General features: G+C 39.2%; 2 protein-coding genes across 3 annotated transcripts; one reads left to right on the top strand and one right to left on the bottom strand.

Annotated features, from left to right (window-relative positions):
* Positions 1-21474: 21474 nt before the first annotated feature.
* Positions 21475-32593, top strand: AGR2 (anterior gradient 2, protein disulphide isomerase family member). Of its 2 annotated transcripts, none has more exons than XM_027573563.1 (8): positions 21475-21537; positions 24050-24195; positions 24444-24507; positions 24624-24676; positions 26410-26483; positions 28620-28683; positions 31006-31089; positions 32328-32593. In XM_027573563.1, the coding sequence occupies exons 2-8, from the start codon at positions 24057-24059 to the stop codon at positions 32375-32377; spliced, it is 528 nt and encodes a 175-aa protein (XP_027429364.1). In that variant the 5' UTR covers positions 21475-21537; positions 24050-24056; the 3' UTR covers positions 32378-32593. The 2 variants fall into 2 exon arrangements, with proteins under 2 accessions (XP_027429364.1, XP_027429365.1); XM_027573564.1 differs by having other exon boundaries at positions 21483-21520.
* A 6254-nt stretch (positions 32594-38847) lies between these two features.
* Positions 38848-71657, bottom strand: TSPAN13 (tetraspanin 13). The gene is made up of 6 exons (XM_027573565.2): positions 71408-71657; positions 49018-49185; positions 48264-48344; positions 47491-47604; positions 45015-45128; positions 38848-39976 (listed from the first exon to the last, which is right to left on the bottom strand). Exons 1-6 carry the CDS (start codon positions 71468-71470, stop codon positions 39902-39904), a joined length of 615 nt encoding a protein of 204 aa, XP_027429366.1. The 5' UTR covers positions 71471-71657; the 3' UTR covers positions 38848-39901.
* Positions 71658-72089: the final 432 nt, after the last annotated feature.

Here is a 72089-nt window from a genome sequence, read left to right as displayed (position 1 = left end):
ACAGGCAATACAATGTCACTAAATTCATACCTTTCAATAGTTACCCTGAATGTAAATGGGCTAAATGCCCCAATCAAAAGACACAGGCTATCAGATTGGATTAAAAAACAAGACCCATCAATATGCTGCCTGCAAGAGACTCATTTTAGACCCAAAACACCCCCAGATTGAAAGTGAGGGGGTGGAAAACCATTTACCATGCTAATGGACACCAAAAGAAAGCTAGGGTGGCAATCCTTATATCAGACAAATTAGATTTTAAAACATAGACTGTAATAAGAGATGAAGGACACTATATCCTACTTAAAGGGTCTATCCAACAAGAAGATCTAACAATTGTAAATATCTATGCCCCTAACATAGGAGCAGCCAATTATATAAACCAATTAATAACAAAAGTGAAGAAACACATCGACAACAATACAATAATAGTGGGGGACTTTAACAACCCCCTGACTGAAATGGACAGATCATCTAAGCAAAAGATCAACAAGGAAATAAAGACTTTAAATGACACACTGGACCAAATGGACTTCACAGACATATTCAGAACATTCCATCCCAAAGCAACGGAATACACATTCTTCTCTAGTGCCCATGGAACATTCTCCAGAATAGATCACATCCTAGGTAACAAATCAGGTCTCAACTGGTACTAAAAGATTGGGATCATTCCCTGCATATTTTCAGACCACAGTGCTTTGAAACTAGAACTCAATCACAAGAGGAAAGTCAGAAAGAACTCAAATACATGGAGGCTAAAGAGCACCCTATGAAAGAATGAATGGGTCAACCAGGAAATTAAAGAAGCATTAAAAAAATTCATGGAAACTAATGAAAATGAAAACACAACTGTTCAAAATCTTTGGGATACAGCAAAGGCAGTCCTGAGAGGAAAGTATATAGCAATACAAGCCTTTCTCAAGAAACAAGAAAAGTCTCAAATACACAACCTAACCCTACACCTAAAGGAGCTAGAGAAAAAACAGCAAATAAAGCCTAAACCCAGCAGGAGAAGAGAAATAATAAAGATCAGAGCAGAAATCAATGAACTAGAAACCAAAAGAACAGTAGAACAGATCAATGAAACTAGGAGCTGGTTCTTTGAAAGAATTAACAAAATTGATAAACCCCTGGCCAGACTGATCAAAAAGAAAAGAGAAATGACCCAAATCAACAAAATCATGAATGAAAGAGGAGAGATCACAACCAACACCAAAGAAATACAAACAATTATAAGAACCTATTATGAGCAACTCTCTGCCAGCAAATTAGATAACCTGGAAGAAATGGATACATTCCTAGAGATATATCAACTACCATAATTGAACCAGGAAGAAATAGAAAACCTGAACAGACCTATAACCACTAAGGAAATTGAAGCACTCATCAAAAATCTCCCAACAAACAAAAGCCCAGGGCCAGATGGCTTCCCAGGGGAATTCAATCAGATATTTAAAGAAGAATTAATACCTATTCTCCTGAAACTGTTCCAAAAAATAGAAATGGAAGGAAACTTCCAAACTCATTTTATGAGGCCACCATTACCTTGCTCCCAAAACCAGACAAAGACCCCATCAAAAAGAATTACAGACCAATATCCTTGATGAACATGGATGCAAAATTCTCACCAAAATACTAGCCAATAGGATCCAACAGTACATTAAAAGGATTATTCACCATGACCAAGTGGGATTTATCCCTGGGCTGCAAGGCTGGTTCAACATCTGCAAATCAGTCAACGTGATACAATACATTAACAAAGAAAGAACAAGACTCACATGATCCTCTCAATAGATGCAGAAAAAGCATTTGACAAAGTACAGCAACTTTCTTGATAAATTCTTCAGAGTATAGGGATAGAGGGCACATACCTCAATATCATAAAAGCCATCTATGAAAAACCTACAGCGAATATCATTCTCAATGGGGAAAAGCTGAGAGCTTTTCCCCTAAGGTCAGGAACACGGCAGGGATGTCCACTCTCACCACTGCTATTCAACATAGTACTAGAAGTCCTAGCCATAGCAATCAGACAACAAAAAGAAATCAAAGGCATCCAAATCGGCAAAGAGGAAGTCAAACTCTCACTCTTTGCAGATGATATGATACTTTAAGTGGAAAACCCAAAAGACTCCACCCCAAAACTGCTAGAACTCATACAGGCGTTCAGTAAAGTAGCAGGATATAAAATCAATGCACAGAAATCAGTGGCATTCCTATACACCAACAACAAGACAGAAGAGAGACAATCAAGGAGTCGATCCCATTTACAACTGCACCCAAAACCATAAGATACCTAGGAATAAATTTAACCAAAGAGGCAAAGGATTTGTACTCAGAAATCTATAAAATACTCATGAAAGAAATTGAAGAAAACACAAAGAAATGGAAAAACATTCCATGCTCATGGATTGGAAGAACAAACATTGTGAAGATGTCAATGCTACCTAGAGCAATCTACACATTCAATGCAATCCCCATCAAAATACCATCCACTTTTTTCAAAGAAATGGAACAAATAATCCTAAAATTTGTATGGAACCAGAAAAGACCCCGAATAGCCAGAGGAATATTGAAAAAGAAAAGCAAAGCAGGCGGCATCACAATTCCGGACTTCCAGCTCTATTACAAAGCTGTCATCATCAAGACAGTATGGTACTGGCACAAAAACAGACACATAGATCAATGGAACAGAATCGAGAGCCCAAATATGGTCAACTAATCTTTGACAAAGCAGGAAAAAATGTCCAATGGCAAAAAGATGGTCTCTTCAACAAATGGTGTTGGGAAAATTGGACAGCCACATACAGAAGAATGAAACTGGACCATTTCCTTACACCACACACAAAAATAGACTCCAAATGGTTGAAAGACCTAAATGTGAGACAGGAGTCCATCAAAATCCTAAAGGAGAACACAGGCAGCAACCTCTTTGACCTCAGCCGCAGCAACTTCTTCCTAGAAACATCGCCAAAGTCAAGGGAAGCAAGGGCAAAAATGAACTATTGGGATTTCATCAAGATTAAAAGCTTTTGCACAGCAAAAGAAACAGTCCACAAAACCAAAAGAGAACTGACAGAATGGGAGAAGATATTTGCAAATGACATATCAGATAAAGGGATAGTATCCAAAATCTATAAAGAACTTATCAAACGCAACACCCAAAGAACAAATAATCCAATCAAGAAATGGGCAGAAGACTGAACAGACATTTTTCCAAAGAAGACATCCAAATGGCCAACAGACACATGAAAAAGTGCTCCACATCGCTCGGCATCAGGGAAATCCAAATCAAAACCTCAATGAGGTACCACCTCACACCAGTCAGAATGGCTAAAATTAACAGGTCAGGAAACGACAGATATTGGCGGGGATGTGGAGAAAGGGGAACCCTCCTACACTGTTGGTGGGAATGCAAGCTGGTGCAACCCCTCTGGAACACAGTATGGAGGTTCCTCAAACAGTTGAAAATAGAGCTTCCATACGATCCAGCAATTGCAATACTGGGTATTTAACACAAAGATACAAATGAAGGGGTACGTGCACCCCAATGTTTATAGCAGCAATGTCCACAATAGCCAAACTGTGGAAAGAGCCAAGATGTCTATCGACAGATGAATGGATAAAGAAGCAGTGGTATATATACACAATGGAATATTATGTAGCCATAAAAAGGAATGAGATCTTGCCATTTTCAACGACCTGGATGGAACTGGAGGGTGTTATGCTGAGTGAAATAAGTCAATCAGAGAAAGACATGTATCACATGACCTCACTGATATGAGGAATTCTTAATCTCAGGAAACAAACTGAGGGTTGCTGGAGTGGTGGGGGGTGGGAGGGATGGGGTGGCTGGGCAATAGACATTGGGGAGGGTATGTGCTATGGTGAGTGCTGTGAATTGTGCAAGACTGTTGAATCACAGATCTGTATTTCTGAAACAAATAATGCAACATATGTTAAGAAAAAAGAAAAAGAAGTAGATAGCAAGAGGGGAAGAATGAAGGGGAGTAAGTCGGAGGGGAAGACGAATCATGAGAGACGATGGACTCTGAAAAACAAACTGAGGGTTCTAGAGGGGAGGAGGGTGGGGGATGGATTAGCCTGGTGATGGGTATTAAAGAGGGCACATTCTCCGTGGAGCACTGGGTGTTATGCACAAACAATGAATCATGGAACACTACATCAAAAACTAATGATGTAATGTATGGTGATTAAGATAATAATAAAAATATTTAAAAAAAAAAGAGTCAAATGATAGGATGTCCCTAACAGAACTTCGTGTGCACACAGAAGCATATTGACATGGAAATGTATAAGGAGCTCTATCTTTCTAGGAATAGGTTGTGCATTATCCTATTAACTAAGCGGGAGTCTGATTCTATAAAATATCTATTTTGATAAAACATGTTTTTAGACTAGTACAAGATTTCCTAAAATTTGTTCCATGGAATGTTAATAGTTGTTATGCAAATAACAGCAACAATAAAACCCCTTACAAATTTCATTTGATCAGAGAGTTTGGAAAAATGCTTGCTTAAAAGTTCAGCAGACCTCTCTCCAGTGGAACTTCCCAATGCCTTTAATATGCTAATGTGCAACATGCCAAGGGCACCGTATAATGCAGTCATTTCTAAGTTTATTTGACTATAAAACCATTTTCCTAGGGAACATCTCTTGGCAGTAATGTCCACTGAGTATCATTAGGAAACAGAGCACTAATAAAAATGTGGGGGTTTGGTGCAACTTGCTGAACGAAGCAGAACCTATTCAGCATGTGGCTCAGAGCTGGAATTCCAGACAGACACAGAGGAAGAAGCCACAGGAGCTGATGCTGAGTCCAGCTGGGCTAATCACTTTTCTAATAACATTAAGTTAAATACGGCTTCTGGGCAGGAGCTATTTTAGAGACTAGGCTTTTTTTGTTTTGTTTTTGTTTTTGTTTTGTTTTTTGGTGTTTTTGTTTTTGCTTTTGTTTTTGTTTTTTTTTTTGCTTCCCAGATTTTAAAGTAAAAGCATAGGTAAGCTGATGTCATTTGGCCAAAATTTACCCACCCACATCACAGAGCTGCTCTCCCTTCTCACCACACCCCCACACCCTGATCCCATATTCTATTATCTCATGTTCTGCTTTTTTTGCTTTTCTATTCAACACTTAAGATCCTAAACTTTCTGGGACCTAACTGGGCATCCTAGTGAAAGAGAGCAGAGCATAGTAAATAAGAACTCATGTGACTCTGGATTCGAGTCCTAAGTTCAGCACCCACAATTTACTAGCTGGGTGGCCTTAGGCTAGTTATTTCACTTTCCCTGGCCTCAATTTCCCCCAGAGTAAAGAGAATAAGAGAGGCATCCTTACTATTTAAATTTAGGAACTGAATAAATTTGAATAAATCTCTTTCTATCCAAACTCCCACTACTTGCTGTCTGAAAATCAGGAACCAAATTGATTTTGATTGTATGATATCCACTGTTATCCAACTTTGCTACCCAAACACGAAATAAATTTGATAGCAAGGAATATTTGTGGTACCTACATCATAGAGTCATTGTGATGATTAAATTAGTGAATATTTGTAAAGCACTTTGAGACTGGTACATAATATTTCCTATTTCTATTGTTCTAACCAATATGACAGAAAAATTCCATGAGTATTAATGATAGACCTCTTCTAGGCAATTTATTTTGACTTAACAGAGGCTCTTGGTACTGTAATCCTTTTATTAAAGGACCGACTCTCAAATTTTACTTATGTGTTCATTTGTTTGTTTTTACCTGAGGATCTTTTTTAAGGAAGGGAAAAGAACATGAGGGTATGAATCAGGAAACTTCCTTTCTAGTCAAACTAATTTCTCACAAAGTACTAGTCCTAACCCATTAGGCAGGGATGTATCCTGTTTCAGTTTCCTCTTCAGAAAAATGGAACAAATACCTACCCTTCTTACCTCATGGGGTCAACAGAGAAAATGAATGTGAACGTGTTCTGCACATGGTAAGATGTAACACTTAGGAAAGAGACTGCTTTCCACACCACTTGCTTCACTCCACTCCGACCACTGCTCATTCTATCTGTGGACTATGACCTCAGGATTAAGGTGCTAAAACAGATATGAAACCCACAGTCAGGAACCAATCCGTTCATGAGTGTATTTCACACTGTTTAACACACTGCTGGTCGTACCATAGGATGTGTTGGAAACAATATCCACTCAAGCCATGAACACTTTATTGAACACCAACTCGGTACCAGGAGCTGTTCTTGGTGCAACCATGGTTGAATCATGGAGTAAGCAACTCATTACCTACAGAAACAAATGTTCATGTGAATTTTCCCTCTCGCCTACCATATTGCTGATCCTTATCAAGTCACTTATATTCTTTGTTCTAGTCTCCTTCTCTGTGAAAATGGCCTCCTATTTCATGAGACTAGGACGATTCATAAGATCATGTTACTAAAATGTGTGCATTTCCTCAAAAGGAGAAGTATAACTGAAAACCAGTTTACTTATCAACAAAGTACCAGGGGACTGATTTCCAACTGCTAATGCCTGCTTTATTGTTCATTCATTTTTTTCCCTCAGAAATTTAATAAACTTTATCTAAAGGTCATGAGTTCTTCCTGAATAGCAGCACCAAAGGTATTTGTATAGTATTTAATATTTAGCCAACCCTTTACAGTCTTACTGTTTGTCTTCCTCCTAGCAACCCAAATTAGTTCATTACTACCATATTCTTCTTAGAAATGAAGAAGCTGAGGCCCCAAGCCATACATGACTGATCAAGCATAACCATCAACATTTTCCTTACTCTATCAGTCAAGTGAGAAGTAAATCAAGTTGGACATTTTTAGCTTTTTAAAAATTTTATCCCCAAAGTATAATTGACTGCGCAAAGAAGATCTAATCCTAGCAGGGAAAAAAAAAAGGTTCAGATAGAATATTAATCTAGTGCATATAATAAAAAATATTATTGTGTTATTTAATATATAAGAAATTCTTTCCCTCTCTATTTTCAATATCTTTTCCCCCTTACCCCAATTATCTGCTAAATTATCCGTGAAATATGCTCTCAGCTTATTTCATACTCATGTGAAATTGTGAAAAAAAAAAAGAGAAAAATAAAGTCCCAGGAAACTGAAAACCTTAGGTTAAAAACACACAGGCGAAGTCACTAAGAGTGAATTACAACAGCACAGTCTCTGTGGCATGATTTGTCTAACTCAAAAGCAATTTGTTCTTCTGAAGAAAGATTATAAATGGCAGCTTTCTGAGAACACTTCTAAGTCATGCTCTGCCCTCAGCTGGGCCCTTACTGACCCTTGTTTTCTACACTCTTATTTGTGTCTCCTCCCATTGACATCTTGTGCTTCACCCCCAACCCATGATTGTGCAAGTTACCTCGATTCTGGTAAGTGGATTTTGACCATTTAGGATGAATGAAAGAATCTTTTCCTTCTCCAATTCCCAACTTCACTTAAGCAGACAAAACCATCTCTCATTGGCAAAGGAGACGAAAACAAATCACATCGAGTTTCATCGGCTACCCTCTCCTTCCCCACATTTCTTCCTGCTGCTGAAGAAAAGATACTCCACCTCCCTGTCAAGGAAAACCCTTTCACCAAAGTCCCTCCACTGCTTCCTTATGGCTGTTTTCAATCTTTATTTTCCATCACCCCTCAGACACACTATGTGTAACATCCATCAAATTTACATTCTAGGGGCACCTGGGTGGCTCAGTCAGTTAAGTGTCTGACTCTTGACCTCAGCTCAAGCCCATGTTGGGCTCCACACTGGGCATAGAACCTACTTAAAAAAAAAAAAGTTAAATTCTAGAAGCTAAGTTTTCCCGATATTTCTGTCATGCTTAACAATTGGGGGCATTAAGAACTTTTTTTCCAAGGCTTATAGGATCTCTCCATATATTTATCTCTTGAAAGCCTCCAGATTGTTTTTAATAGAGCAAGACTTGTGTTATTTGTTTAGGCAACAAACGTTGTCAATGAAGATAGTGTAACTAGAGAAAAGTAATGGTTAGAAAAGGGAAGGAGGAGGGAAACTGTTGCTTGGGATAATATGAAACATTGGCAAAGGTCTTGCTATGTTCCAGCAGCTGTTCTTAGTACCTTAGAGATGTGATCTCATTTTTTTCTTCTAAAACACGCTGTACAGTAGCTATTATTTTATCCCTAGTTTGCCATGAGGAAACCGAACTACAGAAAGATTAGTAAGTTACCTCCGGCCCCTCACTTCGTAACAAGGATTCAAACCCAAGAGCTGTCTTCATGTCCCATGCTGGGAACAGGGCATCCCGCTGTCCTGCGGGACCACACACCACCCAGGCTGATGCAGGGCACGGATGACCACAGCGCACATAGACCAAGTGTTACAGTTGCTTATGTTTTTATGTTTTAAAAATTACCAGTACGTTTTCCCTCCCAAAATAGAGCCCGCATACTGTGGGTAACCGCCCCTGAAATTCTGTCATTAGAATCTGTGGCTGTTTGTGCAAGTCTCTCTCCTCCCCCATCCCTGTCTTACACAGTAAACTCCCTGCGAGCAGGTTTCATGTCTCTTTCCTCTCCGTACCTCCCTGAGGCACCTAGCATGATGCCATACAGGCAACGAAATGCAAAAGTAAATTTCTAAGTGCAAGGACTCAAATTAAATTCTCTTTGAGTCTGAAAGGAAGTTTATCCTCAAGCATCCTAAAGAGGCGAAGTGGGTGACAATCTGAGACTAATATCAGCCAGGACTGAGGCAGGGACAGGCTTATCAAATGACTCTGGTCCCTGCAGAGAGATGATCCCGAGACAGCGCCGCAGGGATACCAGATAGGTCCAGCCCTGCTGAAACAGGAAGTGACGCAGCTTCCAGAGAGAAGCTTCCCGGGCTCTGCCATTCCTAGGGCTAACCCTGGGGACAAAGTGTGCCCTCTCCAACACCCACCCAGAACCTGCTCCTTTCTTTAATCTGAAGAATTCGTTCACACAAACATTACAGGTGTTCTTGGTTCCATGGTGCTTTCTGCTGCATCAGGGAATTTCCACAGCCCCTCGGGGTCTCTCTGGCTCTGTCGCCTACTCTCCCCTCCTAGCGCACTCAGCTCCAGCCAGCTGGCCTCCTCCACTCCAGGACACTCTTTCCTCAGTGCTTGTGCCCTTGCTCTTGCCTCTGCCTGGCTGGCACTCCTACCTTTTACTCTGTGAGGGCTTCCCTAAACAGCTGATTGAGAATTACAGATGCCCACTGCCACGCTCCATGTCCCCTCACTTGCTCTACTTTCCTCCATCCTACTTACCTCCATCCAACACACTATATGGCTAACTTATTTTATTTATTGTCTGCCTTTCTGCACTAGAATGTAAATTTCATGAGGCCAAGAATGTTGCTGCTTTAATCACTACAGAATCCCAATGCTTTTTATAAAAGTACCTGGAAATGGTAGCACACCACAATTACCTTTTGATTGAATGAAGTTTCCTTCACTTTTATTAATGATTCATTACCACCAAAAATACTTATGCACTTGATATGTACATAGATATAGAAATAAAGCCATATACACACATATAAATATGCATATATATGTACACACACACACACACACACACACACACAGACACGTATACTCCTGGATAGTATATTAGATATATTTAAGAACATGATTAATATTAAACATTGAGTGTTCTTGGAATAAAGACATACATCTTAGGAAATATTCTAACTCACCCTTTATCCCATTAGCTTACTTTCTTAGATGTTTACACTGGGGCACCACATATCCTGAACGTTATCACTTCTCATTCTGAGACTAATATATAAAAGCAGGCAAGAATTAGATAGTATCATCATTCTACCCATCCCAAATCAGGCCTCTATCTGGGTACCCATCTGCTACGCGGTACATTTGTAATTACCACCTGGCTCATCCCAGGCTTGCTCCCAGCTCCCCTCCTCACCTACTTCCCTTCCTTAGCCCCCCTCTCATCAATCAATGAGTAAAGCCTAGGGCTGGCTCCACCAAGACCCTAAATAAAGACACTCCCTCATCACCCCGGCAACAATCACGCCTTAGACAACACTCTCTACACTGTCCCACTGGATCCTCTATTACTTCAAGCAAATGCTGAGTAAAAAGTAATCACAAGAGCGTCCATAAAAACAAATCAGTTCAGACCTGGATATAGCAGGCTGCTTTTATACCCTACTCATCTCCAACTGACAGGTCCAGATAGTGCCAAATTGTTCAGGAAAAGTGATTTTGGTTCAAGTTAGAGATCTAAAACTGAGAGCTCTGCTGAAACTAGGGCCCTAGGGAAAAGGGGCTAGAAAATTCCACCCTGTGGCCAAGAAACACAGGAAAACAACTTGTCTTTGCAGAAACCTGGTAAAGGAAGTCAAAACAAACATGGTCTTGTGAGAAAGCAAAGCTCTTTGCTTATCCTATGTGTGGGTATGGAAATGAAGTTTACACTATCCCCATTGTGCTGGAATCTTCTAGGGGAGAATAACTAACATAAAAATTGCCCTCACCCAAAGATACTACTCAGGCACCTGCCACACACAAACTCAAAACTCCTCTATAGAAACTTATCTACAACCCAGCAATTGGAATCCCACAAAAAAATCATCCCAATGGACGATGAGTTCCCAAGAGTATAGACTTCTGCAAAAAAAAAGGCTCCCCAAGGGAGAGTCAACAAGGAAAACAAATAAAAGTTTTGTTTAGCACTGCCAATTCAAATAAGTAGGTTTAAAATTGTTAAAGAAATATTTAAGAGGAAAGAAACAATAATGGTATAATGCTATAAATAGGTGGACCAGTAAAGAACTCAATCAAACTTCTAGAAATGAAAAATCACATCATTTACAAATAATCAGTGCATACCATATCCATGAACTGGGGTGGTGAAAGTGGGACATCACTGGGGTGCTCTCCAGGAAAACCTGAAGGTTTTGAAGTGAGTCCATTTGCCTTCTATAAAAAGGAATTTTTCCAAGATGTCAAAGGGCAGCACTCTGCCCCAATTCTAGCAATGAGAAAGCACAATAATTCTCTTCAGAGCCCCAGTGGCATACCGAAAGAAGAATGGCATAGGAGGATCCTGACTCGGTTCTGGTTTACACAACTTCTTGTTGTAACATAGTGCTCTGTCTAGTGAATACAGAGCCATCCTTGGAAGAGGAGTTTTGAGGACAGCAAGTTGAGCTGCTGAGACAGATGCTGAGGGTACAAAGAGGGCCCAGGGGTCTTCTGGGTCTCACTGGTAGGGGGAAGAAGCACTGTCTCATTTCTTCTCCTTTTGCAATAAGAGCTGAGTACAGATATATGACCCAAGAATTACTTTTTTCTTGGACTTTAGATAACAAGACAGACTAAACAATGCATTTTTGTAGCCATATCTTTGATGCCGACCTGTGGTTGGAAAGAAAATATTAAACTCTTTATATTTACCCAGCACCTGGCAATAAGCCAGCATCAAGTAACCCCCTGGGCACCACTTTTGCATCAGTAATGTCCTTCTTCTGAGCACAATACATCTTTGTTGCATTATCTCCTAACCTGAAATATTCCTCCTGAGTGCCTTGCAAGAGGGAAAATGGCCACAGAATCAGCAACTCAGAATGGTGTGCAAAGCTCCCTCTGAAATCTGTTGTTTTTTAAAAAAATTGTGAGCTAGTTCAATCTGTTGTTCCACTGAAACCTGAAGTGCTTTCTAGTGGCAGGATGTCAGAGGATGTACCATTGTTTCCAGTACAATATACTTTGGGGATTAGTTTTTTTAAGTTTAGTCATTCTTGCATCACACGCCAGAATAAATATTATATTACTTCATATTAGATCTCTGGTTTAATCTAGTTCAGAACATGTAGTTAGTCAACAAAGGGAAGCAGCTTTGCCAAAATTCGGTAAGGTATACTATTTGAAATGGTTACAAAAGTAACATCCAAAGCCAATAGGAATAAAAATAAAAAATTTTATTTTTACTTCTGACAGTAATTTTGCAGAAAAAAAATTCTTCATTGAAATTCATGGGCTAGTTTAGTCATTTTAGTCCTTTTATCCACTTTTCCATAGTCCAGTAGTTCTAAACTATCTAAACGACTCTAAGAGGCAAAATTATGCAGGAAAAGCTTGTGGTAAACATTGACAAATGGGGTCGAGGGTGGAAAATGGTCTAAGCATGGCACCCAATTTACTACCAAGAATCAAGAGAATATTCAACACAGGATGAGTAGCCAATTACATTTTGAGAAAATTGTGCTTATGTAAGCACCTTAATAAAACTTCAGAAATCACAGCAGTAGTTATTAATAACAACTTAAGACATCCATTAAAATGTATGATTTCAGAAATTTTAATTATTTTCACAGATTTTTTGCTTTATTTCCTTTCCCCAGCTTCAGAAAGCCATTAACCCCAGTTTCCTAAACGAATCTGAGCTGCAGATGATACAAATTTTGGACATGTCACATAAAAATCTTTTGTAATCACTTTGAGGAAATGAAGATTTTCATTTCAGAGCAGTATAAAATGAGCATGAGTAGGACTAGTGAAGTGAATCAGATAAGACTAGACTTTAAGTCGTATATAAGATGTCCATGTATCCATTTGAGCTTCTTAGAAATTTCCTATCCATAGTTTGGTGCTTAAAATAAAAAACTATCCTAATATTAATTCTAGCATTTTAAACAAAATGACCCGAATGATTCCATATGAAAACCTCCTTATAGTATATCTGCATTTCATGCCCTGGAGACACTCAAAATCCCTTAAACTATCTTTACAGCCTCAGGAAATTTCAAGTTCATCAAATGACTTAATATTTACAGTAATTAGTTGGTAGGAGTTCTTTTACTTAAAGATTTTCATTTGGCAACCCAATATAAAATAAGAATAATAGAAAACTGGTTTAACTGTAATTAAGACACACTTCTAAAATTACTGCCTAAATATTCACTGAATTAGAACCCATTTTTTCCCATTGTGCAGAGTCTAAAAGGCTATAAATAATGAACAAATGTGATATTTTCCTCTAAGGACAGATTAGAAAAAATGCAATGTGGTGAACACCACAAAACTTAGGCTTGAAATGATGACAAGGTCTTAAAGAAATCTGGAAGAAAGTACATGTTCTCTGTTTGCTTTCAGGGCTGACTTATTGCTGAGAACTATGAGAATAAAGTTATTACAGAATGAGTCACCTGGAAAACACAGGCAAATAGAAGAATGCTGAGAACACAAGTACGTGTTACTCTTTCATTGGTACTTAACTTTAAGGACAAAACATAAAAATTTGATACTGCAAAGTGTTCCAAAAAGATTAATTTGTGAAAGCAATAAGTAATTGCATTTCTTTTTTTTTTTTAAGATTTTATTTATTTATTTGTCAGAGAGAGAGAGCACAAGCAGGGGGAGTGGGAGAGGGAGAAGCAGGCTTCCCGCTGAGCAGGGAGCCAGATGTGGGGCTCAATCCCAGGACCCCGGGATCATGACCTGAGCCAAAGGCAGACCCTCAACTGACTGAGCCACCCCGGCTCCCCTGCATTTCTTTAAATAACCATTAGAGAAGGTTTTTGTTTTTTTCTTTAAACTCAAAATTATCCAAACTCAGATTTTGAAACCAATTCTTCCAGGGCGCCTGGGTGGCTCAGTCATGATCCCAGGGTCCTGGGATGGAGTCCCACATCGGGCTCCCCACTCAGCGGGAAGCCTGCTTCTCCCTCTCCCACGCTCCCTGCTTGTGTTCCCTCTCTCGCTGTCTCTCTCTCTCTGTTAAAAAATAAATTTAAAAAATCTTAAAAAAAAAAAAAATGAAACCAATTCTTCCATTTGGAGAAACAACATAACAGAATTAATTGGTATGTGAAAGACACACAAACACACTCAAGGCAAATTTAAAATCATAGATCACAAGGGATTATTTTGATCTTCCAAGAAAGATCAAATATATTCACAATTATATATTCAATTATATGCACAAAAAATACTGAGGGTTTGGAAAGTTATTTATTACTAATTGACAGATGAGAAAATTATAAGCATAATAGTACTTCCTTTTTGAGCCCACTTGCTTAATAGTAATGAGTATTTTCTGCTGGAGGTGAAAATATTAAAATTTACAAGAGTTTTGCTTGTTAAAGAAAACTTCGCTAACTTTGAAGTATTATATCATATGATAGAGTATACCATGTGTTTTATTTACCAAGCTACTATTGATATGTAACGTTTTTGTTGTTTCCATATTACGTTGGGGTTCATTTACCACTGTCCCTTACAAAACACCTGCCACGTCAGTGCACAGACAGCCAGATAATAAGACAGAAAACTCTGGTCGTGACCACACGACAATGTGCTTGTTCACTTTGGATAGGAAAATAATGATATAATAGTTTTTGAAGGAGGAAAGCTTGAAAAATTCCCAGAAGAAATTTCCTAGAACTGAAGTCAAAGTAAAGATATCTCAGAAGGCAGAATTAGGCTTTTAAAAAGTCACTTGCCTAAGGAGGAATGACAGCTTCAGACAACATCTCTGCTTGTTCAGGGCCTCACCCTCAGAAGTGTATTTGTCATGTAACAATATTGACTCTAGGGTCAGACTCCAATTGCTAAGGACACGTCTCCTTAATGTATTTGAAATCCATCTTTCACATATGGCTAAAGAAGTTACTAGATCCAAATTTATATATTTTTAAATTATCCCTGTTTCCAGCCTATCCAAACTTTTATATTACTTTTTATGTCTTCTTCCCTATAAGGCACATCCCTACCATGATCTAAAAGGATTTCTGAATGTGGACCTTCATTCAGGTAAAACAAGAGACTTTAATGCCTATGAGACTAGGATTCCTTCCAGTTGAGTACAAGGTATAACATTTCTGATAACCAGGAAGAAATGCTAGACTGTGCTATAAAGCAAGTATAGAAAGCTAAATGCAAAATTCTAAAGCTGTGGGCTCCTTGAGATGGCTAATAGACACATGAACACTTGAGCAAGAGTGTTTAAGCTGGGGTGTACAGGTTCCTCAAAGGAGGAACGTGTGTGAGCATTTTTCCTATAGGGAACATTGATAGATTTCATCATCTAGACCATATGAATAATTGTCCAAATCATACTACTTTTGAGAGTAAAAGGGGCTATTTTTAATTACTATACTCAGCAACAGGCCTAAAATGAGACTTCTGGACAAACTGGGACATAGAATCACTGTATTCATGACCCAAGAAGATAATACACTACTCTAGCAGAGAATTTGGCTTTTCAATATTTCAACCCATGCCATTCATGAATTTTGATTTAAGGCAATTAATGTTATGCAATCAGATGTCTTCTTCAAGTGTCTGGCTACAAATCAGACAGCTCTGGAAACCATTCGAATGCTTAATAGCCTGTAGGTGCCCTTCTCTGGCCCCCCTAAACTGTCTCACCTGCGTTTCCTGCCTGTTGTTGACTCGAGCTTGTGGGTCCTGCTACACTTGGATTCAGGGCATGGCACTATCCTGGATGTCCTCAGACTTTTCTGACTGCTTCTTTTTGTGCTTCACAAGCACTTTTTTCTCACCTTCCTAAATGGACGAGTATTACCAAGGCTCCATGCTGAGCTGTCTGCTCTATACTTTCCCTTGAGAAACACATCCAGTCGTACAAGTTTAAATATAACATGTCAATGACTTACTTTGTAGCCTTTGATGCGTATCATAGTCCCAGACTTTAGACCCAGGAAACTTTGTTCCTGTGAGAGGTAAATCTGCTCTCTCTTTGCTGGCCCCTGGAAGGAATGGAAATAAGACTAAAACTGATGAAGTTCCTCAGATCTTATTATATTCCTCAGATCAGGACTAAGACTTCTATGTGTGAAGCTGAAGAATAAGCTTTGAAAGTTTTGGGATAACCTTCATGTGTTTGTTATTTAAGTGTTTGTAAGATATAAGAAAAGCTGATATTTTAAAGAATCTGAATATTAGTCTGTGGCTCATTAAAAATAAACTAGAATTAGAATCTTAATTTGAAAGATATATTTGACTATTTGTGAGCAATATTTAAAAGGTTCATAGAACTGAAATTAATATCCAGTAATTTCTATTTCTGATATTTACAAGAATTGCTAAAGTGCTTAGAAAGGTTTTGCTAATTATGTCTGCAAATCTGCCCTGTTGGGTATTTTAAAAGTTTAAGAGAATTGGATGTACTGGCATTAAATTTGTAAATTGTAGTTAAAATTATCTGGGGGAGTCCCATTAGCAAAGTTTGTTAAAGAGGTTATTGATCCATTAAATTTAAATCTATTGACTCAGAAAAATCAATTTGTGATCATTTAATTGAATCTATTGAAGTCACATAGGTTAGATTTAATCTGGTAAATTTAATCTACTGAAATTAATTCTTAAACCTGTAGATTTAGGAAAAGCTAGGCTTTAAATTTTTACCTTTAACACACTGAATAGCAATTAAACCCCACAAAGTGGGAAACAATTATTTTTATATGCAAAAGCCCCCATCAAACATCAAGATAAACTAAACCAGCAATCAACTCATTCTGTACGTCAAAACACTAATGCTATATGTCTATTTCTCCAAGCTAGAGTTTAGGGAAAGCATATTTATTCAGCAGCCTGGTCTGCAGTTAGATAAATATTTTTGAAAAGCCTCCATTAGAGGCGAAGTCCTAGAGGACAAGAAGCTATTCTCCTTTTCCTCTACATAAAGCTCATCATTATTCCATTTGGCTGGGAGGGGGTTAACAGTTGCTTACAGGTTTATCTCTTCCTGACATCAGAAGCCAGCTTGGTAGACAGGAAGGAATATTGGATTAATTATCAGCAATTATGGGGGCTCTCAGTCATCTCTCCACTCATCAGTTTTGTGTCATTGGGTCAATTACGTCCACACATCTGAATTTATTTTCCTTATTTTTTAAAAAGAATCGTGTCTGGTGAGGTTGTTATGATGACAAATTCATTTTTCCAGCAGTGTGTGTTGAAAGTCTAAGCCTCATGATAAGCTATAATCAAAGAGGAATCAAAGATTCTGCTGTCAGGGAGTTCACCGACTTAATATTACATAATGGAGGGGCGCCTGGGTGGCTCAGTTGGTTAAGCGACTGCCTTCGGCTCAGGTCATGACCCTGGAGTCCCGGGATCGAGTCCCATGTCGGGCTCCCTGCTCAGCAGGGAGTCTGCTTCTCCCTCTGACCCTCTTCCCTCTCGTGCTATCTCTCATTCTCTCTCTCTCAAATAAATAAATAAAATCTTTTAAAAAATAAAAAAAAAAAAAATCACATAATGGAGTTAATGGACTGAGGCCTAAACGATTGTGACCCAGAGAAGCCAGTTATACATTCTGTAACAGTAACTAATATTTCTGAGCGCTTACTATATGCTATGTACCATTCGAAGCACTTTACCTTAGTTATTCCATGTAGTCTTCCACGGATAATAGAAAGCAGGTTTTGCTATCTATCCCCACTTTACAAGTGAGATGACTAAAGTACAGAGAGCTTAAGTGATCTGCAGGGGTTATTAAAGAATACAATAATCATAAAGCTGGATTTGAACTCAAACCACTCTGAATCTACAACTGGCCTTCTTTACCTCTGCAGGACACTTCCGCTTAAGGGTGAAATCTAAACTTATAATGACATCCAAGGATACAGGCACATAGCCTCAAAACTCCTTTCTGAACCTATTGTTTATGCATTACCCAGATAGATCTCACTCTGGTAGACTAGTCCCATTAAATATCCAGCAAATAAACAAACAAAAATATCTAACAAACATATTTTGCAAATTCTTTATCATTTTCTCCATCTGGAAATCTTGCTTTCCGCTACCATTGTAAACATTCTAGTGGGTAGCAATCTCTACCTTCTCTTTAAAATAACAACAGCTGGTGTCTATATCAATTACTTGTCTCTTATTGCATGATATTCTCACATGGATGGTTAATTTTTAATGAGTTTCTATCTTCATTTTTCAGATCATAAGTAACCCTACGGCAGGGAAAATGTCTTCAACTTCCTTGGGTTTTCCCATGACATGGCTTACTGCCCTGAATGACAATTTTCTATGTATATGTCTGGCTACCTCAATGACTGACAATTTCTTATTCACCTTTATATGTTTAGCGCCTGGCATACTATTTGCTACACAAATAGTTTCAATGACTATTTGGTGAAGAAACAAAAGAATGTATGAATAAATGAAATAGTCAAGTGCCCAGTGCCTACTGGATATTCAATAATTGCTAATTATTGTTGTAAGCCTCCAAATTCTTCTGAAAAATAGGAAATAATCTACTTTAGAATCTGCTTTAATAAATGCCTCTAAAAGTATGATGACATAAATGTATAAAACACAAACGTATAGCATACACTTAATTAACCTATTGTTAATGTCATTGGTACTATGTGTAGTTTCACTTGCCAAACATTATCTTATATATCACGTTACCAAATCCTACTTGGGGAATCAAAATGTTTATTTATTGGGGCACCTGGGTGGCTCAGTCAGTTAAGCATCTCCCTTTTGATCTCAGCTCAGGTCTTGATCTCAGAGTCATGAGTTCAAGCCCCACATCGGGCTCCACACTAGGTGTGGAGTCTATTTAAAAAATAACATAAAATAAAATAATCTGTTAACAACAGATTTTTACAGTATTTGGCAAATCTGAAAGACTGATTACATGATGTCACTGTTAAGAGTAATGATGGTTGAGGGATGGCTCTGTTGTTAAGTGTCTGCCTTTGGCTCAGGTCATGATCCCAGGATCCTGGGATCGAGGCTCACATGGGTCCCTGCTCAGCGGGAAGCCTGCTTCTCCCCCTCCCACTCCCCCTGCTTGTGTTCCTGCTCTCGCTGTGTCTCTCTCTGTCAGATAAATAAACAAAATCTTAAAAAAAAGTTTTAAAAGTAATGACGTATGATAACATATAAGAAAAACTTGTACCATCTACAAAACCCTCGTTGCTTCACACCAAGACAGCTAGGTACGCCGAAGATACCACGATCATCATGATGTGTGTAAGGTATGTTCTAATAATTACTTCCTCCTTGTCATACCTTAGTCACTACAACAAATACTGGGTATTTAATGACACAAGATCAGGCACAGGAGTACAGTTGAATAATTATGATACCATTATAATTAATTATAACAAATGCAAGATGTTTTTAATTACCAAGTGTATGGGCTGAGTTGTCCCCTCAGAATTCACATGTTGAAATCATAACCCCCAGCACCTCAGAATATGACCATATTTGGAGATAGGGTCTTTAGAGATGTAATTAAGGTAAAATAAGTCATTAGGATGGCCCCTAATTCAAGATGACTGGTGCCCTTAGAAGAATAATTTAGGACACAGGTACAGATGGAAGGCCATGTGATATGTAGGAAGATGGCATTGAGGAGCCCAGGAGAGGCCTCAGAAGAAATCAAATTGGCCAATATCTTGATCTCAACCTTCCAATCTCCAGAACTGTGAGAAAATGAATTTCTGTTGTCTAAGTCACCCACTCTGTGGTACTTTCTTATAGCACATCTAGCAAACTAATAAAACCAGGTACTTTCTCATTTCTTAATTCATTAAAATCTCATTTAGTACTCAAAACAGTTCTATACTGTAACAGTATTCCCGTTTCATAGAAAAGAAAACCGAAGTTTCAGAGAAGTTAAATGGTAGGATTCAGACTGAAATCTTGTGACCCCTAAATCCTGCCCATTTTCCACTCTGAGCAGGTGATGGACTAGAGGACCCCTGGGCTTTGGTCCCAGCAATGCTCTAAAGGAGTCGTGGGGACCTTCAGTGTCATTAGCTTTTTAACATCTTTGTTTTTTCATCTGCACAGTTGAGGGGGTTGAGTTGAATATTCTACGGGCTGAACAGACTAAGGGTTTATATAAAAGCCTTTGCAGTTTTAAAGTTCAGCTCAAATCATTGTCTTCAAACATTTTTTTTAAGATTTATTGACCTATTTGAGAGAGACAGAGAGTGTGCACGATGTGTGCAAGAAGGGGAGGGACAGAGGGAGAGAGAAAGAATCTCAAGTAGACTCCCCACTGAGTGTGGAGCCCCATGCGGGGCTCATCCCACAACCCTGAGATCATGACCTGAGCAGAAATCAAGAGGCAGAAGCTCAACCGACGGAGCCAACCAGTCTTCAGTCAAACTTCTAAAGAAATTATCTCTGTAAACTCATTTGGAAGTGAAAGAAAATTCAGTATTTTGGGAATCACTATTTTGCCCATGGGAATTTTGGCTTTATCAAAAAATATTTATACTTGAGGGGCGCCTGGGTGGGTCAGTTGCTTAAGCGTCTGCCTTCGGCTCAGGTCATGATCCCAGGGTTCTGGGATCGAGTCCCACATGGGGCTCCCTGTTCAGCGGGGGGGCCTGCTTCTTCCTCTCCCTCTGCGGCTTCCACGGCTTGTGCTCCCCTGCTCTCTCGTTCTGTCAAATCAATAAAAAATATATATATATATATTTTATATATATATGTATATACTTGAAAATGTTTTGAAATATTATGATCTTAATTCATTTTTAAAGAGTTATTTTTATAGGGTTTGTATCCCATTAGTTAATTTTCTATTGCTAAAGATTTACCCATTCCAAGCTTTAAGGATAGCTTCATGAACAAAACTCAGGATTGAAATTTTTTATAGAAAATCAGTCTTAAAATCTTTATTGAATAATTGCATAATATTGAGTGAAATAAACTAGTTGCAGACCTTAGTTTCTAGGTCTGAAAAATGAGATAAATGACTTTCTACAGGCCTTGCAGGAAAGTTTGCCGTTAAATGAGAGGATACCTGTGAATTACTTTTGAACTTTTTCGAGGGAAGTTGCTGCATATATTCAACTACAATGTAATTAATAAAAACTCATAGTATTAGGTATCGTTTTTCAATAACTTCCTCAGCTTTGAAATACTTTGTGAATGCTTGATTGGTCATTTTTTCATAGCCGTTGTGAATGTACATTTTGTTTGCCAGGAAGAGGAAGTGTATGGTGGAAAATAATTTGTACTACAATGGAGGGGAGCGGGTCAAATGACTGGAGGAGTTAGAATTGTGAATCATCTCTTGTGTGTTCTCAACTACATAAAGGCAATCCGCCCAAGGGGGAGGAAAAAAAATCTACAAACCACACACTCCATCCAATCATGTAAAGACAAATCAGCCTTCAGGCAAATCAAATGTCTTCATTTAAAGTTTACCTGGATTTGGCACTCTGCCCATCTTTCCAAATCTCTTAACAATACACTTTCACAAACAGTTAAAAACATGCATACTGAAAAACATATCCTCCGCAATGTTATTTTTAAAAACAAGAAACTCTTCAGCCCAGGGAAGATCATTGCTGGGGAAAAGGAAAGCTCCTTTCCGAGTTTGCAACATGTAAATACGGGATTAGTGGGTGGGATTGAGGTGTGCTCTGAGCATAAATAGAGGCTCGGGTTGAGCCAGCACACTGGGAGGCTTGGACCGCACTGAGGCTGGCTGGCTCACTCGGACAGGTGGGTGGGGAAATCAGGTAAGGCTCCTGACAAGACTGTTCCACAGGGCACTCTCTCTGATTACTTTGTAAAGTTGCAGGAATCAACAGAGAAATGCAAGGTAGTTCCCAGGGGTTTGGAGGGGAAATAATGGAATTTCCATCAAAGGCTTACTGGGGCTTTTCTTTGGCCAGAGCTGGTAGAGGGCTGCATTCCTGAGCTGTTTCAAGGTAACGCTCTCTCCCTCTAGAAACAAGAGGTTTAAGCGTGGGTGAGCTCTAACCGTGTTCAGGCCTGGGACAAGGCCCAGCGTCTTCTGTCACCGTCACCGTGCACTTCTCACCATCAACTGCTCTGCTTCTCACCCACTGGCTAGAGCACAGGCCCGCAGGCCTGGCAATCTCAGCTCGGACTGCCCGCTAAGAACTGCAATTCACAATATTACTGCACATCAGAAAACATAGTTCTCTTTCTCCATCTGCTGTAAAGATACTCTTGTTGCATCTTCAGTCTTGAAATTCATGGGATGGGCTTTAAGAGGAGAGATCTGACTGCTTTCCTGAAGCATTTATGAACAGGGATCCTGAAACCTCCTGCAAGTTCATTCCTTGCTAAAGATAAGCAGACATACAGTGACCAGTAAAAGGGGGCGGTTCCATAGAGTGTGTGTGTACGTGTGTGCGCGTGTGCATCCAAATTCTATCTCCCATGGTTAGCGTTCTGTTTTGAGGTGGTTTAGGCAGGACCCTCGCAGAGCCGAGTCCGAGTCCACTTATTATGAAAACTTGATAGAATGCATCTCAGAAAGTGAGCCTGCAGCAGTATACTTACACAGCAGGAGTGGCATTAGGCTTGAGTGAGTCATCCTGCCATAAACACATGCATTATGTCAATAGTTCCAACCGGTGAGCTGTGGGGTGATGACAAGGGGGCATGCAGCAAGGACCGTCAGTGAGTCAAATAGATAAAATGCTTCACCCCGGAGTCACAATTTTTTCTGATATAAAGAGATGCTGTTGCTATAAATAAAATACAAAGTAAAATGTTTGTTGATAAGTTCCAAGTAGTTATTTGCCATGATATGTTTCTGAATCAACTCATATTTTAAAGGTGCAATTATGCTCACATCCAAGTTCCTGTTTTGTTTTTTCTCCTCTATGTTAAAAAGAAATCTTTGTACTAAGAAGACCGGGAATTGCTGACCTAGAGTACACATTCTTATCTGAGTAGAAAATGAGGAAAGTGTATCTTTGCTTTTTGTTTATGTCTTTTTTGAGTAAGACATTTTGCGGCCACATACTATGATTTGGATAGATGATAACTGGTCGGCTGAAGCCAAGGCATCATCGGAATTGGGTAGCTTCAAATGCTTTTTTTAAAAACAGCAAAGGTTCCCACTCAAGCTGTCAGAACGTGAGAAACTCATCCCCCCTTAAAAATACTAAGCATTGATGCCCATCCTGCTTCCTTTGCAGAGCTTATGGAGACCTACACCCATATTAGCGTGGTATTTGTGAAGCGATCCCATCTCTAATTCTGCACGTGAGAGCTAACCACAATGATTTGCTAGTGCAACTCTCCTAGTTCGTGCGCTGTCCCACTCACTCGTCGATCTTATCTAAGTGGTCCCTTTCCTGTCTACAGGTCTCTGCCTTGTATTGTAACTTTCCTGAAGAATCAACTGTGAAATACGGGAAGGGAAAAAAAAAGTTAACAAAGAGACACACACGGGTTTGGTTTCTCTGTGTCCAAAGCCCCATAGAATATTTTTGTGCCCGAAAATATATGCCCACGATCACCTACCGATAAGAAGCCCATGGAGAGAGTGAGGGAATTATTTCAGTGGAATGAACTTGCATGGACAGATTTTCGTCACCTCAGAACTAATAGATGGAATTTGAGTAAATGTTACACTAGGGAGAGAGTTAGCTGAGTATAAGTTTTCAGTTAAGTGACAAAGTTGGCAGTTTGAATTTAAATAAGGATTCGTCTCACTTAGATCTTATTCTTTAATGGCAACATCCCCATTTTAACAGAAGGCTAAAGAAGTATGTGTGTTTAGGGGAATTGTTTCAAGAGGGGAAAATGGGAGCCAGCACTGCAAACTGTCAAGATCTGGAGGACTCGGTTCTATACCCATCTCCTGAGAAATGGAGGAGGTTACCCCTAAGGTGCCTTCCAGTGGTAAAATTTCTGAAATATAAAATTTAAATGTAAATTCCCTTAGCTGTAAGAGTATATACATTTATTTTCATAAATATGTCTATCTACCTATTTCTATCCTGTAGGTTTCTGTGGAGAGCTCCATCAGTATATTTATATCTACATGGGTCTGTATCTGTTGACAGATACAAAAGTCGGGAGATAGTCACACTAGCACTCTTAGGAAAATTCTGCGCAAGGGAGTTTTTCATACCAGCTGCATGTTTTCAGTCTCAACTAAGCGTCAATTCCTTTGTGTCACAGGGTCGTGATACAGTCCAAAGGCTGTGAAGGCTGCTAATTCCCTTTTGTTTTACTGACATTTTCCTCGGTCGTTTTCCATATCAGATTTGCCATGGAGAAGATCTCGGTGTCAGCATTCTTGCTCCTTGTCGCCCTCTCTTACACCCTGGCCAAAGACATCACAGCAAAATCAGGGGCTAAGAAAGACACCAAGGACTCTGGACCCAAACTGCCCCAGACCCTCTCCAGAGGTACGCGTCAGCTTTCGGTCACCTTTCAGTGCCACTTCATTGAGAAGCTGAGGCTTGTGTGCCAAAAATATTTTTGAACGTGTTTCTTCTAAATGTATCAAAGTTTATCATTAATTCTACTTTCTTTAGAGGATTTTGCATTCGATTAGTAATCCAGTATATATTTATCCCAGTCTTTACCATTGCTTTTCAACAGCTTTAGTCTGAAATTGTAATAGCTTTAAATATACTGGTTCCTTTTGTTCTAGGTTGGGGTGATCAACTCATCTGGACTCAGACCTACGAAGAAGCTTTATACAAATCCAAGACAAGGTAAGACGAGGGTCACGGAGTTCTCTTAAAGCTCCCAAGAGCACCCTCTAGTGTTATGTAGCTTTACATGAAATCTTACTAATTAAAAATTACCCCACCTTCTTTGTCTCTTATAGCAACAAGCCCTTAATGATTATTCATCACTTGGATGAATGCCCACACAGTCAAGGTAATTTATTCTTCTAAATATAATTTCTTTATAGGCTTTTAGCTTTAGGGACAAGGCTCAGGTCACTCATCTTTTTATCCTTAGCGCCTAGCACAGTTAAATAAAACAGAATATCTTATGTAATAAAACATATTTTAAAGTAACTTCAAATATTTCCATACTTTGTGTTAACCAGTGGTGCACATTTTGAAAAAAACAAACTCTAGGATTCATCCTTGACTTCTTGTTTTCTCTTGTATCTTGTATCTACTACATCAGCAAATACCACTGCTTTACCTCCCAAATATATCCATAAGCCAGCCCCAGCTTGATGGGTGTGAAGCTGTGCAGTCACACAAGGCCCTGGAAGTTTCCTATGCTGGATTTAAAACTCTGCTTGTTGCTGTCTTAAAAATTCGTAGTAATTTTTGAGTAAGGGGCTCCATAATTTTGTTGTGTCCTGGGCTCCATATATCACGTAGGTCCCCTGGCCAAACCCAACCACTTCCTATTGACTCATTTCTACCGCCCTGATCCAAGCCAAGATCATATCTTGTCTAGACTATTGTAACAGCCACCTAACTGATCACCGCGCACTTAGCTTTCCATACCGAACAAGAGTGAGGCTGTTAAACATAAATCAGACCCTTTCACTCATGTGCTCAAGTGGCTTCTTATCACAAGTAAATGAAATCTAAATTCCTGATCATGGCCTACAAGGCTGGACATAATCTGGCCCCTGGCTATCTTTGTGTTCTTACCATTCAGCCTTGTTTATATTAAGGATGGATTATGCATGTTTGGGTCAATGAAAGCTATGTCTTATTTGATTTATCCTTTAAAAATAAAGTTCCCTGAATATTCGATGCCTTCTAAAAGGAAATGATTTTACAGATATCTTATCGGAGTGTACTTTTTGTAGTTAATAGAAACTTATTTTAAAGAATGTCTAGTGTTATGTTGTACTTGAGTTAAAAGAAATAGTACCCAGAGACACAGATTAAAAGTTCATAACTGGGACTAAGTAGCAAGAAATAGATTAAAAGCACAGTGAATTGGGCGCCTGGGTGGCTCAGTTGGTTAAGCGACTGCCTTCAGCTCAGGTCATGATCCTGGAGTCCAGGGATCGAGTCCCACATCGGACTCGATCTACTTTGTCTAGCCTGGCCTTTGCATTTTTCTCCTCCGAGACCTAAGCTCATTCCTGCCTTAGGGCTATTGCTCTTGCAGCCTCCTCTGCCTAGCATGACAGACCCCCAAAATCTTCAAATGGATCATTCTCTCCTTTAATGTCACCTCCTCTGAGAGCTCTACCTTGAACATTCTAGAGCTCTTAAACCTCTTGCCTTGCTCTATTTTTCTTTAAAGTGCATATCTCCACCTGAAGTTATTAATCTGTTTACTTGTTTATGGTCTGTTTCCCACATAAGCATTTGAGCTTTAGGAAGACAGCACATTACCTTTCTTTCTTCTTCTTCTTCTTTTTTCTCTTTTCATGAAGCTAGTTGTACCACATGAAAATCACTCAATAAATATGGATTGAAAAAAAAAAGGATAAATGAATGAATGATTGAGTGAGTGAATGGCAAGCAGCAAAGGGAGTCAATGGCCTAGATATTACTTCACTAATCATTTGCTAAAAAGGCAAAGTTGGATATTACATTAAAAATACAGTTCATCTTAAAATATAATAGAGAGCAATGGTGTCAGCCAGCAGTGAGATGGATACTTACTGATTCTTTTGTCTATTCTAGCTTTAAAGAAAGTGTTTGCTGAAAATAAAGAAATCCAGAAATTGGCAGAGCAGTTTGTCCTCCTCAACCTAGTTGTAAGTTCACTTTTCATCAGCACTGACATTTCTCCATGGCTCATTATTTGAAATGGATGATTCATTTTTCCTATGCCTGTTAGTCGCACGGCACTGACGGGGGTCTGTTCCAGAGATCTCATCTCACAGATTACAGGGGGAAAAAGATATTTTACTAATAATCTATCTTGCATGTCTGTGCTTTTATTTAGTAATTGACGATTTTAGGCTGTCTGAAAAATAGGCTCTGTGGTCAGGATTTTCTCAGTTGCTGTAAAAATTGGAAGGCTTTTGTCTTTGCAGATCTCTTCCTATGCCCTTTTCCCTAAATCCCTGGTGCTCTACACCCCTTCTTAGACCCCGGCTCCTCTCTCCCTGCACCCCTTCTTAATCCTCGGCTCCTCTCTCCCCGGGAGTGACAGTTTCCCGGGCTATCTAAAGCAAATCGGTGCAGGGGCTTAAGCCTCCTCATGTGCATTCTACCATCAACGCCCTTCCTGATGGTCAAGCTGGTCAAGCTGTCTGCAAGTTCTTTCTATTCAGCTACAAACACGTTCCACTTTTCCTTCCAAAAGGAAACAAGCAAACAATAAACAACTCACAAAACTACTCTCCCTAGCCCTATGTCCTTTCCCTCCCTCCTTCCCCCCCCCCCCCCCCCCCCCCCCGCATCCCTCTCCCTCTCCCTCTCTCTCCCCTTTCCACAAGCTGACAAAGGTTGGCTTCTTCAAAGAGCATTCACATCCGTTCTTCCTCACCTCCCTTCCACAGGCTCCTATTCTTCTTCCTACCTTTTAATATTAGTGACTTGGTGAATCTCTGCTTGACTTACTTCTCAATATTTTATATTCCCTTTTTAATATTTTATATTCTCTATGGATAACTTCATCTACATCTGCCTTTAATCAATGCCCACGCACTGGTAATTGCCAAATCTTACCCGAACATGCAACCATTTCCAACTTGTGTGTGCAATCGTGGCCCAGGTTTTGCATTATTAGCTTAAACTCAACGTGTTCAACACTGAATTTATCGCTTGGTGCAGGATTTTCCAACAGCTCTCCTTTCTTTATTCCGTGTTTCACTGAAAGTTTCATTCGAGATTGCACTCTCCTACTCACCTCCAGCAGTCAAGAAACCATGTGGTTCTAACTTCTAAATATTCTTGCTGTAGGTCACTTCCCTATAAAGTGAGGACCACTGTTTAGTGTAAGAATTTCTCTCTTTGCCTAGTTTACTACAGTATTACTTAGTGGCTCCCTGCCTACAAAATAAATCCCAGCTAATCCCACATGGCCATCAGGGTACTGACTCTAAAAACCACACTGGGATCATGGTACTTTGAAATCCCTCCAGTGGTTCTGATCTATTTATGAACACATGCAAACACTGGCACGGTGTGCAAGACCTCTTACGAGCCGGCCCCGGAGGCAGCTCTCTAGCGTCTTCTTTCACCACTGCCTCGTGCGTCCTCTGTCTTTCAGTCCTCCCAAAACATATGGTCCTACCAGAGAGTGCCGTACCTTTCCTCTACCTTTGTGCAATCGCTCCCCACTGCCTGGAGTAACCTCGTTTTCCATGTACCTGACTCTTACTCATTTTTTTAAGACTCCTCCCCACCCACTTCAGAGAGTCTTAGTCGACCTTGCATACAGGGTTAAATGCCCTGTTCTGGTCACCCGCTGCACCTGCGCGTCCTCCTTCATAACACCGCACCAGCTGGATCCTCAGTATTCATTTTCTTACCTGTGTCTCTCAACTGACGTGCATTCCTTAAAAATGAGTGCCATAAGCCTGTTTCTGTAATTTCTCCAAAAATGACTTGTTTTTTTCCACTGTTCTATTTCCTCCCATCTCATCCAAGATGTCTTCCCCAAATGCTATAACTCCCTCCATAGTCTCCCTTCTTGAACTTTTTTGCTCTTTATCATGTTCATTCAGCTCTCTACCTCAGGTTCTATATTATGGTTGGCTCTCTTGTTTATTATTTCATGTGTGTAACTTGCCCCCATCTGTATTATAAACTCTCTGTGGAAGAGATGTGCCTTACAGTATCTCGAGACGCCTCCCCCAGTAATGGACAGATTTCTGTATTAACAAGTTTGACAATATCTCAAGAATAGACAAACTAAAAGCTGTCTTTTCTTTTAATCTTAGTATGAAACAACTGACAAACACCTTTCTCCTGATGGCCAATATGTCCCCAGGATCATGTTTGTTGGTAAGTAAAAATGACAGTGAGATTAAGCACACTGATAATTGACCAAGTGCTGTGATATCTTGTCTTCGGACACCCCCTCCCTCATCTGCCACTCCAGCATGGCTAATGCCATTGCCATGGCCTAGCAAGGGGTAGAACATTCCTTTACATTTCTCCACATTTCTTCATTAGAAAATTCAAGCTTCCACTTATTTCCACGTTTGTTTCTCATCTACCAACGTAATCTTATCATATCCTGTCACAAATACATCAGAGAAGGAAGCACCCTGTTAACTGTTTAAATGTATTGCCCATTTTCCTGAATATATCAGGCCAGTAAATTCTTATTTTTCATCAGGCAAACTTCCAATTTGTATGTTGGATTTTTCTTTCTGACATTTTTTGTAATTATTTGTGGGCAAATTAGGAATATGGCTGGCAGAAAAGAAATCAGAGGAGCCATGCTCCTTCCAGCCACTGGTATTTTTCATATGCTGTTCCCTCTGCTGGAAGGCTTTTCCTGCTTCCCCCATGCACCTGCCCATGACCTAGTCATCACTGTCAATCCCTGACCTGGCACAATCGCCATTATGTGCTCTTGTGGCACCGTGCTCCTCTCAATAGTCACTCTATCCTCAGATACAATCTTGTATTTATTGGGTGATTGTTTAGTATCTCTTTTCTCCTGGGACTGCGTCTGTTTCTTCTGACCATCATATTTTCAGCATGACCCTGTGGTAGGCTGGCAATAAATATTTGTTCAATGATTGGACACATGAATTGAGATCGACTTTAAGCCAAGTCATACTGATTTAAGGACAATGAATAAATAAATCCATCACATGGCAGAGCTCACCTGATCAAGTGGTGCACCTGTGTGATCCATCTGAGTTCACACTAAATGCACAGAACAGGGGAGAGGAACAAGTGAAGGATCAAAAGGAGGAAGGCTGAACTCGAGCTAATTTTATAGATTCAGTTATGTTAGGATTTAGAAAATATACAGTGTTTAAATTGGGACTTTATAGGTCATCCAGTGACACTCTATGCAGGAGTTCTTTTCAAAGGATTTAGTCCCGTCTAAAGGCATTTTAACCCACATTCACTTCCTTCCAAAAGAACCAACTCCAGCTCAGGAGTGTAGACGCTGGCTACAGATTAGAATCACCTACAAGATTTTAAAAATCAAGGTGCCGGGGCCACACCTCAAAGCAATTAAATCAGGATCTTGCCAGGATGGGAGGCAGGAGGTATTTCTTGAAGCTCTTGAGGTGGTTCAAGGTTTGCGGCCAGCTGCAGGGGCAGCTATGTGAGCCCATGGTTGCTGTTTCAAAAGCTTTTCTTATGTTAATTTATTACAAAGAGTAGACCCTGCGTTTGTATCCTCTGCACATAGCGGAAGTATAATAGGTTTTAAATCTTTGTTGTACAAATAAATGTCTGCTTTTTGTAATTAACGTCAGTGGGGCCCATTCCAACATTCTGAAATGACAGATTGTCCACTAAAGTACCAGTGGCCGAATGTGCATACAAGCCACTGGTTCTCATGTGCCTCCTTCATCTGATTTTCAGGACGTGTACCTTAGGCCCCTTCAATCCTCCCTGACAAGGCAAGGTTTCTAGGCCTGTGTAGATCCTAGTACCTCCCTTGTCGATACACCGTATTTTCAAAATGCCTTCTTTTCTCATTAGTTGATAGCTTCAAATTAAATATAAAACATGGAAAAATGGATTTAAACCTCTAGGGACGTAGGTATGCATAAGGAAGACTCCTAAATCTTTATTTTTTTAATGCAGCTAGATATCAATACAGTGAAAAATAGAGAGGGCCCTACATGCTTATTTGACCTTTGCCACTCTTATAGGTTTGCATTCTTTTACTCATTAAAAACAACCTTGGGTTTTGAAAACTAGCATTGGATGTGGGTTTCTAATTATCTAGGTTGCTCTTGGCAACACACTGAGATTACAACATGAGCATTTCAAAAGTTTAAAATAGTTCTTTAGTAGAGAATGCCAGTGTTTTCACCAAAGCACCCAACACCCCCCCCCCCCCCCCCCCCCCGCCGGGATGTCTTCTTTTGTCTTCAGGTTGCTATAGATAGGACAGCAGGGTTCATAACCTTTCCCGCAAATAGCATTGCGCAGTTGTCGAGGGCTCCGGGCCCTGCTTTGGGGACTGGCAGCCACAGGCCCGGGTACAGAGTAGATGGACTAGAACCCCATGAGGCGGATCACACGCTGTGTTCCTTTCACTGGCCATGGACAAGTACGTGGGCTTCCTCACGCAACAGAACTTACTTGGAAACATTGACTCCATTCCCGTTTGCTTTTTCTTTGTAGACCCATCCCTGACAGTTAGAGCTGACATCACTGGAAGATACTCGAATCGTCTCTATGCTTATGAACCTTCAGATGTAGCTCTACGTAAGTGTCACCTCCTGTGAACATGCCTATTGTTGTTTTGCACTAAGAGTAGAGTCCATGATGAGGAGGGAGAAAGCTGGGCTCAGAAACACAGATAATCAGTTTGACCCTGACTAGCCTTGTGCCCCTCAGGCAAATCATATTCACTGTGGTCTCATTTATTTAAATCTCAATGAAAGATTCTTTAGATTGGGTATCTTTTTCTCTAGAAGGATTTTATGACCATATTACCTGCTTTTCAATGTTTCCTTAGGCACCCTCTCATACAAAGTCCTACCATGGAATCAAGTGCAATAGTAACTGTACTATTACACCAGTACTAGGAATCTGCATGCCCTAAATACTTCTTCCAAATAATGAAAGTGAAATAATGTAGTTCAGTGTGTTGATGTTGAGTTTAAGTTCAATTTTAAAGATCAGTAGGAAAGATGGTTCCCAGGACGTGGCAAGATACTCACTTTCCCTGGAAAATGGAAAGAAAAAAACAAAGCTAAGAAACTCAGGGCAGACAAAGCACCTCAATAGGAGACTGTACCTAGGTGTGACACCTAATTAGTCCTTCCGGGAAGACAACTGGGTTTTGTCCTAAGAACCAATCCTGCTCAATGACTAGTTCTAGGGCTGCCTGGAACTGTACTGCCCAATATGTGAGCCATGAACTCCATGTAGCTCTTTAACATTATATTAATTAAAAGTTAAAATTCAATTCCTCAGGCACACTAACCACAGTTTAAGTACTCAATGCACAGGCACTGAATATTTTTGATCATCACAGAAATAACTATTGAGTGGCACTGACCTAGAACAACATGCTGGGGAAAAGACTTGAGGCTGCATCTCGGCAGCAGCAAAGATTATCACGGTCCATTAGCGAGCGATGCCTCCAGTGGGTGCGGGGGGACCAGGGAAGTACATGCCAAGTACTGGCCATTCTCAAGATAATGGCATATTTCTTAGTAAGACTTTGGACTCCTTAAAGGCATGTATCCTGCACAGGTAATATCACAGTGCTCTGTAGAAAAGACATGTGATAAATATTGGAAGAGAACTGGATTTTAGTAAAAGCCCATGTCACAAACTTTTAGAAAAAAATGTCTCACAAAATTACCAACTATTCACCCTATCATGAAATAGCACCCCATTCAACAATGAATAAAGTACCCAAATTTAGGGGTTTACTAGAGCTATCAATATAATTTCTGGTGGCATCTTGACTGTGGCAACTTTTTCCCCATTAGTGCTCGACAACATGAAGAAAGCTCTCAAGTTGCTGAAGACTGAATTGTAGAGAAAAAACATCTGCAAGCTTTTCCCTCTGTATCTGGCCCTGAGACTTAGAACCAGAGGAGATCCTAGAAGACACTGGAGAATGCAGGCACACTGATGGACATGCTGATTAGATTATGGTTATTGTTACAACAGCTATTTTTTAAAAAATCTGGTTTCAAGTATACATGTATGAAAACAATATTGCATACTACCAGAGTAAACCATGTTTCTTTTTTAAAAAAAATTAATTAATAAATCCTTTTGGGAGTGTTCAGACTGTTATTTGTCCCCCACCTTAGTCCTTCAGAGAAAAGCTATTTAGTTCATTCACCCAATAGGACTTCTGGACACACGAAATATTCGAAGAGGAGACAAAACTGACTTAACTGGAGCAATGAAGACCAAAGACAGTCCAAGTTATCACTTCACTATATAGTTTCTCACTGGGTGACTAGAAGTACACATGAGCTTAGTCAATAGAAGTATCAGGGTGCCTGGGTGGCTCAGTTGGTTAAGCAACTGCCTTCGGCTCAGGTCATGATCCTGGAGTCCGGGGATCGAGTCCCACATCGGGCTTCCTGCTCAGCGGGGAGTCTGCTTCTCCCTCTGACCCTCTTCCCTCTCGTGCTCTCTATCTCTCATTCTCTCTCTCTCAAATAAATGAATAAAATCTTTAAAAAAAAATAGAAGTATCAAAAAAGAATATGTGTTAGTGTAAAAGAATATGTAGAAAGGCACCCCAAGAAGATCAGTTATCTCCTTGAAGACAACCCCTCCCCTCCAGGCCAGAAACTCCTATGTACACACTTTACTTCAAGAACTCAATTTTAGCTGGATTTTGCACAATTGAACCCTCTCAGAGAAAGTCTCTGACAGATAGCTTTCTCTATCAGAGCCCTAATTTTGTGAAAAGGTCAAAGAACATCTGTACCCATGAACATACCCTAAAGAAATCCTAAGAATTCGCCTTATAATACATTTGGGCACTCAAGATTTTAGAGCACTGCCCTGGAATAAATTTAGTTGAATTGTTCCCATCTTCACTAAAACGTGACTAGCTGGGAGAAGAGCAAAGGGCAATGACATCATGTCTATGGAGCAGAGGTCAGAGGTCACTGCTTACCTTTGGAGAAGTTGAGAGAGGTGGTGGCTTCCAATAGGGAGCAGCTTTCACTACTTTCAACTCTTGATTCTGAATGACAAAAATTATAACTGTGTATTAATTTCTTCACTACATATTGAATCTCACATTCATTGTCACATGGAATTTCTTGATCACCCAGCCCCCACTGACTTCTTTGGCCCATGAATGCCTATGGTGTTCCGTACCATGCTTTGAATATTGATATATTGATTATCTATTGCTTGTCTTGACAAACTTTTCTTTGGCATTATTATCTTTTCCAGGGCAGAATATACATTTTAAATTCTTTTTTTCTCTTTCACAGTACTATCAAAAAGCTATGTACTAACTAATAGGTTCTGTGCACATATGGTTGATTTAATGACATAAAAATCCTCAGTAAAAGTATCAGCAGAGAGATCGGGCTCTCTTCTTACAAGTAGGTACGTATGTTAAAAAGGTTAAATATTATATTTAGAAAGTTCTCTGAGAGTTAATGAAGGGGAAAGAAGAGTTTTCACTTATATACAAATATTTTGAATGACAACTTCTAAGATGTTCAGGTTTCCTCTATAGTACAGCAGAATAAAAATTAAAAAAAAATGGTTTTTTATCAAGCTGATATAAGATTAAGTCCTTAAAATTTGTTGAATGACAAAATGTTACTTGAACAACATATATAATTTTTAAGATATAAATACATCTCTGGGAAGTCAAATGTTAAGGTTGCAAGGAAGATGAATCTCCCTTAGAGAAGTGTTAAACAGAGCCATGGTCTCCTCTACTGAGAATTTGTCCTACTGCAAATCAGGAAATCATCCAAGACAAACAAAGTTCTGTGAAGATGCTGATGGCAACATTATTTAAACATACTTAAAAAAAATGGCAACCACCAAATATAGTGGTTACATAGTGTATTAACACAAAGCGCACTATGTTGTCATCTATAAACATAAACAGTGTGAAGAAACAGAAAGAATAAGTGAACAAGAATATAGGTATTTCTGTGCTATAATTGTAATTCCAGGAAGTATGTGAGAAGTGAAGCTGCAAAAAGAAGAACTTCTGCTTGAAGTTTATGGAAATTATTAGCAAAGCCTGTTCGTTCTGGTCATCCCACAATCTTTCCTTTGTGTTCAAATAAACTGAAGCGAAAGCATATCTTGACTATTTCTCTAACTACACAGAACTGGAAGAACGCTGTAAGTCTAGAGAGCGTTATTTCAAACTGAAGGAAAATGTTGGTAACACAGTGGGAATACAAAATGGTACAGCCACTGTGAAAAACAATATGACTGTTCCTCGAGAACTTTAGCATAGAATTACCATACGATCCAGTAATTCCACTTCTGAGTATGTACCCCAAACGCCTGAAAGCAGGAAAAAAATCTATCTGTGCATTCACGTTCATAGCAGCATGATTCACAATAGCCAGTAGGTGGAAGCAACCCAAACGTCCAATCGGCGGCTGAATGGATCAACAAAATGGCATATGCCAACAACGGAACGCTATTCAGCCTTTAAAGGAAGGAGATCCTGACACCTGCTACAACATGGATGAACCTTGAAAACATTAGGTTAAGTGAATAAAGAAACCAGTCGCATAAGGACGAACACTGTGTTTCCACTTACATGAGGGATCTGGAAGAGTCAGATTCACTGACACAGAGGAGAATGGCAGTTGTCAGGGGCTAACGGAAGTGGGGGAAGCGGGTGGGGGTATTGTTTGCCAGGTGCACACTGTCAGCTTGGGAAGATGAAAAAGCTCGTGGGGATGATGGTTGGGTCACAATGTGAATGCACTCAATGACACTTTATTACACACTTAAAAATAGTTAAAATGAGGGGCGCCTGGACGTCTCAGTCAGTTCAGCGTCTGCCTTCAGCTCAGATCATGATCCCAGGGTCCTGGAATCAAGCCCCGTGTTGGGATCCCTGCTCAGTGGGAAGTCTGCTTCTTCCTCTCGCTCTGCCTGCTTGCGCTCACTCGCTCTCTCTCTGTCAAATAAATGAATAAAATCTTAAAAAAAATAAAATGATACATTTTATGTTATATGTATTTTACCACACTAAAAAAAAAGAATGTTTTATCAGTTTTACCAGAGGCCCCACATCTTAGGGGGGAAAAAGGGTAATTTAGAAAAAACTTGGTAAAATAAATCATCTGTGAGTTATTTACACGGATGATCAACATACCTGGTTAAACCATTTTCACCTGCTTGAGAACTGCAGTCTTCAATCATCTACGACTGTTTAGCTCTGCTTTGGGTTTTTGTGCGTTTCAGGCATTCAGTAATCCTAAGTAGCTTCTAAGGTCTTTATATTTAGCAGTCACTGGTGAGCACAGGAGCGGGGGAGATTTAAAAAAAAAAAAAAAAAGCTCTAAGGCAAGCACAGAACTTCCTTCAATTACTCACCAAGGAGGCAGAGTTCAAAATCCAAGTGAGCCTAACTTTTTTAAAAAAAGCCACTTGTCCAGTTGAGACCTCATCAACTGTAAAAACCAGATCCTGAAAGTAAACAACGGTGGTTTCACCCTCCAAGTGATATCACGGTCCACTGTTTACCATATGATCTAATTCAGGCAACTCCCTCCCGCCCTCATTTGATAAATGAATTCCAAAAGCTGATTTTCCTGAGGAGAGTGGATGAGAAGTAGCCTGGTCTATGGTAGAAGAGTCTGATTTCCCCCCTTGCCCACTGTCTCAGGAGGTATGTCAAGGACTACAATTACCCAGTTGTGATGGGTAACTGTAACAGAGGAAGACCTCTGTTCTCTTCTCTCTCCCCCTGGGGGTTCAGTGGAGAAATGGGATAAAGGGCATTATTGAATTGCTCCCTAAAATTGTTTAGAAAACACTGACCAACAACACATACCGCAATTGCATTTGGCATAGATAGCCAGGTGTAAAAATTAACTGCCAGACCCAAACATAACGAGTGCCTAGTAACTTTATACAAATCCCCTCCTCATTTCCAGAAACCTGAAAAACTTGGTCTTTAACTTTATTGTCCACTCTAATAAAACAATTGACGTGCAAATGATCATATTTGTACAATCACATGCCTGGAAGTGTTTTTTCTCCTATGAAATACTATGAAAAAAATGCAATTCTAATTTGTTCAGTACCAGCTATAAAGTGAAATTGTTTCATATATTTACTTGGTGCATTTTCAAAAGGATGAATAAACTTAAACAGGGTTAAACAAATACTTAGAAAAAGTGTAGGAGGAGGTTTTTGGTTCAAGGAAACTAAGAACTTAAAGCCCCACTTCTGGATTCTTTTCCCTCTCTGATAGGTTGTTCTCAGCAGCATATGACTTAGGTTGAACATGCAGAACTGGTTTTCAGACCAAACTGGTCTGAAACATCGATCGAAACATCGATCACAGAGTGTCTGAGATGAATTTATGCCACATGAACTCTGATTTTAGAAATTGTAGCCCAACATTTTTCTTTTGTATTAGCATTTTATTAACTAAAGTTTCACCCTTCACACCAAGGCTGACTGGGTAAATGTTCTAAGAAATATTCCTCTAAATGGAGTATGTAAATAGGGAATAAGAGAAATTTTAAAAATGAGTAGAGCTTTTTTAAATAAATGCTAGGTGGCGAGAGAGAGGCGCACTCTTGAGTATGCATTATGGACATTTGTTTTAATTCAAGGACAGACGCTGCTCTGACCCTCTCCTCTGATCCATGTGTTTATGGGCAACATTTCTATGCACACAGGCAACAGCGCTCCTGTAATCCTGGGATCAGCCTGACTTCTGCAGCGTCATTAGCAACCACTTGGGAATCAGGACAGACCTATTCAGAGGCCTTCCCAGCAGGTTTATAATAAACTGTGCAATGTGAGCTGTACCTTGCACGTGGACACATACCGAGGTCGCAGGAGACCTCCCAGGACAATCTATCATCTTCAGATCTGCCTGCGGGAACGGAAAGCCCAAATTAATCTAACAAGGCTACTCTTGGTACTTGAAAATGTATTATTTCTTGAGTGGTGAGTCATTAGTTATGACCCGCTCTCATAATCCTGTAGTTCAGTAGCCCTAAAGATTCATGCTTCCCAGGCCCGGATTTGTAACTGGGTTGACCCAAATAAGGCCACTGCAATTAGAGCACAAACCAAGGCTATGGAAAAGCTCTTTCCAATACAGTCATCTGTACCAAGGAAAGTATTACAGTAAGAGGCACCAGAATCTCATGGGAACTTCAAGATGTAACAAAGCAAACAAGGAAAATACAGAAGGCCTTAACAAGACAGTATTCAAAAATCTCACTTGCTCCGTGTGTCACTTACAATCTCATCTTACAGTATAAGCAGGAACATTGTTAGGGTTGCCCAGAGCTCAATATGGCATTGAAGGATAGCAGACTATGCCACTCTCTGGCATCAAGATTATTTTGAGCTCATTATTTCTGAAAAAATGCAGACACAGGAGCAGCTCTGTAAACAGAGAAGTTAACCCTTCGTTAAGGGAAATTTATACTTATAAAGGAGATCTCTATATGTAAGAGTGTCTGCCTCCTTTTCTCTGCACCAGGAAGAGGATGACTCTAGATCACAAGAAACTTAGCACTGCAGAAGTCACTGACTTAAATCTACGTAACAAGTCCTACCTTTGTTTATAGTGCTTTTCCTGGTAACCCTAACTGTCCTTCCCTCCAATTCTCACACCCCAACACACACACCTTTACTTAGTCTTTAGCTAAAGATAGTATCTAATACGGTGTCTTGGGCCATCTTGGGGAATTACTCAGTTTTGGGTAATATCTTATGTATACATGTTAATAGATATGTATGCATGTTAATAAACCTGTTTTTCTCTTGTTAATCTGACTTGTATTAGACAGGGTCTAAGACAAGAACTTAGAAGAGAAGAGGGGAAATTGTTTTTCCTCCCTTACTGTATCATGGGAATTGCACAATTGGGTTTTCTTGAAAGATCAGGCAGTCTTCCAGAATCATGGAGGTGACACAACCACAGAATGCTCTAAAATTCTACAGCTCGGCCATTTGCCCTCTTTCTTGGCCTAAAACCCATCATAATGACAATTACCAATAAAATATATATTCTACATAGAATGCAAGACAAGAATTTAATAATTGTCAGTAACACAAAAGAACTATTTTCCCCAAATAAATGCGAACAACTTCTCTTCTAAAAAACAGTTCTCACTATGGAGAAAATATTAAACACTGACACATTTTCAAGAAAGAATTTGGGGGGGACTACCAGTAGACATTAGTGCTGGAAGTTCATTTCCGTGCCTGGATTATACACGAAAACAGCAGCACTCGGCTCTAAGTCAAAGAAAACAAAGCAATAAAGGAAAGAATTCCACTTCACTTAATCCATTTAACACTTCTTCCATTACTTTCTTTTAATTGAAACATTCATACACGAGGAAAGGTTTCCATTCTTTAATTTTTTAATATAATATACAGAACCACAATACTATTTCAATTTCAAATTATGGGAGCTCACATTCAAATATGCTTGGATTTGACAAGTTGCTGTTACAATACTGAGAAAATTCATGAAAAAGGTATTTAACAATTTGTAAGATAATCAAATATCTTTTTGCTACGTGGGCCAATGCATTAATAGTAACTTGTTTAAAAATGCAGTCTTTTGGACTTCAAATTATAAAAGAATATGAAGATTATATAGCTATACTTTCTGAATTTCTCAGACCCATTCCATTTCAAAAGCTGAAGGCAAATGTTACACATCAGAACATTCATAAGCTCATATCTCCTCCGTACTTATCTATAAAAGTCAAAAACTAGACCACACTTTCCTAAAGACATAGCTATTTCTAGGCTACAACAGTGTAATCATAAAAGACTACTAGAACTAAATTATCACTTTTATGTTAACAATTTTCACCACAATACAGCTTTCCTAAAAAGACAAAAAAAAAAAAAATGCAGGATTTTGGATTTCCCTTACTGAATTTAACATAATAGAATCTCATACTTTCTGGCTTTAATAAGCTTCAACTCTTTTTTCCAGTAGGAACTATCTACACAGCACAGTGCTACATACAATTAATTATTCCAGTGAGATGTATATTTAGATTTACAATATGATCAACACAATAGTGCCATACAAAGTTTTTCTGCAGGTAAAAATGCTAAGAAAGGCCACAGTGGACAGTGCCAGACACTGTGAATACAGTAGATTACAGGTACCACCGAGGGTCGGAGGGGACCACAAGTTTCTAATTTTTTCAGCAATGGGAAAAGAAAAACATTTAGAGAAACGTAAGAGTAAAAATATATAATTCCACTGTCAATAATAATGTAACTTTTCAGATACTGCTTCCTTAAACAGGCAAATTAGTTGAACTTTAAGTTAGAGAAAGTGAACAAGATCCAAATATGAAAGATGTTCCTTGTTTTCTCATCAAAGGAATGCACTAGGATTAGCACGAGGATCCTTCTGGTTCCTGTATCTGTAGGTCAGCCAAACACCCAGGATCTGCAATGGAAGAAAAAAAAAAAGAAGAAGAAGAAAGAGAAAGTAACAGTTGTATCTGTTTCTTCAGTTTATCAATAAACAATCTGGAACCTCTGAAGCACTTGGCATTATTTGTTCAAAGGGGAAGGGATTTCTTTTTCCCTTTAAAATGTTGTAAGTAGCCCAAATTAGAAGCCCTAAAAACAATTAATATGAATACTGGCCCTCCAGAGATGTCTGCATCATAATCCCCAGCACCTGGGATTAGGTTACCTTACATGGTAACAGCGACTGGGCAGATGTCATTGGGTTAAAGCTGTTGAGACAGGAAGATTATATGGGTGGGCTCGCTGATGTAGTCACAAGCGTTCTTACAAAAGAGAGGCAGGCAAAAGAAAATCAGAGACATCAAGAAAAGGCACTGTGACGTCAGAAGCAGCGGGAAGCAGAGTCAGAGAGAAGATGCTGCATGGCTGCCTTGAAGATGGAGGACAAGGCCACAGAGCGCAGGCAGCCCCTAGAGGCTGTGAAAGGCAAGGACAGAGCTTCTCCCATAGAGCCTCCCAGGGGAGCCTGCACTTCAGACTTCTGACTTCTAGCAGTAGAAGATAATAAATTTGTGTTGCTTTAAACAACTCCACTTGTGATTATTTGTTACAGCAGCAATAGGAACTTAATACAAACACTAAATTGTCTGGGTGGCTAAAATATCACATTATTTTGATAAGTGAGAAACAAACTGGGTTGAGAAAGAATTCAGTAATAATGAAAACCCCACAATAACAAACTTTGCTAATGCAGATCTTTAAAAAATGTTATAATTCCTGCCTTTCTCAAGAACCAGGGATCTCTAATTCTAGAAAAATACTAAGTTGTTACTGTGTCGTTTCCCACACCAGGTTCACAAAAGCCTTAACATAATTTTTTTTAATTAAGAAATGTGTTCATTCTGTTTCTGCTACCTCAAAGTTGATTTACTTAAAATAATCAAAAATTCTTAGACTGAAAAAGATACAAATTTTTAATGGAAGAAAATGAATTTCAAATTATACTTTCCACTTTAGAGCTGTGCCAACTTTTCATCTAAATTTTGTTTATTTGACTTAATAACTACTCATTAGCCCTTTAAACTACTTCTAGAGAATTAGGATCAATCCAAAATTTTCTCCATTACCACAGTAATAATCCCTGTGTTACTCTAAAATTCATGACTGGCAGTGATTACAATGATAACATGTCAGAGCTGAAGGAACTATAGTTTGTGAGTTGAATCAAGGAAAGATAAGTCTAATTTAAGGAAGTGGGAAGCCTGGATTGTGGCATATAGAACAGAGGAAAAAAAGGAATTTATTTAATAAACACATGAGGAGTACTTTGTGACAGGCTCTGTTCTTCACACTTTACAAATTCAAACAATCCTCCCCAAACACCCTGCATGATGGGAACATTATCCTCATTTTACCAGCAAGGGAACTGAGGTCACGAGGGTAGCGGCCATACAGGTCCCAAGTGCTAGAACCGTGGTTCCAACATGGAATCCATGCCCTCTAGCACATTTGGGGTTGTATGTGCAATCTGATGTACTGAAGGCCATTCTCAGGCTAACATTCTACCTACCACGTCAGCCAGGCTGGTTTTCACAATGCTGAGATACGTGCACACCTGCTGTGGACAGCAACTCCTCTGACACCCCCAACCTGCCCAAGCATCATTTCCTTCCCCCTGCCCCAGAAACACTGGCACACAGGGAGAGAGCGTTGGGTGAGAATTTTTGAGATTTTAAATCGCTTGATTATCAGCCCTGGATATCGGCCGATAGTGTAAGTTACAGGGGAAACAAAGCAAATGGGTACATTAGACACTCATCATCTGAAGCCACATTTTACCAAAACTTCATTCCTCCATTTCAGCGGTAAGTGACAAAATGGGACAATCTCTTCCTTTGCCCCATTGTTGAACCATGATCTCGTCCCTCCCTCCCTGGGAGAGTCTGGAAGGAACGCCACATTCAAAATGCAAAAAAATCAAAGTTAGATAACTAATGGATTCTAAGCTTACAAAGCTGCTTAAAATGATCTAAAGATTCTCAAGGGTAACTTTGACTAGAACTCATCATGAACACCGCTGATACTAGAACCTAGGCCTAATATGCAGGCCACTAAAGTATATAGCTCATTACACAGAGATCTGTGCAATGAGCCTACACATTATTTTTTATGTTTATTTATTAAATATAGAAAGGCAGAAGGTAATATGCCAAAATATAAACATTGGTTATTTGTCATTTTTAGTTAGTAAATCCATGTAATTTTTCATGTTCAAAATTTTCTGTATTTTCCAAAGTTTCTACAAGGAACATGTGCTAACTTTAACATGTTAAAAGTTAATATGTCTCAGCTATTTTTCAGATTCTAAATCAAAGTTTCTTTTATGGTTTACATTTATTTCCAGCTATTATAAATAGTTCAAAATCAAGCCTGTTTCACCAAGGAAAGGAAATCATCGGTTAAGCTTCATCCCTACGATTCTGTGGAATATTGAATAAAACAAAAAATTTAAAGTTAGTATAGCTGTAAAATATTCACTATCCAGAAAATATCAGGTTGGATAAGTTATTATTAAAATCTCTAGCCAGGTTTCAAAGGACATGGTATATAAAATATTAAAATATAGAGGAGGATTCCATGAAAGAACACCAAGTCTTCTTAGCTCTTAAGACACCGAAGACTCCTGAGTTTATATTCTTTGTTTTTAAATAATTTATTTATTTGAGGGGCTCCTGGGTGGCTCGGTTGTTGGGCGTCTGCCTTGGCTCAGGTCATCTGAGTGGGGGGAGGGGCAGACGGAGAGAACCTTCATGCAGACTCCCCACTGAGCACAGAGCCAGACGTGGGGCTTGATCTCATGACTCATGAGATCATGACCTGAGCTGCAACCAAGAGTTGGACGTTCAACTGACTGAACCACCCAGTCATGCCCCTATGACTTTATATTCTTACAAATATTAATATTTTAAAAAAACAGGAGGAGGGATGAATAGGCAGAACAGAGAAAATTTTTAGGATAGTGAAAATATTCTGTATTATATTCTAATGATGGATACATGTCATTATAATGTCCAAATCCAAAAGATGTACAAAAGTAAACCCTAATGTAAACTATGGACCTTGAGTGATTATGATATGTCAATGTAGGTTCATCAACTATAACAAACCTCCCACTCTGGTGAGTAATGGTGATAATGGGGGAGAGCATGCCTATGTAAGGACAATGGATATATGGGAAATCTCTGTACCTTTCTCTCAATTTAGCTATGGACCTAAAACTGCTCTTAAAAAAAAAAGTCCTTAAAAAAAAAAAAAGTAGGCATAACTGAAGGTAATGTAACCTCATGAGAAGAAAATGGAGCTGCTCAAAAGAATTAAATTCTCGGGGCGCCTGGGTGGCTCAGTTGGTTAAGCGACTGCCTTCGGCTCAGGTCATGATCCTGGAGTCCCGGGATCGAGTCCCACATCGGGCTCCCTGCTCAGCGGGGAGTCTGCTTCTCCCTCTGACCCTCCCTCCTCTCATGCTCTCTCTCTCTCTATCTCATTCTCTCTCTCAAATAAATAAATAAAATCTTAAAAAAAAAAAGAATTAAATTCTCAAAATAAATTCTAAATATAAAAAGGAAACCACGGGGCAAAATCTGGCTAATGTGCTATATGGAGATTGCTCATCCCGGTTTTTCTCCTATCTATATTTTTAAGTTTTCATGGAGAAAATTGTACTTTTAAAAGGAAACAAAGGAATAATGCACAGAATTGTTTTTAAACAGTACATCGATTTTCTTGAAACAATGTCACGACCAACCTACAAGTAAGACAGCTCTTTCATGAGAAAAAGTAAAATGAAAAAAAAAACGCTCAGAATGGGAAGAGATGTCAGGGGAGATTTCTTTTAAAAAATGAATATTAACCTTGGCCTTTATCTCCACTTTGTTAAGAACAACCAAGTGTGAATTTTGCATTCTCAAGAGAAGGAAACTGAATAGAATATATAATATATCCACATATATGTATATATAATGTGCTATATATTGACCCTACATCATATACATATATAGTGTATACATTATATACACAAATGCAGTATATACATTATATATACAATATTAAATTTGATTTTCTCCTGTTAATATGTCTCATGTCAGTCTGACTCTTAGTCTAGCTAGAAGGAACTTGAAGGGCAGAGAAAAATGTCCCTTCCCACCCACTCTAATTCAACCAGCTCATTACTGAAGAACACAAGCTGGCCCAAGGGTTTGCTGTTATCCACAATAAACATTCTTTTCTATTCATTTTAAATAGTCATATGATTATCTCCATGAAATAAAGCACTGTAAGTAGAATGTATGAATTAAAAAAATTTAATTTTGATACATATTGTCAACTCAGCTGTATCAAAAAACATCCACAGATATTGAGAGTTTAATAAAGACACTGCAAAAGGAATTAGCATCCTCTAAAATTATCAATGAGTGTGGTTTTGCTTACAGACACATATATTATACATAAATGTATTAATCAATATTTTAATATAGTATAATACATGCAATATAAATAAGAAACTAATAATAGTGTTTACCTGTAGGTTTTAAAGGGCTAGAAATAAGTATATCTTTATAAGTATGTATGTGTGTTATATACTATATATATTAAACAGTGTGAATGTCCTACCTATTCCAAAATTAGATTTAAAATTATAATTCATCATTCAACTCTACAAATAGAAGAGATTCTAGAAATAACCCAGCCTAAACTCATTTCACTTGTTCATTAAATTTTAAATAATTTAATAATCAAGCATCTCACCCTGTGTAAAATTCATGCTGGATCTGTGAGGTCTTCTAATTTCAAGCCAGGGCTCCTCTAATTACAATACTAGTTCTCAATGAGGATGTTCATTGATACATTCCTTAAGTTAAGGGCCATGCTAAGGTAAAATGTCATGCCCTCTTGCCATATAAAACAGAAAACCCTATGACAAAGAGTAAAGAGAGTGAGTTATTTGCACATACCTCCGTAAAGCTGAAGAAGAGGCCAATGCCACCGACAAATCTCAAAACCTCTCCAGCATATTTTCCTATTATTGGAGCACATGATAAGCATGGGTGGCCACTTTTGAAACAGCTCTGTATCAATTAAAAAAAAAAAAAAAAGAACTTTTATTTCAAAGCACAATTATAAAAAGCAGATAAACACTGAACCCACCTAAAAATGAGTGGCTGGAATATTACATCTTACATCCAATCTGGGCCTTGGCTCTTTAGTAGTGTCCTAAATTCTTAAATGGCTCCCAAGGTTCCCAAGCCCAGTATACACACCTTGAGTGATCGCTCCCCCTCCACCGCTGTGAGTGTGGATGGGATTTGTGAATATGATAAACACTCACTCCCATGTTTACCACGTGGTTACATAAGACATCATCTTTTTTTTTCTTTAAATTTTTTTATTGTTATGTCAATCACCATACATTACATCATTAGTTTTTGATGTAGTGTTCCATGATTCATTGTTTGTGCATAACACCCAGTGCTCCACGCAGAACGTGCCCTCTTTAATACCCATCACCAGGCTAACCCATCCCCCCACCCTCTCCCCTCTAGAACCCTCAGTTTGTTTTTCAGAGTCCATCGTCTCTCATGGTTCATCTCCCCCTCCGATTTACTCCCCTTCATTCTTCCCCTCCTGCTATCTTCTCTTTTTTTTTCTTAATATATATTGCATTATTTGTTTCAGAGGTACAGATCTGTGATTCATCAGTCTTGCACAATTCACAGCGCTCACCATAGCACATACCCTCCCCAATGTCTATCACCCAGCCACCCCATCCCTCCCACCCCCCCACCACTCCAGCAACCCTCAGTTTGTTTCCTGAGATTAAGAATTCCTCATATCACTGAGGTCATATGATCCATGTCTTTCTCTGATTGACTTATTTCACTCAGCATAACACTCTCCAGTTCTATCCACGTCGTTGCAAATGGCAAGATCTCATTCCTTTTGATGGCTGCATAATATTCCATTGTGTATATATACCACTTCTTCTTTATCCATTCATCTGTTGATGGACATCTTGGCTCTTTCCACAGTTTGGCTATTGTGGACATTGCTGCTATAAACATTGGGGTGCACGTACCCCTTCGGACCCCTACATTTGTATCTTTGGGGTAAATACCCAGTAGTGCAATTGCTGGGTTGTAGGGTAGCTCTATTTTCAACTTTTTGAGGAACCTCCATACTGTTTTCCAGAGTTGTTGCACCAGCTTGCATTCCCACCAACAACGTAGGAGGGCTCCCCTTTCTCCGCATCCCCGCCAACATCTGTCATTTCCTTACTTGTTATTTTTAGCCATTCTGAGTGGTGTGAGGTGGTATCTCATTGAGGTTTTGATTTGGATTTCCCTGATACCGAGCGATGTTAAGCACTTTTTCATGTGTCTGTTGGCCATTTGGATGACATAAGACATCATCTTAACAGAATGGAGCGATTATCATGCTGACTTGGATGTCGCCATGTTGTGAGATGGTTGTATAGTTAGAACCTGAGAGCAGCCTCTAGGAACTGAGGAACACCCAGCAATAAAATGGGACTAAAGCATTACAACCATCAGAAGCTGAATTCTGCCAACACCCACTGAGCTCGGCAGAACACCCCAGTCCTCAGATGAGATTGCAGCCCTGGCCAATACCTTGATTTCACCCAGATAAGATCCTAAGTGGAGGACCCAACTAAGCTATTCTCACACTCCTGATCCATGGAAACTGAGGTAATACATGGGTGGTGTTCATGTGTCACATAGCTCTAGAAAATGAATACTCCCACAAAAGAGGCCTCATTGAAGGAAAACCCAGCTCAGGGCTCAGAGAGATGGTAATAGGAGTTTCCCCGAAATATAAACACATGTGAACTTCCTAAGACAGTCAAACTCCAAGTCTATCCTCATATTGGGATCTGGCCTGAGACAACAGTATGGCTCTGATTTGTCCATCGCTAACTCGGCTCTCACAGAAAATGCATGAAGTTGTAATGGGGAAGAAGGGAGAGAGGACAGAGGGTTATTTCCATGTATCCTCCTCCCTGGGGATGCTTAACTGGTTAAAGAGCCCCCAAATTTAGGATAGACCACTCTCCTCCTACCACCCTGATATGCTTCAAAACCAAGATATTTCTACAGCTCTTCTGCACCTCTACGGCTAATCTGTTCTTATTTTTCTTTCACAACTTGTTCTAGGAGGAATTGAATGGGAAGGAATTAGGGGGAAAGAACCACGAGCATCTGTGTTTGGCAGGGCTCTAGGATACTCAGTACTCAGGAGTGGATACTTGAGAACAGACAAATGATGTAACAGTGTACATGGAATATTAAGATAGGTATATGTAAGGCATTTTAAAAATACAACTCAGCATCAGAAATTCCATTTCTTTCATGTTAATCATTATTCATCTGCATGTAATACATCTCCAGAAAATATGTTATACTTTGTACTTACAGCCAGACAGGTGTCATTTGGGTTAAAATTTTGAAACCCACAGCAGTTTAAATTTCTCTGGATGTCATTTCGAGCACTTGCTGTATTGTTCCAACCCACTTCCAGAAGCTGACCCTAGAAAATGCGTTTAATATATACATTGAAATGTGTTATCCCTGCACAAAATGTATAAAGCTAGAGGCTACAACTTTTAATATGAGTGTACCTAAAATAAATACTCTTTGTAAGACGATTAAAAGTTTTCAAAGGGTAATACCTAAATTTGCAACAAAAATTAAAGCACTGCTTCTATCCCAAGAATGAAAGATCTTAACTTTTCCATGCATTTTAAAAGAAACACTTAGTTCAAAAGATTCTCAGACTGAAACAACACAAATTTTCCATTGCCCTAAACAGAGATGCGTATTCTTTCACAAATTAAGAGTTCAGAAAGTGTAATCGCTAGAATGGTATCACAAACGTTTCACTGCATAATGGTGGGAAAAGGCTGGGTGAACATCTTTTAGTAGTGGCACTTTTCACCCAGGGAAGGGAAAATTCCACTTCAAAGATGCCGGGGTGGGGTGGGGGGGTCGCAAAAAGCAACATCTGATGGCACTTCAGGGCTCCGATCAGCCCCACTAATACAATCAGGAACAAGAGATTTTAGCTGTCTCCAGTGAAATGCCATTCTGAGCAAAGAGGAATTATCTTATATTCCAATCATTTCCCCCCTTTTGTTCCTACACATACTATGAGGCCTAATAAAGTAAAAGAAAAAAGTTTGTGCTTACCTGTTGCTCCCTGTTCAGGGCTAAGCAAGCACATGATACAGAAAACTGAACAATAAATACAAGTAAGAGAATAATCATGTACTGAGAATTCAAGTTAAGGTATTTCTCGATACTCTTAAAATTACATAAAATAGAGGTATTGACAACTTCAGAATGTACTAGAAGGATTTCAACCAGAAAACAGAACAAATGGCACCTAGAGAAAGTTTACAAGGAATATACACAATTATTTTTCTCATTAATACACTGTAGATATTTCATAATAAAAAATACTAATATTTAAAAGCTGATCTATTAGAATTTCATTTAGATTAAAATAAAAATTCTTACATATATAAAACAAGAAATAAGTATAGATAAATGTATTTAAAGTTTCTTAGTATTAAAATCTTAAAAAAAAATCACTGAAATTCTCAACCACATATTGACCTTTCAGAAAGGGCCTAGAAGTCACCAAATCAGTTCAATGTAATTGAATTTGTAAGATATAAATAGGACTATACTGAATTTGCAGAATGCATTCTTCATGATGTGAAAAGGAGAAAATGGGAACATATACGCATACAATAATTTCACCCTAAGAAATATTCCTAATGTTGTGGAACAAATACACAAAGGGCATGCTAGGAACTGCTCTCTGGCAATTTCTTTCCTAATGATAACTCCAAATCAGTTATAGTTATCAAATGAGTACTTGATAAAAGTAAGAACAAACTCAATTGGGGTAAAAAATTCTGCTTTTAAAAAAGGATACAAAAAAAAGCAACACCTGATGGTGTTTTACAGCTCCAATCAGTCCCACCAACGCAATCAGGAACAGGAAGATGCCCACTGCAATGACCACACCGACCACCCGGAGGCTGGAAATCAGCCCGAAACCAATGCCCCACGCTGCGATTCCGATCAGCAACAGACTAACCAACTGCGAAAACAACCCAAATGGCCAGGGATGGGGTGGGGGGCAGGGGAAAAGAAAGAGGGGAGGAAAACATCAATTTATAGAATAATGTTAAAAACATTTTTCAGTATCTTACAAATGACTGCTCATACTCAATAACAAGATCTTAATAGATAGTATTATTTTAACAAATTAATCCTCAGGCATGCTTCAAAAAAAAAAAACAACTAATCATCTATGAAATTATTATGAAGCCTCAGAGGTCATCTGGTCTACTAAGCCTAAATGATTTCTACCTAAGCTTTTGAAATCATGGCATATGTGAAACTCCTAGATGCCAATACATCTCAGTCAACTACGGATTCCTTCACATGGAAATCACTTAGGTTTCCTTCAAAGCCAGATGGACTATCACCTTCTCTGTGACGCCTTCCTCATCCTCTATAAATTGTTCTTCAAAGATGGTTCTATTGTTCCCCTGGTCACATTCTCAGTCTGTTGTCAAGCCTGTCTCTCCGAGGAGATTTGGGAGCACCCTGAGAGGAAAGCCCCATCTTCTCATCTGTCTGTATCCCCAAAACCTATCACAGAACCCATGCCTTGAAAACAATCAAAAATTTCTCAAATTGTGGAAAAAAATTGCTTTAGATGTCATCATGTATCCTTTCAGAATTCAGAGACAGAGAGGTCCCTAAAACTCTTAGGACAAAAACAATGTAAGCGACTTTAGCTATTTTGAGTAAAGTGGTATTCTGAGCAGACTAAATTACTTTATACTCCATTTATTTATATACTTATAAAATAAAACCAAGAGGTAGAACGCATGCCTCAAAATCAGTCGTTACCTGTAAAACACAAAGTTACAATTATTTCTTTAAAATAGCAAATAAAGAACATGCCATGTAAATATGATGTAGAACTGAGAGAAGATAAAGCTGAAACAGGTATGTGGGAGGGATGGGGGTTGGGGTAGCGGGGCAGAAAGGAGGCAGTATCTTCAATTGAGAGTCAGCCATTTCCTGGAGCAAGGTGACAGTATAATACACAGTTGAGAGGAATCAAAATACATAAAATACACTTTCTAGCACCATTTCACGACCCAATAAAATTTGTTTCGAAACATAAATCACCATTCACTCAAAAGGATTTTTACTCAAAAATTTAATTTTTTATACATGTAATCATATTTTGCAAATTTTAAATATCTTGGTATCTAAAACCTTACATGTGTACGGATATAAATAAAACTGCTAAATATTGACAACATACATTTGTATTTTTTAAAGGATTTTATTTATTTGAGAGAGAGCACGACTGAGCACGGCAGTGGGGAGGGGCAGAGGGAGAGGGAGAAGCATGCTCCGCAGAGCAGGGAGCCTGACGCGGGACTCGATCCCAGGACGCTGGGATCACGACCTGAGCAGAAGGCAGACGCTCAACCGACTGAGCCACCCAGGCGCCCCACCTATTTTATTTTGATCCATTTATTACAAAGCAGATCTTGAGAAGAAAGAAACTGCCTATAGCATGATAGAACCAAGTTACGGAGTTACATGGACTTGCTGTTCCCCACAGCAGTTAGTACACACAGAAAGCTTTTGTTTTCAGAGGGAGAAGGAGAGGGGAGAAATTCTCAGAATCTTTGCCACCCAGAAATTTCTCGGTCCCCATCATTTTCTCAAGTGCTCCTTATCAGTAGGTCCATTTGCTTCTGTCTTGTTTTTATCTGCTCACTCACTATTGTCTCATGACTTCCAGCTCTCTTGGATTGAGAAAAAGCCCTTTGCTCCGTCACCAGCGAGCTTACTTCGGACTCTGTGGCATCCAAATATAGCATGTTTCCTTCCATGAGGGGTGAAATAAGAAGGTGAGAGGATGCAGGGACAGGCCTTCGCCTTGGCTCTGCTCAACATCCTCACTGCGTCGTGGGACCAAACGCTGAAGGTGCTCCGCATTTGCAACACATGAGAGTAACTCACGCTATCAGTCAGGGTCCTCCAGAGAAAGAGCTAACAGGATATATATTTAGAAAGATTTATTTTAAGGAATTGGCTCATGCAATTATGGGGCCAGCATGTCCAAAATTTGGAGGGGGACAGCAGCTTGATAATTCAGGCAGGTTTTCTCTGACACAGTCTTGAGGCAAAATTCTTTCTTCCTTAAGAAACCTCGGTCTTGGGGCGCCTGGGTGGCTCAGTGGGTTAAGCATCTGCCTTCAGTTCAGGTCATGATCCCAGGGTCCTGGGATGGAGTCCTGCATCCGGCCGGGCATCGGGTTCCCTGCTCAGCGGGGAGTCTGCTTCTCTCTCTCCCTCTGCCCCTCCCACCCCTGCTCCTGCACTTGCTCGCGCGCACAGCTGCGCGTGCTCTCTCTCTCAAATAAATAAAATCTTTTTTGAAAAAAGAAGAAAAAAAAAGAAACCTCAGTCTTTGTTCTCAAGGTTTTCAACAGATTGGATGAGGCATACCACAATGGGAGTAATCTGCTTTACTTAAAGTCAATTGAGTGTAAATGTTAAGTCTAAAAAATGCCTTCAAATCAATAGCTACACTAGCATTCAACCAAACATTTGGGCACGTGGTCTGGCCAAATTGACAGATAAAATTAACCAGGACACTTGCCAACTTCAGTTCCCGGGTTTGATGCCTATTTCCTAATTCAATTAAATTTGGGTGCAGGATTGTCACTCTCTATTTCTTTATTTGAGTCTTGGAGCCAAAAAGATCAGAAGCATGAATAATATGATAGTTACAATTCTTCTAACCCTACAGTTTTAAAGAATCCTTTTGGGAATCCTACCAAATCCTTACTATATTAACAAAATTCTTCCAAGTTAAATAGCCAACAACAAATGACTAGTGCCCACTATACACTAAAAGCCAGAGACAAGATATCCCTACTAGAACAAAGGCCGGCAAACTTTCTCTGTATAAGGCCAGATATTTATCATCTGGCCTTGTGGATCACACGGTCTCTGCCACAACTATTAGACTCTTCCACTGTAACACAAAAGCAGCAGTAAACGAATGAGCAGAACTGTGTTCCAATAACACTTCACTTACAGATACTGAAATTCAAATTCATGTAATTTTCATGTGCACCAAAATATTCTTCCTATTATTTTTTTTAATCACTTAAAAATATAAAGCCATTCTTTGTTGGCAGGCTATACAGTAATAGGCATTGGAATTGATGTGACCCATGAGCCATAGTTTGCCCACCCTTGCTCTAGAAGTCAGGGTAGTAGAGACTAAAAAGTTAAAATGGGACAAAAAATTGCTTTACCAGATATTTTTACAAGATGGGTCAGAGGACAGAACAATAATCCAAAAAATCCAGATAAAAAGACTAGGCCAAAGAATGCAATGAAATAGTAAAGGAGCAGGTAATGGGCTGAAAAAAATGACCATACTGTGAATCTTACCTTATACAACAAAAGAATAGGATATAAATATTCTATTACTTGTAATAAATATATAATAAAATAATATTTATAAAATACTTTATAAATATTATTTTATTATTTTATTACTTTATAAATATTATATAAATATAAATATAAAATACTTTATAAATATTATTTTATAAATATTATTATTAATTTATTATTTAATAATATTTTTATTATTTATGGCATATATAATAAATATATAATTTACATTTATATATTTAATAAATATATATAATATATATGTTTATATATTATATTATATATAATATATAAATTTATATTTATATATAATATATAAATATATAATATATATGTTTATTAAATATATAAATATAAATTATATATTTATTATATATGCCATATATATGTCATATATATATGGCAAAAGATGTGACTGAATTAAAAATCTTAAGAGGAGAAGCTTATCCTGGGTTATCATGTAAACCTTAAATGTCATCACAAGTATCCTTGTAAGAGAGAAGGAGAAGGAGACACTCAGAGAGGAGATGACCACGTAATGACGGAGGCAGAGGGTGGTGTGGTTCCAAGTCAAGGAATGCCCTCAGTCACCCGAAGACAGAAGAGGCAAGGAACAGATTCTCCCCTGGGGCTCTCAGAGAGAGTGCAACCCTGATGATACCTTCATTTTGGACTTCTGGTCTCCTAAACTGGGGGAATAAATTTCTACTGTGTTTAAGCCGCCATGTTTGTGGTAATTCGTCCAAGAAATGCTAGGAAACTAATACAAAACAATTCACACAGTGGGCACTGGACAAGTCAGGAACCTCTAACTATTATAGAAAGCTGCCTGATATGTTACCACTAATGGAATCCTACCATGAGGCTGGAGTGAAGTATTCAGGTATCCTTGTCAGTAACCTCCTAGAAGACCAAATCCTTTATTTATAGCAGCAACATCTCAGCAAAACGTGATAACTATCTTTTGCTCTCTCAGTTACCTATTTACAGGGTCATTAATAATGAGAATCTTTTCCCTTTTGAAAAATAACATCTACAACTAAAAGAGAGGAATACTTTATCACAGCAAAAAGAACTTCCAGGTCTCAGACTAGGCATTATGCTATTATTGAAAACATTATCTAGAACATTCACAAGTATCTCTGCTCTGATTTTTTTTTTTCTAAGTAGGGGAAGAAAGAAGCTACTCCCATCAATAGACCTCTCTGTCAAAAGTATTTTTCACCAAGTTCACTCTGCTGTGTTTCTCACATAGGTGTCAGTCTAGCCCTATCGCTAATACGAAGTGCTCCCCCTTTAAAAACACTGAAGAGAGTTTTATCAGTTTCCTCTTGTCACTTTAACAAATTACCACTAGTTTGGTGGCTTAAAACAACACAAATTTATTCGGCTGCAATTCTGGAGGTCAGAAGTCCAACATGGGTCTTACTAAGCTAAATCACAATGTCAATAAGGCTGCATTCCTTCTGGAAGCTCTGGGGGCAAATCCCTTTCTCAGCCTTTTCCTCCTTCTAGAAGACACTTGCATTCCATTGCCTGTAACCATTTCCTCCATCTTCAAAGCCAGCATAGCGTATTCAAATCTCTTAGTCTACATCCGGTTTCCCTAAGCATATCTCTTTCTTTTGAGTATAGCCCTCCTGCGTCCCCCTCATAAGGACCTTTGTGATTACATAGGGTTTTCCCAGATAATCCAGAATAATAGTCCCATCTCAAAATGCTTAATTTAATCACATTGCAAAGTTCCTTTTGCTACACATAACGATCCATATCCAAAGATTAGGATGTGCACCTTTGGGGACAGAGGGATATTATTCAGCTACCTTAGAGGGTTCTGGGGTCACTGGCAACTGGGCTACCATAGAATCTTTCCTGCTCTGAATACGTTAAAATATTATAAAAGATTGTAATATTTTATTTAAATATATACCTGAGCACCAAGAAACAATGGGAAGGTCCTACAGGCCAGAAAAGAAGGGAAAATGCAAAATCAAAAGTGTAAGCATACAGCTGGTGGGGGTGGGGCAGGAGTTCTGGATGGGAAGGGTAGGAAGGAGTTCCTAGATCAGAGCAGTCCCTAAAGAGAAGGGACTTGGGTTTCAAACCAGGCAGGACTGGGAAGAAGAACAAAGACCATTGAGGAGCATTTCTAGAAAGCTATGTTTTCAGTGTAAGGCCTTATAGAAAAACTACACCACCACACCCAGGGAGATAGCAGAGATTTTTGAGTCCCTTCAAAAAGCTTTTTGCAAGAAAGAGAAACTCTAAGCCTAGAGTCTAAATGTCTGGAGTCTAAATGTCACTACCCAGGCATGCAGGAAGCTGATTCTGATAAATCAGCCAAGCAATTCAGATAAAAGTTGATCACAGGCAGTGACGGGATTAAGGGAAGGAAAACTCACAGAAGGAAATCCAAAATGATTCAGGCGGGACATTTGCTAATCCTAGCCCTCACACCATTCCCAAAGAAAAAAAGTAAAAACTTTGCTGTCAATCAAAAATCACAAAACACATAAGAAAAAAAAAATCTACCACTAGAGAGATAAGACAGACAGAGCAAAAGAAGAATTAGAGCCCCCAAGAACTTGAGGTAATAGGACTAACCAAATGAGACTAAAATTATGGTTAAACTGACTAAAAAGATAAAAGAATAAAAACAATATGGACAAAACAAAACCATATTTTAAAACAGAGACTTGAAAAAGAGCCAACAGAGCAAAGCCAAAGAAAGTAGAAAGAAGAGAAACATATTATAGGAAGGATAAATAAAGCTTCCTTTAAAAAGGAAAGGACAGGCCTTCAGCAAAATTATTTTTTAAGAAAAAGAATAAGGCTAAATTCCCCAAAATGTCCTTAACTGATTAAGAATAGCTATCAAAAACCCAAAGCAAAAATCATATTCAATGATAAAAGCTGAGAAACATTTCCTTCAAAATTCAGGAATAAGACCAGGGTGCTATCACCTCTTCTGTTCAGCATTGTAGTGGAGATCTGAGACAACTGAGTAAGAGTGGACATTGAACAAAAATGCAGAGGAAACACGGTTGTCATTATTCATATTAATTAGTATCCACATGAGAAATAAAACAAGAGACTGCAAATATTAAAACTGGTAGGACTGAGAAAAGTTGCTATAAATAGGAACAAAATACAAATGTCAACAGCATGCTGATGCACCCCTCCCCAAAAGTTTTTAATGTATTTCTTTAGGATGCGATTTGTAATAGGCCCCACAAAGATCAGGTACATATAAGTAAATCTAAGAAAAGTATTACAAGACCTTCATGGAGAAAATTGTGAAATTAATTGAAGAACACAAAAAAACTGCATTAAATAAAGAGATATAACATGTTCATGGGTGGGAACACTATCCATCAATTCACCTCCAATTTAGCCTACAAATTCAGCGTATTTCTAGTTAAAGTCTCAATAAGGTTTCTTAGGGTGGAACTTGATACAATGATTCATTAATTTCCATGGAAGAATAAGTGTCCCCGTCGCCAAAGGGCTAGGAACATTTTTAAGATTAAACAGAAAGGCCGTGTCTGCTTCACTCTTTCTCAGCCAAGCTGCACTCTCACCAGCACCATGCCTAAGAAATGCTCTTAGTAGCCAATCAACCTTTGTCAGTGCCTTCAACTAACCGTTCCAGACTCTTTGCTGTTGCTTTCACCATGCTCTGCAAAACCTGGGCCTGACTACATCTTTCGGACAGATCTTATTTTTTTTTAATTAGTAAAATTAAACATACAAATAAAACTAAAAAATTTAATAAGTTAAAAATCCAAGTATCACAACTTGTAATGGCTCAGTAATTAAAACCAAGTAGTTGACACACATCTAAATAAACCAAAAGTGTAGTAGGCTTGGAGGGAGATGGAATTCCAAATCAGTAAGGAGAGAGGAAGCTATAATTAACAGCCCTGTGACAATTACCTTCGCATTTTGAAAAAGAGTAGTAGTCCCTACCTCACAGCATAGATTTAAACCCTAAATATAAAAGCAAAACTTCAACTTTTAGGAAAAAAATAGAGAAAAATGTTTTGACTTTGTAGTTACAGAAAAACTTCCTTAACAAAACCCCCCAAAATCAAGGACCATACTAACGCAGTGCTTACTGTGTGCAAGGAAGTACTCTAAAAGTGCTTTACATTCACTAGCTAATTTCATCTTCACAATAACCCTAAGAGGTAGGTAGTACTACTGCCTCCATTTTCCAGATGGGGAAAAAGTCAGGCACAGAGATGTTAAGTAACTGGCCCAAGATTACACAGCAAGGAAGGGACAGAACTGGGATATGAACCCAGGCTGTATGGCTGCAGATTTGGTGTTCTTACCTACCACACTATACACCACATTAAAATTTTAAAATTCTACACAATAAAAATCATCAGGCAAATGTAGGATAAGTCTAGAACTAGAAGATATTTCCAGCACATATATATATCAAAGAATACCTACTAATCAATTTTAAAGGACAAAAAGCACACAATAAAGCAGCCAAAGGTAATAAGAAGCGATCCGCCAAAGAAGAATCCAAAAGGCAATCAACGCCTGAAAGATGTTAAATCTCGTTATATATCAGGAAGACAAAAATCACCACAATGGGATAGCATCTCACATGCACCAGATCGCAAAAATTAAGCCTGATGATACCAAGGATGTGGAGAATCTAGAACCCATTCAAGTCAACGTGTCAATTTTTGCAGCCACTTCACAGAACAATCTGGAAGCACCTAGGGAAATTAAAAATATGGATCCCTTACGAAACCAGCAATAATGCTTCGAGATTAATACCCAAAAGAAATACCCACGTCCCCAACTAGACATCATATGTCAGGAGTTTGCTGCAGCCTTGTCACAATAAAAAATTGAAAACCACCTCAGAAACCATGACTGTTGAATTTATAAACCCTGATGTGCTCACAGAGTAGAATACAAATGAGTTTGATCTATTTCTATCAAATCAATAAATTTCAAACATAAAAGAAATGAAGCAAATTCTATAAATACTGATAAGACATACCACTTAATAAATGTTCAAGCACACAAAAAGTCACCTTATTTATGTTTTTTAAGAGAGAGACGGGGGGTGGGGAGGGAAGAGAGAGAGAGAATCTCAAGCAGGCTCCACGCCCAGCACAGAACCTGACACAGGGCTCCATCTCAGGAATCTGAGACTATGACCTGAGCCGGAATTAAGAGTTGGACGCTTAACTGACTCAGCCACCCAGATGCCCCACAAAAAGTCACCTTATATTCTTTGTGGTATAGGTCAAATTGTCATAAGTATATAAATGTGCATGGAAGTGACAGATGTTGATTTTAGGATAGTGACGACTTTTGAGAGGGGAAAATGGGAATGGGGATAGAGTGGGCCTTTCTCTAACACCAAACTTCTAAAAAACAGGGAGATGTGGCAAAACACTGGCATCCGGGGAATCAGCCTGTTGGGTTCCCAAGATATTGGGTTCCCACGGTATTTTCTCTGCACATGAAATATTTCCCAATTAAAACCAGCCTTGAAAATTTTAACAGCCCCTTTCTTACCATGGCGCCAAGTTGAAATTCTCCTGCTTTGCTTTCCTCTGTCAATTGGTCCAACTTTCCTCATCCAGCCTTTGTTTCTACTATTCTCCCAAAAAACAGCCACAGAAATCAAGATATTCTCATTCATCTCTCAAATATTTCACATTAATTTTCATCTGTGCATCTTCAAGGACTGTCCACATTCTCTCCTATGATGGGCTCCCAGTTAGGAGAAAGGAAGGCTTTCAAATGAAGGTGGTATACACTTGTAGGCAGTACCAATGATCTGTTGTATCTCCACTTGTTCACAACAGAAAGCCAAGTTCTGGATCAATCACACTTGGATGTTCTCATGTGTGAAAAAGACACCACCCTGTCTTTCCTTCTTGTACCCAACTCCCAAGCACAGGCATGTTGGCACACCCACAAATACACATTCTCACTTGTAAGGTGGAAGAAAACATTGACTTAACTGTCCAATCCCAAACAAATTCTGCAATTATAACTACAACAGTAAGACTGTCCAAACATAAATTTATTTGGGCTAGTCAATTTTCTGATAAACTCCCAAAATACATTAGGTTTTTTTAATAAAATAATTGAAAACAACATAAATGTTACATTCTGTGTGGCTACTGTTGCTAACACATTGCAACACAAAGCCCTCAAGCATTCATAATTAATTTTTAAAATTAGAAATAGCACCCAAACGTTTATGATAGGCCTTTAGTTAAATTTGCCTCTCAGAGTTTAACTTTTACTGTAAAGAAGCCCTTTAAAGATAGTAATGAAACTATTTATTTCTGAGTAGTGGTAATTATATGTTCTGGTTGGTTTGTAATTTTGAAGAGAATGGGACTATACAAAGTCTTCCAAACTAGTGATCTAAAAATTATTGATTCCAATAAAATTAATTCTAACTGTATAACTAAAAAGCCTAAGTCTGTCACTAGAACTTGGTAGACAAAGGAACTGCAAGAATCCTTTGTTCAATAATAACAGCAGTTTCCTATGATACCAATTGTAATAGAAAGTAAATTTAGACCTTCCTTCAAACAAATAGTTTCCTTCCTTTGGGAGACGGAATACTGATAAAAACAGATTATGGATCTGTTAACTCGTTGATAGCAATGTTTTTATGAGCAGGGAGCACCAACCTTTCCTGTTTTCTCTTTAAAACAAAGAGAAGTAGAGCTTCTAAAAAGAGAGATTAGAAGAGCTGTAATGGAAAAGACACACCAAAGCAGGATTAGTGAAGTATCTACAACTGGCATGACTTGCCCAACCAAGCCCTGAAAGGAGGTGGTGGTGGCAGAAGCAACCAGTTCACGCGGGGATGGGTTGTGAGGAAGGTGCTAGTGGAAAGGACACGGCAATGCTCAAGCAGGGCTCACGAGTCAGCAGAAATTCACGGAACACCAAGACACAACACTACCCGGCCAGTCATCTATTCGCTTCCATTTTACAGGTGATAAATCAGAGTAGCAAAATTACATGCCCAATGACACAGAGGCAGAACTGTGGCAAACTCTGCTTGGTGCGCTTTTTTTTCTCCCTGTGGAACCGTATCACAGTGTGAGGCATTATATTTAAGTAATTTTTAACACTGAGATATAATACTAATGACAATGTTACAATGCATAAGATATAGTTCTTGTTTTGTAGCCAGATGCTTGGTTTGCACAGCATCTCTTTAACTTACTCTCCAGGAGAGCTGGCTACATAACCATGTATCAAAAGAACCGTTAAGTCTTCTACTCATATGACTTTTCCATTTGTTAACTACCAAATTCATTTTGTGCTTTTTATTTTCCTTTCACCCAAACCAGAAATGTTGTCACATACACCTATATTCACACAAAAGCGCACAGTGCACTGCCCAGAGTAAGGGAGCAAGAATGAAAAGTGTTTATCTTCAGCATTACTCTAGCACATAAAATTGTTCAAAACTAATAAGCATGCATGTACTTGTCCATTTGTGGATACATGCAACGCCATTACAGAACAAAGAAAAAAATACATTGTGCATAATGATCTTTATAATTTAGTGTGTTTTGTTTTGTTTTTTAAAGATTTATTTATTTGACAGGGAGGGACAAAGTGAGAGAAGAAATATAAGCGGGGGAGTGGGAGAGGGGAAAAGCAGGCTGCCCGTGGAGCAGGGAGCCCGATGCAGGGCTCGATCCCAGGACTCTGGGATCATGACCTGAGCCAAAGGCAGACACTTAACAACTGAGCCACCCAGGCACCACCCAGGTGTTTGTTAAAATATTAAACCACTATGCTAAGCTTTTAAAATGATGAAGTTGCCAGAATATTCTAGAATGAGGAATAGAAGGACCAAATTACTACCCAGAAGAGGAATGACCTCTGTAATAGACGTATGTTGCCTTTACAACCCAGCACGTTCATCTCTTGTAAACCGCTTAATCATGGTGTTTCACAAGCCCCATCTGACCACTACTAGCAGCAGAGACACACAACATAGGCCTATCAATCATGGTTGCCCATCCTCCTATCCACAGTGACTGGTCCATGGGATGGGTCAATAAACCAATGGTGTCAATCAGTTGTTCCGTTCCATAATGAAAGGATATTGAAAGAAAAATAAATGGGTTCTTCTGGCATACCAAGCTGTAAGAACAATTAAAATTGATTCTGCCAGTGGTCATTTTGGCACATGGAAAGTTCTGTCTTCAAAAAGAATCTAAGCAGTGTCAAGCTGAGCTGAGAAGTAGATAAAAGGAGCAACAGAGTTCTGACCTTTTCTGAGCCCCTTGATCCAGCCATACTTGACAATCCAACTATTTGGATGTCCCAATTCTATGTATGCTTTCAAGAGTTTGTGCTCTCTCAAAAACATTCTTCTAAGCTCATCTATAACCCATAAAGAATTCTGGTTAATACAAGCTTCATCTTCCAAGTGTTTATCATAAATTTTTTAATACCTTCCAACTTGCAGACACTTTGTCTACCTTCACAATTGAGACCACTTTCCCTACCTAGACTAACTCTAAGTCCTTCACCTTGAATGTAGGCTTTTAAAAAATATGAGCACTTCCTTTTAGCTGAAAAGACCTCCTGGAAACTTTAAGGACAAAACAAGAAGGGAAATCAATGATCCAGAGAAATGCCCTATACGATCTTCTGTCTGCAAACACCCTCTCTAGACTTCCCAAATTTAACTCCAGCCTAAACTGTACCACAGAGCAGGTCAGTGGTTGTTTGCAGGTTGGGAGCAGGGGTTGTGGAGCAGGAGGGAGGGATTACAAGGGAGGATAAGCAAACTGTGGGAGGTCTTGAATGTGGCCATGGGGCTCAGAGGTTTACGTATATATCAAAACTTACTAAATTTCTACTGTAAACATGTGCAGCTTATGGTATGTAAATAATACCTCAATAAGACTGTTTCAACAAAAGACACACCTTTCCAAGGAAAAGCATTTTACAGTATCCTCCTTCTTCGAGAACGGAACAAATCATAATGCCTAGAGTTGCCAATGCGATTTGGTGGAAAGGAAGAAAGTTACATGCCAAGAATGGTAGATCAGGAAAACAATGATGACTGGGACCTTGATAAGATCCTTGAATCGTGCCCCTGCTCTGGACTACCTACTTCTGAACATTTACCTACATGAAAATAATAAAGCTTACTATTTAAAGGAGGGGTAGCTGGGTTTCTATTACCTAGAGCTGGATTCTATTCCTAATATGGTGGTCTTTGGTCTTTTTCCAAAGCCAGTAAGATCTGGTCATTCCCAGGCTAGTGACCTGTTGCTTCTAATCTGAGAATAAAGTCCAAATCCCAGGCTAACAAATCCAAGGATATGAAGAGCCTGGATTACTGCTGGAGGTAATTCATTAGCCACTATTCCCCACCTCCAGCCATACTTCAAATTCTTCCAACGAGCCTTCTATACTTTAAGTGCCATATAAGCAAAGCACATATTATTCTGATATTGCTAGCACCTGGATAAGTGCCTGGTACAGAAAAGTTACTCAAAATACACTGCTGAATGAAAGAGCTCATGAAATTGCTTACTATGCTTTAAGGACAGGTAAATGCTTCTTTCCTAACCAATATAATATTTGGGGGAAAGAAACTCAGCCTAATGTTGTTCCAGATTATTCTTTCTCTATATAACCTATAAAAACCATTTTCATTCTTTCATCAAATATCCACATTTCAAAACAAGATGCAAAGAGAAACTTGAATTATTCTTTTTTTTAAGATTTTATTTATTTATTTGACAGAGTGAGACAGCACAAGCAGGGCGAACAGTAGAGGGAGAGGGAGAAGCAGGCTCCCCACCAAGCAAGGAGCCCGATGCGGGGCTCGATCCCAGGACCCTGGGATCATGACCTGAGCAGAAGGCAGAAGCCTAACCATCTGAGCCACCCAGGTGCCCCAACTTGAACTATTCTTAAAATATTTCTCATTACATATTTCACATATATATATATAGATATATATATATATGGCATCTGAATTCTACCAGGGTAAATGATTTGCTTTGAGGATGAAAGAGGAATATAGAACATTTGACAAAACTGGATTCGATTTTGTATTAAATTAATCAAAAATATTTTGTCAGCACTAAAATAAGAGAGAGAAGTTACGATACTAGTGGAGGATAAGAAATTTAAAACAGGAGTAAGACTCAGAGGGACTGCACCACCAAAATGTACCCCAGCATCCAGACGCATGAAGAAAGCAAAGGTTCCAGACAGTCTTCCCTGTACCTGCTTCAACATTCATCATGAGCAATTACACTTGAACACTAAACTCTCCCTCTGAACTTCTGCCCAGTGTGGAAAACTGAAGAACAACTCAGTGATGATCAAGCATGTGTTTCCATGATGCCAAACATCTGGATAGAAATTTGAAAATTCTATAAATAATCTAGATATTGCTAAATATCCAGACATTTAGTGTTGAAGCCAGGACCTCAGTTCCTTGTTTCATTTTCATTCTTCAAATGACACAAAGCAGCTTCACATGCCATTGTCACATGTTTTCCTTCCTTATGTTCTCCATGTTTCCAAGCAGATTTTCTACTTACCAGGCACAAAACACATATACATGTTACATAATATCTGCTAAGAAGAAGTTATATAAAAGGATTCAAAAGTAAGGGATCCTGACTTGTCATATTCCAAGAATAACAGTTCGAGGTGGCACTCACAGCTGCTAACCAAGTGCCAACCGCCCCCTACTCCTGCCTGCTGTGGGGCAGTTCTGGGAGACAAGAAGTGGGGTTACGGGTGCAATAGCCCCGCACTGATTTTGTCATTCAATTAACTAAACGTCAACCATATGCCAGGGCTGTGTTGGGCAGTCAGAAGAGGAAACATGATGAGGACCCTGTCCATACTGCTGAGGGGCACAGAGTTTGTCCTATGAAAAGCAGAAGGATAAATGCTCTTTCCAACAACCTTACTGATCAATTCCAGAACCAAGTCTTAGTCCCCATCTTGACTTAGCAGCATTTGAGACAGATGTTCAATTCTACCTCCTTAAAATGACTTGCACTTGGCTTCTAGGACACCAACCTCTACCAGGTTTTCCTCTGACCTTCTCAGGCTCCTTTCCTGGTTCCCATTTGTCTTCTGAAGCTCTTATTGTAAAAGGGCCCTTGGTTCACTCCACAGATGTCTGCACTTCTCTATCTATTCTCACTAACTTGTGGATCTCATCCAGCAACACCCCTAAATCCCATTCTCTATGTTGATGGCTCCCAGGCTCCCAGGATTTAAACTTCCAGCTACTACTCTCCCCTGAACTCCATTGCTGTCAGCCTAACTGCTATGTGACATCTACATTTGGGTATCTGATTGGCATCACATCTAATACTGAACCCCTTTTCTTCCTCCCAAAGCCTTTTCCACCCACAGTCTCTCCATTCCTATTAATAGAAGATCCATCCTGCCAGTTGGTTAGGCCATACAACATGAATAATCCATGGCTCCTCTCTTTTTCTCATGTCCCGTTCCAATCCATGAGAAAATTATGTTGGCTCCACTTTCAGAATACACCCCAAATTGGACTATTTCCCTTACACTGGTATTACACTGGTCCAAGCTCTCCAAATCTCTTGCCTAAATTACTGCAGGAGCCTTACATATGATTTCACTGCTTCCACTGTGGCTGCCTATAATCCATTCTCAATTCAGTAGCCAGACAATCTTTTAAATGAAAAATCAGGCCCAAGGCCACCAATGGCTATCCATTTCACTCTGTATAAAAGCTCTCACCCTCCCAGTGGTCTCAAGGCCCTTCATCATCTGCATCTCACACTTTCTCTGACTCACATCCTACACCACTCCACCCCCTGCTCACTCTGTCCCAGTCATAATGGACTCATCTCTGTCCCTTGCATAAAAGGCGTACTCCCCTTCCTCTATCTTTTCAAAGTTCCATCTATCTGAAACACTTTTCCCAGATATTTGTCTTTCATTGCCTTCAAATCTTCGTCCTAGTGTTGTCTTCCCAAGCAGGGCAATCCTGGCCATATATTAAATATGTACTTACCCTCCCCTAGCCACCCACGGCCTCACCACTCTTCATTTTTCTTGCTCCATTTTTCTCCACAGCACTTTCTTACCTTTTCATATGATGTATAATTTACTTACTTATTCACTTACCATCTACTTCATCCCATAAACGTAAAACCCATGAAAGCAGCACCTTTTGGTTTGTTTTGTTTATTACTCTTGATGTTCAATTAATATTTATCTTTGGAATGAATAAAAGAAAATATTATCTGGGTTCATCTTATATAAGACTAAAAATAATGTATTATTTTTACTAATACTAATAAGGTAAAATTTTACTAATACTAATAAGGTAAAAAACCCTAGCCAACTATGATTTAGAGTACAATTTTACACAAAGTGGATTTGTCCACGGGAAACGTTATAGGAAAACCTGGGAAGTGTATGAAAGGTTGGCCAACAACAGAGGATAAAAGAGTATTTCAAGAAACATATTAGATCATACCAGGGATATATAAAAGTAATGCTTACTTATTATTTTTTAACCCAATGCTAACTTTAATGTTTTAAAATAGTTGGCTGCCTTCTAGATTTAACTTTGAATAAATTATCTTTTTTTTTTTAAAGATTTTATTTATTTATTAAGAGAGAGAGTGAGCATGAGGTCAGGGGGAGAAGCAGAGGGAGAGGAGAGAATCTCAAGCAGACTCCATACTGAGCACAGAGCCCAACACAGGGCCCGATCTCACGACCCTGAGATTACGGACCTGAACCAAAATCAAAAGTCAGATGCTCGGGGCTCCTGGGTGGCTCAGGCATTAAGTGTCTGCCTTTGGCTCAGGTCATGATCCCGGTGTCCTGGGATCGAGCCCCGCATCAGGCTCCCTGCTCAGCAGGAAGCCTGCTTCTCCCACTCCCCCTGCTTGTGTTCCCTCTCTCGCTGTGTCTCTCTCTGTCAAATAAATAAAATCTTTAAAAACAAAAAGTCAGACGCTTCACTGACTGAACCACCTAGGCACCCACAGTATTTAATCATTTTTTTAGGATACAATATTATAATCATTTTATCATGTTTATGAAGTTTTCATTAGGTATGTTTTGCCCCTGGTGAAAAGGGAACAACCAATTCTGTAAATTTAACTCAAGGAGTATTTAGAGGGTATAGCTTCTGGTTTTTGTGGGTTTTTTGTTTCTTTGTTTAAAGAAAATGCTACACACTGAAGGATCTAACAAAGAGAAAGCTATGATCTCTGCCAACAAAAAAAAATGGTTAATGGTCTAGCTGGCGTAGAGCAAACACAAAGCTATCTACGATATGGAGAGTCAGGATGGTCAACGGCAAAGACAAAGTAAAACAAAATCTTACGATACCGACTCTCAGGCCTCACTGTAATTTAGAACTAGGTAGGGAAAAAATAATCACATGCCTTCCCTTTCTCCCCAGATCTGACTGAATTAGTCTGGAGTGGAACTCAAATAGTAAGATTCCCGAGTAAAAATGTAAGGAAGCAATGCCTTCTGACTTAAGAAATAAGAGGCTTTATTTGAGTGACTTTACTAAGACAGAGCAAGGTATTCTAGGTTGAGGGCAGAGGATCAGCAAAAACAGAAGGGCAACAAAGGGCATTTTGTGTGGCGAATTCTCTGTGGCTAAAAGATGTCAAGGGCTGCAGATGGAAGAGGCAGTTGGTGAAAGATCTAGAAGAGCATGCTAAAGAATTTGAGTTGATTCCCAAATTGATTAAGAGTTTTCATCTATTATCACAAATGGGTTTGGATCTCTTGTTTTACAGTGGTAAAATAATGTGGAGTATAAATTCAGATGAAATGTGACATGAACAAAGAGGATCTAAACCTAACCTGCCTTTACCAGTCCTTCAAATGTATTTGAAGGGATAATGGCCCATTTTTAAACCACTTAAAACTGTATGTAAATCAAGCCACTGAAATATTCAAACCTCACACTTTGAATATGGGCTGAAATACAATTTTTCCCAAAATGAATTGTTTCTTTCTTTGTAATCCCTCTTAGGTCGCTAAACTTTATGAAAGTCAATAACCTCACTTCAAGTGAGAAATGGCATAAATAGCACATTTTTGTTACCGTCTTTAAATCAAAAGTTGGGAAATTTTACAAACATACTTGGCAAAAAGGCAGACTATAAATATCAGCACCACAGCATCACATGAAAATCTCAGGTTCTATAAACAGTGAATCATTTTTAAATCAAAATGCAAGAAAATAACCAGGAACCACTTAGATATTTTAAATTCATTCAGTAGTTTGAACAACACAGAGAGAAAGAACATAAACCTAACCACACATGAAAATATTAAACAAGAATAATTTGAAAACTGATGATTGGAATTTTGAAAAATGACAGTGCAATCATTTGGAAGTAACATCAATGAGGAGATCTTTCTTTGGCTGGAGTACTAGTGTTTCTCATTTATTTTGGAGTTAAGACTGAACAAAATTATAGGTTTCCAGCACTCTAATAACCAGAATGGGACTCAAAAAAATGTACAGGTAAATCATTCCATATTTTTACTTACGTACTTCATTTTTTTCTTACAATAAAAGATTAATATTACGACTTTGAGGGCATGAACTCCTGCCTCCATAGGGCCTGCTTGAGTCAACACCAGCTAGCGTTAAGGGCTAGAAATTCCAATAGCTTAAAAATCTTCATTATCACAAGCAGGTTTGTAATTCAGAAACTTGAAATAAACTTTTTCCTCCTGAAGCTGTAACAACTTAATTTTTTTCTTTCTGTAGCGCATCCAAAGCATTTATCCACATTTTTCCATTTCATCCTAAAAACTCATGAGGGAAGAATGAAAAATATCATCACCAGTTTATAAATGGAAAAACTGAAGCTTGAATAAAGTAAGCTGTTTGCCCAAGGTTAAATTCCAAGCAAGCTGTAGAGTTGATATTCAAACTTAAGTTTTCTTCCTGAACCCAATTCTTTCTCTCCCTATAGACTGCAGAGATCATTTTTTTTTACCTTTACGTATGGTATGTTTTATCTAAGACAATCCAGTTTCAGAAATATTAAAATGTAAATTATTATAAATCAGGGCCTGAGAATGGATATAAATTAGTATAATTTTTGATGCTGTATGGGGATTTTTCCCAAAGCAAGCAAAGGTATAGGGAAAAAAGTTGCAAAAAAAAAAAAAATCAATAAAACAAACTTAGAAAGAATTCAGGAGAATGAATATGGAAAAAGAAACAAACTTCTGAAATGACCCTTCTCATTTTAAGAGCACAGTTATTTATGTTCTTTACATTCTCAATTAAAACTATTCATATAAAGGAATATGTATTATATATATAAACAATACATATATTAAAAATCAGCAGTGCAACTCCTAAAAGTCTCTTCTTCTCTGCTTAGGAAGCACAAGGACATAAATTATACATCTTCTAAATGTTAACATATTTTAGAATAACCTTTATTTCATATTCTTAAAATTCCCCAGAAATCATACATACAATTTTAAAAAGTTTTTTGTGACTACTTGTCAAAACATTTTCAATCAAAAGTATTCTAAAAAAAAACTATTAAACATAAAATAGACTGTTTCACCAATTTTCATTTGCATTTATATCCTAAGGATTATGAAAAAGATACACGCTATTTCTACCTTTTCCCCAATTTCATTATACCTTCTTCACTCCCCCAACTTCTCTAACCCACAAAGATGTCCCCTCGTCCTAAATTTTAAGGCACCTAAAGTCAGTCATTCCCTTATATCACATTTAATTTTCCCATTCCATGAATCCCAACTAGATCCTATTTTCCCAGAGTAGGCAGGTATTTGCCTTCGTATGTGTTTATTACTTCCCACAGTTCTCAGCAGAGAATACACATTAGGCAAATGTTTATTGACTGAATAAAGCTCCTGAGGTCATATGGAGAAAAGACAATAAATTAAAAAGAGGCTTCATAAAGCCATATTTATTTTAAAGCCCAGTTTGCTTCACTGATGTCTTCCCAAACTGAGAACAGTGCCTGTCATAAATAAATAATTATTGAGTAAAGAAACGTTCAGTTTCTTGAAATATACTGAAGTTCTGAAGCCAGTCTCTTACAACACCATGAAGGTACAAGGAAGAGAATTCTGCTTCTCCTCTTCCTACCATATCTATAAATAGTTTATATTCACTATACTAACTTATTCAGTACTAGGAATTCTATTGATTAAAATGACCAAACCATAAATAACAAGAATCAACTGCACCTTTGGCTAGTGACCAGAAGTCCATGACAAATTTGGGGGACGTTCCTTCCATACTATTTTAGTGACATGCTTTCTGGCCGGATCATGAATTCTGCTCTCATCTGAGGCTCATAGGCAGGCCACCTGAGCATGTCGACAGTCTGGCTCATAGAGTCCTGCAGGCCGTGGCCTTTACACCTGCCACTCCCATATGCAATCCTGGCTTTACTAACACTTTTAGAAATGACCTCAGACTCAATCCTGCAACTCTGTGCATATTTTAGAGGTAGTTACCCTGGTGGGATTGGAACCTATAAAAGGTCCACCTATTTGTACCTTAGAAAGAAATGTCTCCCAAGTCTTCAACTTCAACCCTGCCCCCAACTACTTCACATTTCTCATCTTAAATTGTTGAGGGAGAGATGAGGGAAGATATAGAACCTAAGTAAGAGTAGTGGCTCATTTTCATCATCTATTTAAGACTTAGTCCAACTTTTACCTTTCATTCACCTCCAATTTAAACTGCTGACCTTATTTAAGCTTGTTCACAATATATAAGAAGTAGACATTAATTCATCTTAAGAAATATCCTTTTTATCTAAAAAGTCTAGCATTTAAAAGGATGCTAACCATTTTATAACCTTGTGAATTTCTAATTAATTAAGGTTTACTGCATAGCTATTAAAATCAATAGAATACACTTTGAAGGTAAGTTGGATTAGCTATAAGTCTTAAAACGTTCCTTTAGAATAACCTTTCTCCTCGCTTTCCTGATACATGGTAAATACAACTAGAAGTGACATATCTTGAAAACAACTAGACTTAAAAATAATTTGCCTTTTAATATATACTGCACATTAATCTATATAAATTAACTGTATTATATATATATTGCACATTAATTTATATAGACCTTTCAGTCAAGTAAGCATGCAAAGTAGACCTTCTACTGTAAGCAGACATTATAAGGCTAAGTGTAGGGTGAACAGATGACTAAATCATGGGGGGGGCAAAAGTCAGGACACAAAATGGTGAATTCAAAGTTCTAAGCAGGCCATTCATGCTAATAAAAGAAAATACCTGGAGAATTGGTCAGCATTTAATAAACAATCAATATGATCAACATGCTTCAGATGAGACAAAGGTGGATTTTGCTGGGAAACTTGATACAGCTCTCCAATTACAAGGAGCTGAATCACCAGGTGTTTTACAATTCCCCTCCCCCCATGTCTACTATCAGTGACCAAGTTGATTAGATTCCTATTAACTAGCCAGAAAAGCATACTTTATTCCACTGTCTCGCCTTCAAAGCTTTGCAAGCATGTTCAAATACAAAGGAACAGTAATGGTAAAACGATCCAGCCTCGCTCTCCTGTTGGTGACCAGAAGGCATCCTCTCCATTCCAAGGATGTAACCTAAGCTTGCACAGATGGCCTAGCTCTCTGCTAATACAGGGGAGGGGGCTTTGCTTTCAGGGTGGGTGCTGCAAACCGCCAGGTGTATTTATAGAAGGGAGCAAGATGAGGTTGGAGGGATGATGACAGAAGTTTCTTCCACCTGGGAGAGAAGCCTGGGGAAAGATCTGGATCCCACAGTCTAGGTCCTATTCCTCACTCACCAACTACCAGCTATGTAAACTTATTAAAAACCCTTTTTGGTCTGTTATTTTACGTATAAAATGTAGACAATGGCCCTTGCCTCGGATGGCTCAGAATGAGAAACGAAATCCTGGGTTGTGGTAGGCAATCGATAAACCTCAGCCTGCTCCCCCATTCTCCTGTTCGCCCAGAATTGCGCCTCAAAAATCACAGAGACAGACTGTACCTTAAAACTAAAAGGCCCACGCTTGTTAGCAAAGAAATGACTTGGGTGGAGGCTTGCTTATTTACTGGAAGATTTCGCTTAAAATGGAGTTAGGATATTAATAAGACGGGAGACCACATCGAAAAAGCATCCAATATGAGCAAGCTGACAAGAAAAAAAGAAAAGAGAACCCTTAATGTAAGCACGAAACAAACTTCGGAAGCTGCGGATATCCTGTGAACCTAGTCGGTGACCTCAATTCAAATCACAAGAGCACGTAGAGCTAACCTAGATGCACACTATCCATATGCCGCCTTGTCAGTTTCAGACCACGCTATTTTTGCAAAACTGTCCTCAAACCTGAGGCGGCTCTCCCGCCTCCAAACCCGCCCCAGATGGATTTGGAAGCCAGGAGGGAGTATCAGAAGGGATAGCGATGGGAAAGTGGGAAGGTCTGGTCAAATGACTGAAAAACAAGGCGGTGGGTGAGGGGGCGGGGTAGAGCAATGTGGCAGAGACGCGGCCAGTGAGCCAGAAAGACGACGGCTTCACAATGAGGGAAAGGAAGAGACTGCGACAAGCGCCGGCTCCTCGTCTCGGGCGGGCACTAATGGGGAGGCCAGGGGCGCGCAGAGCGTGGGAAGACGGGAAAGGGGTGCGGAATGAAGTCAGAGTCGCTGGTCAGGCAGGAAAACCTAGGAGCAACGGAGCAGGTGCAAAGCCCCCGGGAGGGGAGGAACGGGCTCAGGTTACTCACTGTGTAGAGCAGGTTCAGCGCACACAGGCAGTTCTTGGAACACGCGAAGCCCCCGCAAACCATCTTGGAGCCTGTGGTGCCTGCAACCGCAGGTAACCGTGGCTCGGGCGGAGCCTCCGGGACAGCCTCTTTGTCCTTGACTGTGGGGCCTGGCCGAGGCCGGGGTGGGGGGCCCTGGGAGGGGGCTGCAGTGCGCTGCGCGCCCGCCGCGACTCGAACCCGCTCTGGAACCTGCGGCCGCCGCAGCTGGAGCCGGAGCCCGAGCCCCGCCCAGCCCTCCCGCCTCGCCCCGCGCGCTGATTGGCCGCCGGCAGGGAACAAAGGTAGAAATATGCAAATAAATGCGCTCCGCCAGCCGGCAGCCGGGAGGGGCGGGGCGGCCCGGGGGAGAGGGGGAGGGGGCGGAGGCCGTAGGGGACCTAGCTCGAGGCCAGAGCGTGTGACAGTGGCCTCGCGGTCGTTTCCTGAGGAGCAGGTGAGGAGAAGAGGGCGGGGCTCGACGGAGATCCACGCTGGCAGGGAGAAATATGACAGCACCTCTCGGTTCTTGACCCTGGTGGATGACGTGGCACCATTTTGAATGAGGTTTTAAAATTAAGCACCTGGCCTTGTTTGAATGAAGGAATAGCGGAGAAATAAATTAATGAATGTGAAAGATTTAAAAGGGACAATGAAGTGGGGG

Source organism: Zalophus californianus, chromosome 12 (genome assembly GCF_009762305.2).
Source record: "Zalophus californianus isolate mZalCal1 chromosome 12, mZalCal1.pri.v2, whole genome shotgun sequence".
In the NCBI taxonomy this organism is placed as follows: Eukaryota; Metazoa; Chordata; class Mammalia; order Carnivora; family Otariidae; genus Zalophus; species Zalophus californianus.
This window is presented reverse-complemented; position numbering and strand designations above follow the sequence as displayed.

Excerpts from the sequence above, each read along its gene's own strand:
- AGR2 (XM_027573563.1), top strand. The coding sequence starts at position 24,057 with ATGGAGAAGATCTCGGTGTCAGCATTCTTGCTCCTTGTCGCCCTCTCT. Across the intron at positions 24,196-24,443 it reads GCCCCAGACCCTCTCCAGAG|GTTGGGGTGATCAACTCATC; the intron begins GTACGCGTCAGC and ends CTTTTGTTCTAG. Across the intron at positions 24,508-24,623 it reads TTATACAAATCCAAGACAAG|CAACAAGCCCTTAATGATTA; the intron begins GTAAGACGAGGG and ends TGTCTCTTATAG.
- TSPAN13 (XM_027573565.2), bottom strand. The coding sequence starts at position 71,470 with ATGGTTTGCGGGGGCTTCGCGTGTTCCAAGAACTGCCTGTGTGCGCTG. Across the intron at positions 47,605-48,263 it reads CCCTGAACAGGGAGCAACAG|GGTCAGCTTCTGGAAGTGGG; the intron begins GTAAGCACAAAC and ends CGCATTTTCTAG. Across the intron at positions 39,977-45,014 it reads TCTTCTTCAGCTTTACGGAG|ATCCTGGGTGTTTGGCTGAC; the intron begins GTATGTGCAAAT and ends CTTCCATTGCAG.